The following is a 72,089-nucleotide window of genomic DNA, read 5'->3' on the forward strand; positions in this document are numbered from 1 at the left end:
TTTTCTGGTTTTATAGTAAATCGTCAGTTGTATCCTCTGATTTTTGTCTGTAGGGATAACGTTTCTATTAATATCTTTCAGGACTCTTTCCTCCGTTTTATGAGCTGTGGAAAAGAAGTTCCTGTAAAATAGTCTAATAGGGGGTATAGGTGTTGTGTTAGTTGTCTCTTCAGAGGTTGCATGGCGTTTCACTTTCCTTCTTATGATGTCTTCGACGAAACCATTGGAGAAGCCGTTGTTGAATAGGACCTGCCTTACCCTACAGAGTTCTTCGTCGACTTGCTTCCATGCCGGCTACTGAATATATGGCCCTGTATGACTAACCATCCTGCGAGATGGGGACTTTTCGTATCACTGCTACCTTATTCACTCTTGTGTTCATGATATCCTCATAACGAACCCAGAGTCTGTTAGTGCAGACTACTTATCATATGCCTCTGTATGACTAACCATCCTGTGTGATGGGGAATTTTTAGCATCACGTAACTAGCTTTTTGACACTGTACTCCCCTTCATGTAGTCTAGGGTAGCTGCACAAATGCAGATGTACCTAATGTATTAATAAAAAAAGGAATACCTCCATACACCTATTCTTGTAATGGTAGTGCTTACATATTTGCACTTTAACATACACATCAAAAGTATGTTAAAGTAACACGCACACACACAGACCAGAACAACCCCACACATGCACATAACCACCCACATACATTAAGCATTTTTACTTAATTTAAAATAGAAACGTTTAAAAACATTAGTTATACGTTTGCACCAAAGGTCCATGAATTGAGTGACTGAAATTAACGTATTTTATATGTTAAAAACGACTTTATATAAATACCTTATATAAATGTCACCTTTCTGCGACCAACGTCAAAAACACATTTAAGATGGTTTTCACATTTTTCATCCAGATGAAGACCCTAATCGCAGCTACTCTCCAAGCACCAGGCGCTAAGATATTTAAATATTTTATTTGTACTTGAATAAAGGTACATATTATTCTTTGGGATGGTAAATAATGAGTTGTAAATAATAGCATTCATTTATTACAACAGTGTTTATTAATACATAGTTCTTATAAGACAAAAACGTGAATACAGGTCTTCAAATACATACAAGAGTCCAAAGAAGGCTTCGTGTATAATGATAACACAGGAAGCTTGAGGTTCATATGAGGCGGCAGTCAAGTGTGAGGTCAACTCATGAGAGGGCAGTGAGATATTTGTGATGTTGCAAGTCAAACGGAGCACTGTCAGCTCCTACCACATCCTCAAAAAGGTATCTCATTTACTACGTCCACTGCGATATTGTTTTCCTTTGCGTTCACAACGATTCCAATCCCTTCCTCTCTCTCTATTTGATTCTCTTTCTCCACGATTTTTTCGGTGATGGGGAAGATGGACTGGAGATCCTCGTCGCTGACGTTGTTCTGATCTGCTGCGATGTCTCTTTCTCGACCTTTCCTTCCCTCTTTCATGATCTGTCTCCTGTGAGTGACTTCTGCGAAGCTTTTCTCTTTCTTTGTCACATGGAAGGCCTCGGTGTGGGGAGCGAGAGTGGCCTCTGCCATCCTGGTCGTCACAGAGTGTTGTTCGGGATGGCTCTACTGGATCATTTCTTGGTCTTGGTGGAGGAAAGATGTCCTCCTCATCACTTTCCCTCTCGTGGTTGTCCAAATCATCATTTAATACGGATACTCGTCCTTTAAGCTCGTTGTTGACTTCATGAATCGGTCTCTTTTGGATCCTCGGTAAAATTATATCACATGAACATTCATCTCTTAATAAACAATCAATATATTCATCCATGTGAGTAAACTGGAACTGGCCGGAACGGTCAATAACGCGTAGTTTTCTAAAGTCATTAAGGAGAGGTTCCAGGTACTTGTAACAATTCAGTGATCCACATACAAGCCTCAAGTAAAATGCCCCCAAAGCACGAGCATACTTAAAATCCTCTTGTGTGATGAATTCTATAATTATGTCAGTCTCAGGTTGGATCTGGAGCATCTTTAGCACGAGACATAGGAATGGCGTGGGTTTGCTGTTGGCTCCGTGAACACCACCAATACACCTGAGGGCTATTGCTTTGTCGACTAGTAATTCCGCCGAGAGGGCAAAGCATTCTTCTTTCCAGTACCTAGAGTCGTATATCCTAGTTCTTATAATTTTCTCAACTAAATACTGGGGGTTTGTGCCGTGAGTGGCCCGGGCTTCCCTGATCGTGCGGTTGGCCATGTCGCCTACTGATTACAGAGCCCATGTTTGATTGATTGATGAAGATTAAGCCACCCAAAAGGTGGCACGGGCATGAATAGCCCGTAAGTGGTGGCCCTTTTAAGCCATTACCAGTATCAAGAGCTGATACTGGAGATCTGTGGAGGTGCGAATGCACCCTGCATGATGGGAGATGTTTCCCTTGTGAATATGTTAAGATGAAGATGAAGCCGTAAGTGGTGGCCCTTTTGAGCCATCACCAGTATCAATAGATGATACTGGAGACCTGTGGAGGTGCGACTGCACCCAGCGTGACGGGAGATGTCTCCCGGTGGTGATGAGGAAGAGAGAGAGAGAGAGAGAAGATTAAGCCACCCAAAAGGTGGCTTGGGCATGAATAGCCCATAAGTGGTGGCCCTTTTGAGCCATTTCCAGTATCAATAGATGATACTGGAGATCTGTGGAGGTGCGACTGCACCCTGCGTGACGGGAGATGTCTGTACATATTCTGATTGATTGATTGATGAAGATTAAGCCACCCAAGAGGTGGCACGGGCATGAATAGCCCGTAAGTGGTGGCCCTTTCGAGCCATTACCAGTATCAAAAGATGATACTGGAGATCTGTGGAGGCGCAACTGCACCCAGCGTGACGGGAGATGTCTCCCGGACCAAGTGGTGAGCCCATGTTTAAGATGGAGGCGTATTTATTAGTGTCCTAGAGAAGAGGGTAGGAGTCAGGTGTCAGTGAGGGATAGAAGAGGGGTGGGGAGGAGGAGCAAGATTATGAGAGCATATGAACATAAAAACAGAGATAACTGCAGAAGGCCTATTGGCCCGTACGAGGCAGCTCCTATTTATAAGAATTTATAAGAACATAAGAACAAAGGCAACTGCAAAAGGCCTATTGGCCCTTACGAGGCAGCTCCTATCTATAACCACCCAATCCCACTCATAAACATGTCCATCCCGCGCTTGAAACAATCGAGGAACCCCACCTCCACCACGTTATGCGGTAATTGGTTCCACAAATCAACAACCCTGTTACCGAACCAGTATTTACCCAAGTCTTTCCTAAATCTAAATTTATCCAATTTATACCCATTGTTTCGTGTTCTGTCTTGTGTTGATACTTTTAATACCCTATTATTATTCCGTTTGTTGTGTCCATCAATCCACTTGTAAACATAAGAACATAGAACAAAGGCAACTGCAGAAGGCCTATTCGCCCATACGAGACAGCTCCTATTTATAACCACCCAATCCCACTCATACACGTCCAACCCATGCTTGAAACAATCGAGAGACCCCACCTCCACAATGTTACGTGGCAATTGGTTCCACAAATCAACACCCCTGTTACTGAACCAGTATTTACCCAAGTCTTTCCTAAATCTAAACTTATCCAATTTATACCCATTGTTTCGTGTTCTGTCTAGTGTTGATACTTTTAATACCCTATTAATATCCCCTTTGTTATGTCCATTCACCCACTTGTAAACCTCTATCATGTCACCCCAAACTCTTCACCTTTCCAGTGAATGCAATTTAAGCTTTGTTAATCTTTCTTCATATGAAAGATTTCTAATTTGGGGAATTAACTTAGTCATCTTACGCTGAACACGTTCAAGTGGATTTATATCCATTCTATAGTATTGCGACCAAAACTGAACTGCATAATCTAAATGGGGCCTAACCAGAGCAAGATATAAGAACAAAGGCAACTGCAGAAGGCCTATTGGCCCATTACGAGGCAGCTCCTATTTATAACCACCCAATCCCACTCATATACTTGTCCAACCCGCTCTTGAAACAATCGAGGGACCCCACCTCCAGCACGTTATGTGGTAATTGGTTCCACAAATCAACAACCCTGTTACTGAACTAGTATTTACCCAAGTCTTTCCTAAATCTAAACTTATCCAATTTATACCCATTGTTTCGAGTTCTGTCTTGTGTTGATACTTTTAATACCCTATTAATATCCCCTTTGTTATGTCCATTCACCCACTTGTAAACCTCTATCATGTCACCCCTAACACTTCGCCTTTCCAGTGAATGCAACTTAAGCTTTGTTAATCTTTCTTCATATGGAAGATTTCTAATTTGGGGAATTAACTTAGTCATCCTACGCTGGACACGTTCAAGTGAATTTATATCCATTTTACAATATGGCGACCAAAACTGAACTGCATAATCTAAATGGGGCCTAACTAGAGCAAGATATAGCTTGAGAACCACACCAGGTGTCTTGTTACTAACGCTGCGATTAATAAATCCAAGTGTCCGATTTGCCTTATTACGAACATTTATGCATTGATCCTTTTGTTTTAAATTCTTACTAATCATAACTCCCAGATCCCTTTCGCAATCTCAACACCATCTAGCTCGTATCTTGTAACTCTATCATCATTACCTAACCTCAGAACTTTACATTTATCAGCATTAAACTGCATCTGCCAATCCTTTGACCATTTCAAAACCCTATCTAGATGAACTTGAAGTGATAGTGAGTCCTCCTCCGAATTAATTTCCCTACCGATTTTCGTATCATCGGCAAATTTGCAAATGTTGCTACTCAAACCTGAATCTAAATCATTTATATATATATTAAACAACAGAGGTCCCAGGACCAACCCGTCCTCGACTCAAGTCCATTACATTCAGCGGTCAACCCCACAGACGCATTCATAAATTTTAACATGCTGTTCATTCAAAATGGGCTAACCATCCAGTGTGATGGGGAATTTTTAGCATCACGTAACTAGCTTTTTGACACTGTACTCCCCCTTCATGTAGTCTAGGGTAGCTGCACAAATGCAGATGTACCTAATGTATTAATAAAAAAAAGGAATACCTCCATACACCTATTCTTGTAATGGTAGTGCTTACATATTTGCACTTTAACATACACATCAAAAGTACACGCACACACACAGACCAGCACAACCCCACACATGCACAAAACCACCCACATACATTAAGCATTTTTACTTAATTTAAAATAGAAACGTTTAAAAACATTTGCTGGCGATGATTTTAAAAACATTAGTTATACGTTTGCACCAAAGGTCCATGAATTGAGTGACTGAAATTAACGTAATTTATGTTAAAAACGACTTTATATAAATGTCACCTTTCTGCGACCAACGTCAAAAACATCAAAAAACACATTTAAGATGGTTTTCACATTTTTCATCCAGATGAAGACCCTAATCACAGCTACTCTCCAAGCACCAGGCGCTAAGATATTTAAATATTTTATTTGTACTTGAATAAAGGTACATATTATTCTTTGGGATGGTAAATAATAGCATTCATTTATTACAAAAGTGTTTATTGAAGTACTTGTTTATTAATACATAGTTCTTATAAGACAGAAACGTGAATACAGGTCTTCAAATACATACAAGAGTCCAAAGAAGGCTTCGTGTATAATGATAACACAGGAAGCTTGAGGTTCATATGAGGCGGCAGTCAAGTGTGAGGTCAACTCATGAGAGGGCAGTGAGATATTTGTGATGTTGCAAGTCAAACGGAGCACTGTCAGCTCCTACCACATCCTCAAAAAGGTATCTCATTTACTACGTCCACTGCGATATTGTTTTCCTTTGCGTTCACAACGATTCCAATCCCTTCCTCTCTCTCTATTTGATTCTCTTTCTCCACGATTTTTTCGGTGATGGGGAAGATGGGCTGGAGATCCTCGTCGCTGACGTTGTTCTGATCTGCTGCGATGTCTCTTTCTCGACCTTTCCTTCCCTCTTTCATGATCTGTCTCCTGTGAGTGACTTCTGCGAAGCTTTTCTCTTTCTTTGTCACATGGAAGGCCTCGGTGTGGGGAGCGAGAGTGGCCTCTGCCATCCTGGTCGTCACAGAGTGTTGTTCGGGATGGCTCTACTGGATCATTTCTTGGTCTTGGTGGAGGAAAGATGTCCTCCTCATCACTTTCCCTCTCGTGGTTGTCCAAATCATCATTTAATACGGATACTCGTCCTTTAAGCTCGTTGTTGACTTCATGAATCGGTCTCTTTTGGATCCTCGGTAAAATTATATCACATGAACATTCATCTCTTAATAAACAATCAATATATTCATCCATGTGAGTAAACTGGAACTGGCCGGAACGGTCAATAACGCGTAGTTTTCTAAAGTCATTAAGGAGAGGTTCCAGGTACTTGTAACAATTCAGTGATCCACATACAAGCCTCAAGTAAAATGCCCCCAAAGCACGAGCATACTTAAAATCCTCTTGTGTGATGAATTCTATAATTATGTCAGTCTCAGGTTGGATCTGGAGCATCTTTAGCACGAGACATAGGAATGGCGTGGGTTTGCTGTTGGCTCCGTGAACACCACCAATACACCTGAGGGCTATTGCTTTGTCGACTAGTAATTCCGCCGAGAGGGCAAAGCATTCTTCTTTCCAGTACCTAGAGTCGTATATCCTAGTTCTTATAATTTTCTCAACTAAATACTGGGGGTTTGTGCCGTGAGTGGCCCGGGCTTCCCTGATCGTGCGGTTGGCCATGTCGCCTACTGATTACAGAGCCCATGTTTGATTGATTGATGAAGATTAAGCCACCCAAAAGGTGGCACGGGCATGAATAGCCCGTAAGTGGTGGCCCTTTTAAGCCATTACCAGTATCAAGAGCTGATACTGGAGATCTGTGGAGGTGCGAATGCACCCTGCATGATGGGAGATGTTTCCCTTGTGAATATGTTAAGATGAAGATGAAGCCGTAAGTGGTGGCCCTTTTGAGCCATCACCAGTATCAATAGATGATACTGGAGACCTGTGGAGGTGCGACTGCACCCAGCGTGACGGGAGATGTCTCCCGGTGGTGATGAGGAAGAGAGAGAGAGAGAGAGAAGATTAAGCCACCCAAAAGGTGGCTTGGGCATGAATAGCCCATAAGTGGTGGCCCTTTTGAGCCATTTCCAGTATCAATAGATGATACTGGAGATCTGTGGAGGTGCGACTGCACCCTGCGTGACGGGAGATGTCTGTACATATTCTGATTGATTGATTGATGAAGATTAAGCCACCCAAGAGGTGGCACGGGCATGAATAGCCCGTAAGTGGTGGCCCTTTCGAGCCATTACCAGTATCAAAAGATGATACTGGAGATCTGTGGAGGCGCAACTGCACCCAGCGTGACGGGAGATGTCTCCCGGACCAAGTGGTGACCAAATGGTGAGCCCATGTTTAAGATGGAGGCGTATTTATTAGTGTCCTAGAGAAGAGGGTAGGAGTCAGGTGTCAGTGAGGGATAGAAGAGGGGTGGGGAGGAGGAGCAAGATTATGAGAGCATATGAACATAAAAACAGAGATAACTGCAGAAGGCCTATTGGCCCGTACGAGGCAGCTCCTATTTATAAGAATTTATAAGAACATAAGAACAAAGGCAACTGCAAAAGGCCTATTGGCCCTTACGAGGCAGCTCCTATCTATAACCACCCAATCCCACTCATAAACATGTCCATCCCGCGCTTGAAACAATCGAGGAACCCCACCTCCACCACGTTATGCGGTAATTGGTTCCACAAATCAACAACCCTGTTACCGAACCAGTATTTACCCAAGTCTTTCCTAAATCTAAATTTATCCAATTTATACCCATTGTTTCGTGTTCTGTCTTGTGTTGATACTTTTAATACCCTATTATTATTCCGTTTGTTGTGTCCATCAATCCACTTGTAAACATAAGAACATAGAACAAAGGCAACTGCAGAAGGCCTATTGGCCCATACGAGACAGCTCCTATTTATAACCACCCAATCCCACTCATACACGTCCAACCCATGCTTGAAACAATCGAGAGACCCCTACCTCCACAATGTTACGTGGCAATTGGTTCCACAAATCAACAACCCTGTTACTGAACCAGTATTTACCCAAGTCTTTCCTAAATCTAAACTTATCCAATTTATACCCATTGTTTCGTGTTCTGTCTAGTGTTGATACTTTTAATACCCTATTAATATCCCCTTTGTTATGTCCATTCATCCACTTGTAAACCTCTATCATGTCACCCCAAACTCTTCACCTTTCCAGTGAATGCAATTTAAGCTTTGTTAATCTTTCTTCATATGAAAGATTTCTAATTTGGGGAATTAACTTAGTCATCTTACGCTGAACACGTTCAAGTGGATTTATATCCATTCTATAGTATTGCGACCAAAACTGAACTGCATAATCTAAATGGGGCCTAACCAGAGCAAGATATAAGAACAAAGGCAACTGCAGAAGGCCTATTGGCCCATTACGAGGCAGCTCCTATTTATAACCACCCAATCCCACTCATATACTTGTCCAACCCGCTCTTGAAACAATCGAGGGACCCCACCTCCAGCACGTTATGTGGTAATTGGTTCCACAAATCAACAACCCTGTTACTGAACTAGTATTTACCCAAGTCTTTCCTAAATCTAAACTTATCCAATTTATACCCATTGTTTCGAGTTCTGTCTTGTGTTGATACTTTTAATACCCTATTAATATCCCCTTTGTTATGTCCATTCACCCACTTGTAAACCTCTATCATGTCACCCCTAACACTTCGCCTTTCCAGTGAATGCAACTTAAGCTTTGTTAATCTTTCTTCATATGGAAGATTTCTAATTTGGGGAATTAACTTAGTCATCCTACGCTGGACACGTTCAAGTGAATTTATATCCATTTTACAATATGGCGACCAAAACTGAACTGCATAATCTAAATGGGGCCTAACTAGAGCAAGATATAGCTTGAGAACCACACCAGGTGTCTTGTTACTAACGCTGCGATTAATAAATCCAAGTGTCCGATTTGCCTTATTACGAACATTTATGCATTGATCCTTTTGTTTTAAATTCTTACTAATCATAACTCCCAGATCCCTTTCGCAATCTCAACACCATCTAGCTCGTATCTTGTAACTCTATCATCATTACCTAACCTCAGAACTTTACATTTATCAGCATTAAACTGCATCTGCCAATCCTTTGACCATTTCAAAACCCTATCTAGATGAACTTGAAGTGATAGTGAGTCCTCCTCCGAATTAATTTCCCTACCGATTTTCGTATCATCGGCAAATTTGCAAATGTTGCTACTCAAACCTGAATCTAAATCATTTATATATATATTAAACAACAGAGGTCCCAGGACCAACCCGTCCTCGACTCAAGTCCATTACATTCAGCGGTCAACCCCACAGACGCATTCATAAATTTTAACATGCTGTTCATTCAAAATGGGCTAACCATCCAGTGTGATGGGGAATTTTTAGCATCACGTAACTAGCTTTTTGACACTGTACTCCCCCTTCATGTAGTCTAGGGTAGCTGCACAAATGCAGATGTACCTAATGTATTAATAAAAAAAAGGAATACCTCCATACACCTATTCTTGTAATGGTAGTGCTTACATATTTGCACTTTAACATACACATCAAAAGTACACGCACACACACAGACCAGCACAACCCCACACATGCACAAAACCACCCACATACATTAAGCATTTTTACTTAATTTAAAATAGAAACGTTTAAAAACATTTGCTGGCGATGATTTTAAAAACATTAGTTATACGTTTGCACCAAAGGTCCATGAATTGAGTGACTGAAATTAACGTAATTTATGTTAAAAACGACTTTATATAAATGTCACCTTTCTGCGACCAACGTCAAAAACATCAAAAAACACATTTAAGATGGTTTTCACATTTTTCATCCAGATGAAGACCCTAATCACAGCTACTCTCCAAGCACCAGGCGCTAAGATATTTAAATATTTTATTTGTACTTGAATAAAGGTACATATTATTCTTTGGGATGGTAAATAATAGCATTCATTTATTACAACAGTGTTTATTGAAGTACTTGTTTATTAATACATAGTTCTTATAAGACAGAAACGTGAATACAGGTCTTCAAATACATACAAGAGTCCAAAGAAGGCTTCGTGTATAATGATAACACAGGAAGCTTGAGGTTCATATGAGGCGGCAGTCAAGTGTGAGGTCAACTCATGAGAGGGCAGTGAGATATTTGTGATGTTGCAAGTCAAACGGAGCACTGTCAGCTCCTACCACATCCTCAAAAAGGTATCTCATTTACTACGTCCACTGCGATATTGTTTTCCTTTGCGTTCACAACGATTCCAATCCCTTCCTCTCTCTCTATTTGATTCTCTTTCTCCACGATTTTTTCGGTGATGGGGAAGATGGGCTGGAGATCCTCGTCGCTGACGTTGTTCTGATCTGCTGCGATGTCTCTTTCTCGACCTTTCCTTCCCTCTTTCATGATCTGTCTCCTGTGAGTGACTTCTGCGAAGCTTTTCTCTTTCTTTGTCACATGGAAGGCCTCGGTGTGGGGAGCGAGAGTGGCCTCTGCCATCCTGGTCGTCACAGAGTGTTGTTCGGGATGGCTCTACTGGATCATTTCTTGGTCTTGGTGGAGGAAAGATGTCCTCCTCATCACTTTCCCTCTCGTGGTTGTCCAAATCATCATTTAATACGGATACTCGTCCTTTAAGCTCGTTGTTGACTTCATGAATCGGTCTCTTTTGGATCCTCGGTAAAATTATATCACATGAACATTCATCTCTTAATAAACAATCAATATATTCATCCATGTGAGTAAACTGGAACTGGCCGGAACGGTCAATAACGCGTAGTTTTCTAAAGTCATTAAGGAGAGGTTCCAGGTACTTGTAACAATTCAGTGATCCACATACAAGCCTCAAGTAAAATGCCCCCAAAGCACGAGCATACTTAAAATCCTCTTGTGTGATGAATTCTATAATTATGTCAGTCTCAGGTTGGATCTGGAGCATCTTTAGCACGAGACATAGGAATGGCGTGGGTTTGCTGTTGGCTCCGTGAACACCACCAATACACCTGAGGGCTATTGCTTTGTCGACTAGTAATTCCGCCGAGAGGGCAAAGCATTCTTCTTTCCAGTACCTAGAGTCGTATATCCTAGTTCTTATAATTTTCTCAACTAAATACTGGGGGTTTGTGCCGTGAGTGGCCCGGGCTTCCCTGATCGTGCGGTTGGCCATGTCGCCTACTGATTACAGAGCCCATGTTTGATTGATTGATGAAGATTAAGCCACCCAAAAGGTGGCACGGGCATGAATAGCCCGTAAGTGGTGGCCCTTTTAAGCCATTACCAGTATCAAGAGCTGATACTGGAGATCTGTGGAGGTGCGAATGCACCCTGCATGATGGGAGATGTTTCCCTTGTGAATATGTTAAGATGAAGATGAAGCCGTAAGTGGTGGCCCTTTTGAGCCATCACCAGTATCAATAGATGATACTGGAGACCTGTGGAGGTGCGACTGCACCCAGCGTGACGGGAGATGTCTCCCGGTGGTGATGAGGAAGAGAGAGAGAGAGAGAGAAGATTAAGCCACCCAAAAGGTGGCTTGGGCATGAATAGCCCATAAGTGGTGGCCCTTTTGAGCCATTTCCAGTATCAATAGATGATACTGGAGATCTGTGGAGGTGCGACTGCACCCTGCGTGACGGGAGATGTCTGTACATATTCTGATTGATTGATTGATGAAGATTAAGCCACCCAAGAGGTGGCACGGGCATGAATAGCCCGTAAGTGGTGGCCCTTTCGAGCCATTACCAGTATCAAAAGATGATACTGGAGATCTGTGGAGGCGCAACTGCACCCAGCGTGACGGGAGATGTCTCCCGGACCAAGTGGTGACCAAATGGTGAGCCCATGTTTAAGATGGAGGCGTATTTATTAGTGTCCTAGAGAAGAGGGTAGGAGTCAGGTGTCAGTGAGGGATAGAAGAGGGGTGGGGAGGAGGAGCAAGATTATGAGAGCATATGAACATAAAAACAGAGATAACTGCAGAAGGCCTATTGGCCCGTACGAGGCAGCTCCTATTTATAAGAATTTATAAGAACATAAGAACAAAGGCAACTGCAAAAGGCCTATTGGCCCTTACGAGGCAGCTCCTATCTATAACCACCCAATCCCACTCATAAACATGTCCATCCCGCGCTTGAAACAATCGAGGAACCCCACCTCCACCACGTTATGCGGTAATTGGTTCCACAAATCAACAACCCTGTTACCGAACCAGTATTTACCCAAGTCTTTCCTAAATCTAAATTTATCCAATTTATACCCATTGTTTCGTGTTCTGTCTTGTGTTGATACTTTTAATACCCTATTATTATTCCGTTTGTTGTGTCCATCAATCCACTTGTAAACATAAGAACATAGAACAAAGGCAACTGCAGAAGGCCTATTGGCCCATACGAGACAGCTCCTATTTATAACCACCCAATCCCACTCATACACGTCCAACCCATGCTTGAAACAATCGAGAGACCCCTACCTCCACAATGTTACGTGGCAATTGGTTCCACAAATCAACAACCCTGTTACTGAACCAGTATTTACCCAAGTCTTTCCTAAATCTAAACTTATCCAATTTATACCCATTGTTTCGTGTTCTGTCTAGTGTTGATACTTTTAATACCCTATTAATATCCCCTTTGTTATGTCCATTCATCCCACTTGTAAACCTCTATCATGTCACCCCAAACTCTTCACCTTTCCAGTGAATGCAATTTAAGCTTTGTTAATCTTTCTTCATATGAAAGATTTCTAATTTGGGGAATTAACTTAGTCATCTTACGCTGAACACGTTCAAGTGGATTTATATCCATTCTATAGTATTGCGACCAAAACTGAACTGCATAATCTAAATGGGGCCTAACCAGAGCAAGATATAAGAACAAAGGCAACTGCAGAAGGCCTATTGGCCCATTACGAGGCAGCTCCTATTTATAACCACCCAATCCCACTCATATACTTGTCCAACCCGCTCTTGAAACAATCGAGGGACCCCACCTCCAGCACGTTATGTGGTAATTGGTTCCACAAATCAACAACCCTGTTACTGAACTAGTATTTACCCAAGTCTTTCCTAAATCTAAACTTATCCAATTTATACCCATTGTTTCGAGTTCTGTCTTGTGTTGATACTTTTAATACCCTATTAATATCCCCTTTGTTATGTCCATTCACCCACTTGTAAACCTCTATCATGTCACCCCTAACACTTCGCCTTTCCAGTGAATGCAACTTAAGCTTTGTTAATCTTTCTTCATATGGAAGATTTCTAATTTGGGGAATTAACTTAGTCATCCTACGCTGGACACGTTCAAGTGAATTTATATCCATTTTACAATATGGCGACCAAAACTGAACTGCATAATCTAAATGGGGCCTAACTAGAGCAAGATATAGCTTGAGAACCACACCAGGTGTCTTGTTACTAACGCTGCGATTAATAAATCCAAGTGTCCGATTTGCCTTATTACGAACATTTATGCATTGATCCTTTTGTTTTAAATTCTTACTAATCATAACTCCCAGATCCCTTTCGCAATCTCAACACCATCTAGCTCGTATCTTGTAACTCTATCATCATTACCTAACCTCAGAACTTTACATTTATCAGCATTAAACTGCATCTGCCAATCCTTTGACCATTTCAAAACCCTATCTAGATGAACTTGAAGTGATAGTGAGTCCTCCTCCGAATTAATTTCCCTACCGATTTTCGTATCATCGGCAAATTTGCAAATGTTGCTACTCAAACCTGAATCTAAATCATTTATATATATATTAAACAACAGAGGTCCCAGGACCAACCCGTCCTCGACTCAAGTCCATTACATTCAGCGGTCAACCCCACAGACGCATTCATAAATTTTAACATGCTGTTCATTCAAAATGGGCTAACCATCCAGTGTGATGGGGAATTTTTAGCATCACGTAACTAGCTTTTTGACACTGTACTCCCCCTTCATGTAGTCTAGGGTAGCTGCACAAATGCAGATGTACCTAATGTATTAATAAAAAAAAGGAATACCTCCATACACCTATTCTTGTAATGGTAGTGCTTACATATTTGCACTTTAACATACACATCAAAAGTACACGCACACACACAGACCAGCACAACCCCACACATGCACAAAACCACCCACATACATTAAGCATTTTTACTTAATTTAAAATAGAAACGTTTAAAAACATTTGCTGGCGATGATTTTAAAAACATTAGTTATACGTTTGCACCAAAGGTCCATGAATTGAGTGACTGAAATTAACGTAATTTATGTTAAAAACGACTTTATATAAATGTCACCTTTCTGCGACCAACGTCAAAAACATCAAAAAACACATTTAAGATGGTTTTCACATTTTTCATCCAGATGAAGACCCTAATCACAGCTACTCTCCAAGCACCAGGCGCTAAGATATTTAAATATTTTATTTGTACTTGAATAAAGGTACATATTATTCTTTGGGATGGTAAATAATAGCATTCATTTATTACAACAGTGTTTATTGAAGTACTTGTTTATTAATACATAGTTCTTATAAGACAGAAACGTGAATACAGGTCTTCAAATACATACAAGAGTCCAAAGAAGGCTTCGTGTATAATGATAACACAGGAAGCTTGAGGTTCATATGAGGCGGCAGTCAAGTGTGAGGTCAACTCATGAGAGGGCAGTGAGATATTTGTGATGTTGCAAGTCAAACGGAGCACTGTCAGCTCCTACCACATCCTCAAAAAGGTATCTCATTTACTACGTCCACTGCGATATTGTTTTCCTTTGCGTTCACAACGATTCCAATCCCTTCCTCTCTCTCTATTTGATTCTCTTTCTCCACGATTTTTTCGGTGATGGGGAAGATGGGCTGGAGATCCTCGTCGCTGACGTTGTTCTGATCTGCTGCGATGTCTCTTTCTCGACCTTTCCTTCCCTCTTTCATGATCTGTCTCCTGTGAGTGACTTCTGCGAAGCTTTTCTCTTTCTTTGTCACATGGAAGGCCTCGGTGTGGGGAGCGAGAGTGGCCTCTGCCATCCTGGTCGTCACAGAGTGTTGTTCGGGATGGCTCTACTGGATCATTTCTTGGTCTTGGTGGAGGAAAGATGTCCTCCTCATCACTTTCCCTCTCGTGGTTGTCCAAATCATCATTTAATACGGATACTCGTCCTTTAAGCTCGTTGTTGACTTCATGAATCGGTCTCTTTTGGATCCTCGGTAAAATTATATCACATGAACATTCATCTCTTAATAAACAATCAATATATTCATCCATGTGAGTAAACTGGAACTGGCCGGAACGGTCAATAACGCGTAGTTTTCTAAAGTCATTAAGGAGAGGTTCCAGGTACTTGTAACAATTCAGTGATCCACATACAAGCCTCAAGTAAAATGCCCCCAAAGCACGAGCATACTTAAAATCCTCTTGTGTGATGAATTCTATAATTATGTCAGTCTCAGGTTGGATCTGGAGCATCTTTAGCACGAGACATAGGAATGGCGTGGGTTTGCTGTTGGCTCCGTGAACACCACCAATACACCTGAGGGCTATTGCTTTGTCGACTAGTAATTCCGCCGAGAGGGCAAAGCATTCTTCTTTCCAGTACCTAGAGTCGTATATCCTAGTTCTTATAATTTTCTCAACTAAATACTGGGGGTTTGTGCCGTGAGTGGCCCGGGCTTCCCTGATCGTGCGGTTGGCCATGTCGCCTACTGATTACAGAGCCCATGTTTGATTGATTGATGAAGATTAAGCCACCCAAAAGGTGGCACGGGCATGAATAGCCCGTAAGTGGTGGCCCTTTTAAGCCATTACCAGTATCAAGAGCTGATACTGGAGATCTGTGGAGGTGCGAATGCACCCTGCATGATGGGAGATGTTTCCCTTGTGAATATGTTAAGATGAAGATGAAGCCGTAAGTGGTGGCCCTTTTGAGCCATCACCAGTATCAATAGATGATACTGGAGACCTGTGGAGGTGCGACTGCACCCAGCGTGACGGGAGATGTCTCCCGGTGGTGATGAGGAAGAGAGAGAGAGAGAGAGAAGATTAAGCCACCCAAAAGGTGGCTTGGGCATGAATAGCCCATAAGTGGTGGCCCTTTTGAGCCATTTCCAGTATCAATAGATGATACTGGAGATCTGTGGAGGTGCGACTGCACCCTGCGTGACGGGAGATGTCTGTACATATTCTGATTGATTGATTGATGAAGATTAAGCCACCCAAGAGGTGGCACGGGCATGAATAGCCCGTAAGTGGTGGCCCTTTCGAGCCATTACCAGTATCAAAAGATGATACTGGAGATCTGTGGAGGCGCAACTGCACCCAGCGTGACGGGAGATGTCTCCCGGACCAAGTGGTGACCAAATGGTGAGCCCATGTTTAAGATGGAGGCGTATTTATTAGTGTCCTAGAGAAGAGGGTAGGAGTCAGGTGTCAGTGAGGGATAGAAGAGGGGTGGGGAGGAGGAGCAAGATTATGAGAGCATATGAACATAAAAACAGAGATAACTGCAGAAGGCCTATTGGCCCGTACGAGGCAGCTCCTATTTATAAGAATTTATAAGAACATAAGAACAAAGGCAACTGCAAAAGGCCTATTGGCCCTTACGAGGCAGCTCCTATCTATAACCACCCAATCCCACTCATAAACATGTCCATCCCGCGCTTGAAACAATCGAGGAACCCCACCTCCACCACGTTATGCGGTAATTGGTTCCACAAATCAACAACCCTGTTACCGAACCAGTATTTACCCAAGTCTTTCCTAAATCTAAATTTATCCAATTTATACCCATTGTTTCGTGTTCTGTCTTGTGTTGATACTTTTAATACCCTATTATTATTCCGTTTGTTGTGTCCATCAATCCACTTGTAAACATAAGAACATAGAACAAAGGCAACTGCAGAAGGCCTATTGGCCCATACGAGACAGCTCCTATTTATAACCACCCAATCCCACTCATACACGTCCAACCCATGCTTGAAACAATCGAGAGACCCCACCTCCACAATGTTACGTGGCAATTGGTTCCACAAATCAACAACCCTGTTACTGAACCAGTATTTACCCAAGTCTTTCCTAAATCTAAACTTATCCAATTTATACCCATTGTTTCGTGTTCTGTCTAGTGTTGATACTTTTAATACCCTATTAATATCCCCTTTGTTATGTCCATTCACCCACTTGTAAACCTCTATCATGTCACCCCAAACTCTTCACCTTTCCAGTGAATGCAATTTAAGCTTTGTTAATCTTTCTTCATATGGAAGATTTCTAATTTGGGGAATTAACTTAGTCATCCTACGCTGGACACGTTCAAGTGAATTTATATCCATTTTACAATATGGCGACCAAAACTGAACTGCATAATCTAAATGGGGCCTAACTAGAGCAAGATATAGCTTGAGAACCACACCAGGTGTCTTGTTACTAACGCTGCGATTAATAAATCCAAGTGTCCGATTTGCCTTATTACGAACATTTATGCATTGATCCTTTTGTTTTAAATTCTTACTAATCATAACTCCCAGATCCCTTTCGCAATCTCAACACCATCTAGCTCGTATCTTGTAACTCTATCATCATTACCTAACCTCAGAACTTTACATTTATCAGCATTAAACTGCATCTGCCAATCCTTTGACCATTTCAAAACCCTATCTAGATGAACTTGAAGTGATAGTGAGTCCTCCTCCGAATTAATTTCCCTACCGATTTTCGTATCATCGGCAAATTTGCAAATGTTGCTACTCAAACCTGAATCTAAATCATTTATATATATATTAAACAACAGAGGTCCCAGGACCAACCCGTCCTCGACTCAAGTCCATTACATTCAGCGGTCAACCCCACAGACGCATTCATAAATTTTAACATGCTGTTCATTCAAAATGGGCTAACCATCCAGTGTGATGGGGAATTTTTAGCATCACGTAACTAGCTTTTTGACACTGTACTCCCCCTTCATGTAGTCTAGGGTAGCTGCACAAATGCAGATGTACCTAATGTATTAATAAAAAAAAGGAATACCTCCATACACCTATTCTTGTAATGGTAGTGCTTACATATTTGCACTTTAACATACACATCAAAAGTACACGCACACACACAGACCAGCACAACCCCACACATGCACAAAACCACCCACATACATTAAGCATTTTTACTTAATTTAAAATAGAAACGTTTAAAAACATTTGCTGGCGATGATTTTAAAAACATTAGTTATACGTTTGCACCAAAGGTCCATGAATTGAGTGACTGAAATTAACGTAATTTATGTTAAAAACGACTTTATATAAATGTCACCTTTCTGCGACCAACGTCAAAAACATCAAAAAACACATTTAAGATGGTTTTCACATTTTTCATCCAGATGAAGACCCTAATCACAGCTACTCTCCAAGCACCAGGCGCTAAGATATTTAAATATTTTATTTGTACTTGAATAAAGGTACATATTATTCTTTGGGATGGTAAATAATAGCATTCATTTATTACAACAGTGTTTATTGAAGTACTTGTTTATTAATACATAGTTCTTATAAGACAGAAACGTGAATACAGGTCTTCAAATACATACAAGAGTCCAAAGAAGGCTTCGTGTATAATGATAACACAGGAAGCTTGAGGTTCATATGAGGCGGCAGTCAAGTGTGAGGTTCATATGAGGCGGCAGTCAAGTGTGAGGTCAACTCATGAGAGGGCAGTGAGATATTTGTGATGTTGCAAGTCAAACGGAGCACTGTCAGCTCCTACCACATCCTCAAAAAGGTATCTCATTTACTACGTCCACTGCGATATTGTTTTCCTTTGCGTTCACAACGATTCCAATCCCTTCCTCTCTCTCTATTTGATTCTCTTTCTCCACGATTTTTTCGGTGATGGGGAAGATGGGCTGGAGATCCTCGTCGCTGACGTTGTTCTGATCTGCTGCGATGTCTCTTTCTCGACCTTTCCTTCCCTCTTTCATGATCTGTCTCCTGTGAGTGACTTCTGCGAAGCTTTTCTCTTTCTTTGTCACATGGAAGGCCTCGGTGTGGGGAGCGAGAGTGGCCTCTGCCATCCTGGTCGTCACAGAGTGTTGTTCGGGATGGCTCTACTGGATCATTTCTTGGTCTTGGTGGAGGAAAGATGTCCTCCTCATCACTTTCCCTCTCGTGGTTGTCCAAATCATCATTTAATACGGATACTCGTCCTTTAAGCTCGTTGTTGACTTCATGAATCGGTCTCTTTTGGATCCTCGGTAAAATTATATCACATGAACATTCATCTCTTAATAAACAATCAATATATTCATCCATGTGAGTAAACTGGAACTGGCCGGAACGGTCAATAACGCGTAGTTTTCTAAAGTCATTAAGGAGAGGTTCCAGGTACTTGTAACAATTCAGTGATCCACATACAAGCCTCAAGTAAAATGCCCCCAAAGCACGAGCATACTTAAAATCCTCTTGTGTGATGAATTCTATAATTATGTCAGTCTCAGGTTGGATCTGGAGCATCTTTAGCACGAGACATAGGAATGGCGTGGGTTTGCTGTTGGCTCCGTGAACACCACCAATACACCTGAGGGCTATTGCTTTGTCGACTAGTAATTCCGCCGAGAGGGCAAAGCATTCTTCTTTCCAGTACCTAGAGTCGTATATCCTAGTTCTTATAATTTTCTCAACTAAATACTGGGGGTTTGTGCCGTGAGTGGCCCGGGCTTCCCTGATCGTGCGGTTGGCCATGTCGCCTACTGATTACAGAGCCCATGTTTGATTGATTGATGAAGATTAAGCCACCCAAAAGGTGGCACGGGCATGAATAGCCCGTAAGTGGTGGCCCTTTTAAGCCATTACCAGTATCAAGAGCTGATACTGGAGATCTGTGGAGGTGCGAATGCACCCTGCATGATGGGAGATGTTTCCCTTGTGAATATGTTAAGATGAAGATGAAGCCGTAAGTGGTGGCCCTTTTGAGCCATCACCAGTATCAATAGATGATACTGGAGACCTGTGGAGGTGCGACTGCACCCAGCGTGACGGGAGATGTCTCCCGGTGGTGATGAGGAAGAGAGAGAGAGAGAGAGAAGATTAAGCCACCCAAAAGGTGGCTTGGGCATGAATAGCCCATAAGTGGTGGCCCTTTTGAGCCATTTCCAGTATCAATAGATGATACTGGAGATCTGTGGAGGTGCGACTGCACCCTGCGTGACGGGAGATGTCTGTACATATTCTGATTGATTGATTGATGAAGATTAAGCCACCCAAGAGGTGGCACGGGCATGAATAGCCCGTAAGTGGTGGCCCTTTCGAGCCATTACCAGTATCAAAAGATGATACTGGAGATCTGTGGAGGCGCAACTGCACCCAGCGTGACGGGAGATGTCTCCCGGACCAAGTGGTGACCAAATGGTGAGCCCATGTTTAAGATGGAGGCGTATTTATTAGTGTCCTAGAGAAGAGGGTAGGAGTCAGGTGTCAGTGAGGGATAGAAGAGGGGTGGGGAGGAGGAGCAAGATTATGAGAGCATATGAACATAAAAACAGAGATAACTGCAGAAGGCCTATTGGCCCGTACGAGGCAGCTCCTATTTATAAGAATTTATAAGAACATAAGAACAAAGGCAACTGCAAAAGGCCTATTGGCCCTTACGAGGCAGCTCCTATCTATAACCACCCAATCCCACTCATAAACATGTCCATCCCGCGCTTGAAACAATCGAGGAACCCCACCTCCACCACGTTATGCGGTAATTGGTTCCACAAATCAACAACCCTGTTACCGAACCAGTATTTACCCAAGTCTTTCCTAAATCTAAATTTATCCAATTTATACCCATTGTTTCGTGTTCTGTCTTGTGTTGATACTTTTAATACCCTATTATTATTCCGTTTGTTGTGTCCATCAATCCACTTGTAAACATAAGAACATAGAACAAAGGCAACTGCAGAAGGCCTATTGGCCCATACGAGACAGCTCCTATTTATAACCACCCAATCCCACTCATACACGTCCAACCCATGCTTGAAACAATCGAGAGACCCCACCTCCACAATGTTACGTGGCAATTGGTTCCACAAATCAACAACCCTGTTACTGAACCAGTATTTACCCAAGTCTTTCCTAAATCTAAACTTATCCAATTTATACCCATTGTTTCGTGTTCTGTCTAGTGTTGATACTTTTAATACCCTATTAATATCCCCTTTGTTATGTCCATTCATCCACTTGTAAACCTCTATCATGTCACCCCAAACTCTTCACCTTTCCAGTGAATGCAATTTAAGCTTTGTTAATCTTTCTTCATATGAAAGATTTCTAATTTGGGGAATTAACTTAGTCATCTTACGCTGAACACGTTCAAGTGGATTTATATCCATTCTATAGTATTGCGACCAAAACTGAACTGCATAATCTAAATGGGGCCTAACCAGAGCAAGATATAAGAACAAAGGCAACTGCAGAAGGCCTATTGGCCCATTACGAGGCAGCTCCTATTTATAACCACCCAATCCCACTCATATACTTGTCCAACCCGCTCTTGAAACAATCGAGGGACCCCACCTCCAGCACGTTATGTGGTAATTGGTTCCACAAATCAACAACCCTGTTACTGAACTAGTATTTACCCAAGTCTTTCCTAAATCTAAACTTATCCAATTTATACCCATTGTTTCGAGTTCTGTCTTGTGTTGATACTTTTAATACCCTATTAATATCCCCTTTGTTATGTCCATTCACCCACTTGTAAACCTCTATCATGTCACCCCTAACACTTCGCCTTTCCAGTGAATGCAACTTAAGCTTTGTTAATCTTTCTTCATATGGAAGATTTCTAATTTGGGGAATTAACTTAGTCATCCTACGCTGGACACGTTCAAGTGAATTTATATCCATTTTACAATATGGCGACCAAAACTGAACTGCATAATCTAAATGGGGCCTAACTAGAGCAAGATATAGCTTGAGAACCACACCAGGTGTCTTGTTACTAACGCTGCGATTAATAAATCCAAGTGTCCGATTTGCCTTATTACGAACATTTATGCATTGATCCTTTTGTTTTAAATTCTTACTAATCATAACTCCCAGATCCCTTTCGCAATCTCAACACCATCTAGCTCGTATCTTGTAACTCTATCATCATTACCTAACCTCAGAACTTTACATTTATCAGCATTAAACTGCATCTGCCAATCCTTTGACCATTTCAAAACCCTATCTAGATGAACTTGAAGTGATAGTGAGTCCTCCTCCGAATTAATTTCCCTACCGATTTTCGTATCATCGGCAAATTTGCAAATGTTGCTACTCAAACCTGAATCTAAATCATTTATATATATATTAAACAACAGAGGTCCCAGGACCAACCCGTCCTCGACTCAAGTCCATTACATTCAGCGGTCAACCCCACAGACGCATTCATAAATTTTAACATGCTGTTCATTCAAAATGGGCTAACCATCCAGTGTGATGGGGAATTTTTAGCATCACGTAACTAGCTTTTTGACACTGTACTCCCCCTTCATGTAGTCTAGGGTAGCTGCACAAATGCAGATGTACCTAATGTATTAATAAAAAAAAGGAATACCTCCATACACCTATTCTTGTAATGGTAGTGCTTACATATTTGCACTTTAACATACACATCAAAAGTACACGCACACACACAGACCAGCACAACCCCACACATGCACAAAACCACCCACATACATTAAGCATTTTTACTTAATTTAAAATAGAAACGTTTAAAAACATTTGCTGGCGATGATTTTAAAAACATTAGTTATACGTTTGCACCAAAGGTCCATGAATTGAGTGACTGAAATTAACGTAATTTATGTTAAAAACGACTTTATATAAATGTCACCTTTCTGCGACCAACGTCAAAAACATCAAAAAACACATTTAAGATGGTTTTCACATTTTTCATCCAGATGAAGACCCTAATCACAGCTACTCTCCAAGCACCAGGCGCTAAGATATTTAAATATTTTATTTGTACTTGAATAAAGGTACATATTATTCTTTGGGATGGTAAATAATAGCATTCATTTATTACAACAGTGTTTATTGAAGTACTTGTTTATTAATACATAGTTCTTATAAGACAGAAACGTGAATACAGGTCTTCAAATACATACAAGAGTCCAAAGAAGGCTTCGTGTATAATGATAACACAGGAAGCTTGAGGTTCATATGAGGCGGCAGTCAAGTGTGAGGTCAACTCATGAGAGGGCAGTGAGATATTTGTGATGTTGCAAGTCAAACGGAGCACTGTCAGCTCCTACCACATCCTCAAAAAGGTATCTCATTTACTACGTCCACTGCGATATTGTTTTCCTTTGCGTTCACAACGATTCCAATCCCTTCCTCTCTCTCTATTTGATTCTCTTTCTCCACGATTTTTTCGGTGATGGGGAAGATGGGCTGGAGATCCTCGTCGCTGACGTTGTTCTGATCTGCTGCGATGTCTCTTTCTCGACCTTTCCTTCCCTCTTTCATGATCTGTCTCCTGTGAGTGACTTCTGCGAAGCTTTTCTCTTTCTTTGTCACATGGAAGGCCTCGGTGTGGGGAGCGAGAGTGGCCTCTGCCATCCTGGTCGTCACAGAGTGTTGTTCGGGATGGCTCTACTGGATCATTTCTTGGTCTTGGTGGAGGAAAGATGTCCTCCTCATCACTTTCCCTCTCGTGGTTGTCCAAATCATCATTTAATACGGATACTCGTCCTTTAAGCTCGTTGTTGACTTCATGAATCGGTCTCTTTTGGATCCTCGGTAAAATTATATCACATGAACATTCATCTCTTAATAAACAATCAATATATTCATCCATGTGAGTAAACTGGAACTGGCCGGAACGGTCAATAACGCGTAGTTTTCTAAAGTCATTAAGGAGAGGTTCCAGGTACTTGTAACAATTCAGTGATCCACATACAAGCCTCAAGTAAAATGCCCCCAAAGCACGAGCATACTTAAAATCCTCTTGTGTGATGAATTCTATAATTATGTCAGTCTCAGGTTGGATCTGGAGCATCTTTAGCACGAGACATAGGAATGGCGTGGGTTTGCTGTTGGCTCCGTGAACACCACCAATACACCTGAGGGCTATTGCTTTGTCGACTAGTAATTCCGCCGAGAGGGCAAAGCATTCTTCTTTCCAGTACCTAGAGTCGTATATCCTAGTTCTTATAATTTTCTCAACTAAATACTGGGGGTTTGTGCCGTGAGTGGCCCGGGCTTCCCTGATCGTGCGGTTGGCCATGTCGCCTACTGATTACAGAGCCCATGTTTGATTGATTGATGAAGATTAAGCCACCCAAAAGGTGGCACGGGCATGAATAGCCCGTAAGTGGTGGCCCTTTTAAGCCATTACCAGTATCAAGAGCTGATACTGGAGATCTGTGGAGGTGCGAATGCACCCTGCATGATGGGAGATGTTTCCCTTGTGAATATGTTAAGATGAAGATGAAGCCGTAAGTGGTGGCCCTTTTGAGCCATCACCAGTATCAATAGATGATACTGGAGACCTGTGGAGGTGCGACTGCACCCAGCGTGACGGGAGATGTCTCCCGGTGGTGATGAGGAAGAGAGAGAGAGAGAGAGAAGATTAAGCCACCCAAAAGGTGGCTTGGGCATGAATAGCCCATAAGTGGTGGCCCTTTTGAGCCATTTCCAGTATCAATAGATGATACTGGAGATCTGTGGAGGTGCGACTGCACCCTGCGTGACGGGAGATGTCTGTACATATTCTGATTGATTGATTGATGAAGATTAAGCCACCCAAGAGGTGGCACGGGCATGAATAGCCCGTAAGTGGTGGCCCTTTCGAGCCATTACCAGTCGATACCATCAAAAGATGATACTGGAGATCTGTGGAGGCGCAACTGCACCCAGCGTGACGGGAGATGTCTCCCGGACCAAGTGGTGACCAAATGGTGAGCCCATGTTTAAGATGGAGGCGTATTTATTAGTGTCCTAGAGAAGAGGGTAGGAGTCAGGTGTCAGTGAGGGATAGAAGAGGGGTGGGGAGGAGGAGCAAGATTATGAGAGCATATGAACATAAAAACAGAGATAACTGCAGAAGGCCTATTGGCCCGTACGAGGCAGCTCCTATTAATTATAAGAACATAAGAACAAAGGCAACTGCAAAAGGCCTATTGGCCCTTACGAGGCAGCTCCTATCTATAACCACCCAATCCCACTCATAAACATGTCCATCCCGCGCTTGAAACAATCGAGGAACCCCACCTCCACCACGTTATGCGGTAATTGGTTCCACAAATCAACAACCCTGTTACCGAACCAGTATTTACCCAAGTCTTTCCTAAATCTAAATTTATCCAATTTATACCCATTGTTTCGTGTTCTGTCTTGTGTTGATACTTTTAATACCCTATTATTATTCCGTTTGTTGTGTCCATCAATCCACTTGTAAACATAAGAACATAGAACAAAGGCAACTGCAGAAGGCCTATTGGCCCATACGAGACAGCTCCTATTTATAACCACCCAATCCCACTCATACACGTCCAACCCATGCTTGAAACAATCGAGAGACCCCACCTCCACAATGTTACATGGCAATTGGTTCCACAAATCAACAACCCTGTTACTGAACCAGTATTTACCCAAGTCTTTCCTAAATCTAAACTTATCCAATTTATACCCATTGTTTCGTGTTCTGTCTAGTGTTGATACTTTTAATACCCTATTAATATCCCCTTTGTTATGTCCATTCACCCACTTGTAAACCTCTATCATGTCACCCCAAACTCTTCACCTTTCCAGTGAATGCAATTTAAGCTTTGTTAATCTTTCTTCATATGAAAGATTTCTAATTTGGGGAATTAACTTAGTCATCTTACGCTGAACACGTTCAAGTGGATTTATATCCATTCTATAGTATTGCGACCAAAACTGAACTGCATAATCTAAATGGGGCCTAACCAGAGCAAGATATAAGAACAAAGGCAACTGCAGAAGGCCTATTGGCCCATTACGAGGCAGCTCCTATTTATAACCACCCAATCCCACTCATATACTTGTCCAACCCGCTCTTGAAACAATCGAGGGACCCCACCTCCAGCACGTTATGTGGTAATTGGTTCCACAAATCAACAACCCTGTTACTGAACTAGTATTTACCCAAGTCTTTCCTAAATCTAAACTTATCCAATTTATACCCATTGTTTCGAGTTCTGTCTTGTGTTGATACTTTTAATACCCTATTAATATCCCCTTTGTTATGTCCATTCACCCACTTGTAAACCTCTATCATGTCACCCCTAACACTTCGCCTTTCCAGTGAATGCAACTTAAGCTTTGTTAATCTTTCTTCATATGGAAGATTTCTAATTTGGGGAATTAACTTAGTCATCCTACGCTGGACACGTTCAAGTGAATTTATATCCATTTTACAATATGGCGACCAAAACTGAACTGCATAATCTAAATGGGGCCTAACTAGAGCAAGATATAGCTTGAGAACCACACCAGGTGTCTTGTTACTAACGCTGCGATTAATAAATCCAAGTGTCCGATTTGCCTTATTACGAACATTTATGCATTGATCCTTTTGTTTTAAATTCTTACTAATCATAACTCCCAGATCCCTTTCGCAATCTCAACACCATCTAGCTCGTATCTTGTAACTCTATCATCATTACCTAACCTCAGAACTTTACATTTATCAGCATTAAACTGCATCTGCCAATCCTTTGACCATTTCAAAACCCTATCTAGATGAACTTGAAGTGATAGTGAGTCCTCCTCCGAATTAATTTCCCTACCGATTTTCGTATCATCGGCAAATTTGCAAATGTTGCTACTCAAACCTGAATCTAAATCATTTATATATATATTAAACAGAGGTCCCAGGACCAACCCGTCCTCGACTCAAGTCCATTACATTCAGCGGTCAACCCCACAGACGCATTCATAAATTTTAACATGCTGTTCATTCAAAATGGGCTAACCATCCTGTGTGATGGGGAATTTTTAGCATCACGTAACTAGCTTTTTGACACTGTACTCCCCCTTCATGTAGTCTAGGGTAGCTGCACAAATGCAGATGTACCTAATGTATTAATAAAAAAAAAGGAATACCTCCATACACCTATTCTTGTAATGGTAGTGCTTACATATTTGCACTTTAACATACACATCAAAAGTACACGCACACACACAGACCAGCACAACCCCACACATGCACAAAACCACCCACATACATTAAGCATTTTTACTTAATTTAAAATAGAAACGTTTAAAAACATTTGCTGGCGATGAATTTAAAAACATTAGTTATACGTTTGCACCAAAGGTCCATGAATTGAGTGACTGAAATTAACGTAATTTATGTTAAAAACGACTTTATATAAATGTCACCTTTCTGCGACCAACGTCAAAAACATCAAAAAACACATTTAAGATGGTTTTCACATTTTTCATCCAGATGAAGACCCTAATCACAGCTACTCTCCAAGCACCAGGCGCTAAGATATTTAAATATTTTATTTGTACTTGAATAAAGGTACATATTATTCTTTGGGATGGTAAATAATAGCATTCATTTATTACAACAGTGTTTATTGAAGTACTTGTTTATTAATACATAGTTCTTATAAGACAGAAACGTGAATACAGGTCTTCAAATACATACAAGAGTCCAAAGAAGGCTTCGTGTATAATGATAACACAGGAAGCTTGAGGTTCATATGAGGCGGCAGTCAAGTGTGAGGTTCATATGAGGCGGCAGTCAAGTGTGAGGTTGTTACGAACCCGGATCCAGCGTCCTAGCCTGGAGCAGTGACAAACACGCCATCTGTGGGTCAGCTCCCGAAACCCCCGCCAAACGAACGACGACACCTAGTGAGGACAGCGTATACTGGCCTCGAGGACCAGTTTCCAGTCTGGTTCAGCGCTCAACACCGCCGCCCCTGACCTCTGGTGAGGTGGTGCTCCGACGACAGCGCCATCTATGGAGTGGATATGTCGGGCGTTTGTATCTGAGCCTGTGAGTGTGGTGTATTAGTGTCCCGGTTATTAATGACGTGTCTGCTTACAGAGCCGACCTGGGACCACTGTGTTGAAGGTGGAGTCAGTCTACCCGAGGCAGCCAGTCTCCATACAGTGAAGTTTGCTGCAGCTGTCGTGACGTCGTCCCCCCGGAAGAACACTGTGGTGTGTTAGCCTGCCATTGGAGTGGCAGTTAAAGGATTTACCCGGGACCGACGGTTGGAGACGATAATCCACTGGGGTATTGAGGACAGGAGGGTGATTGGTGATATCACACGAGACTCCTGTCTAGGGCGTACCCCCTTTTATCGTTCGTGGAGTGGCCGTACCAGCCTTGGTGGCTCAGTACCTGCCAGCAGACCTGCTGGATGTGTGGTTGACGGCCTCCACGACGGTGCCCCCAGTGGACCTGTGTTGTGGCTGACCTGTGGCCAGGGTAGACTCGGCGTTCTCAGAGGACACGTCTTGAGGCCACGAAGAAAGCACCGCGGACTCAGCACCTAGCTTCGAGGATCCATAGTCTCCAGCAGAAGACTACAGTGTTGATCCCCTTTGTAAAGTGTTAATACCCCTCCCCCTTGTGTACGTTTTACTTTTATATATTTAAATGGTGAAGGTTATATTATATTATATTAAGTTCTTACCTTTCTTTCCCTACTCCCTTTAAGTTACTTGCGTCACGGATCGCATCCCTTGATAGCCTCTACTGGCTTGGGGCCGGATATATATCTTCCTCTAACTACATCAGAGTAAGAACCCCGTTGCGTCCCGAGAGGGCCGTAACATAATTGGCATCCCCAGCGGGATCCGTCCCCTTGTTAAGTATGTTTGACAGGGTTGGTGAAGTGGCGTAATCCCTGTATATAATTCCCCCTGTGTGATGATTGTGACGTTATACGTCCTGTGCGGTGCTCAGTGACTAAGTGCGATATTGTGTAGTGCGGTGCTCGCTGTGATTAAGCGATTAAGTGCAATATTGACTAGTGCGGTGCTCAGTGATTCAGTGCAATATTGTAGAGCGAAGTGTTCGCTTGGACTCAGTGCAATATTGGGTAGTGCGGTGCCCGGAGTGATTACGTGCAATATTGGCAATTGCAGAGTTTGGTGCGATAAAGTGCTATATTGACATAGAACAGTGCTCGGTGCGTTAAGTGCTAACGTGTAAACGGTGTGTTAAGTGCTCGTTAAGTGTTCCATCTGTGACAATGGCAGACAAAGCTACCATCGATGATCTGGACGATGTTCAGGCTTTTCTGAACAGAGTGGACTGTATTGCCAGATTAAAGTATCTGAGCAAACCAGAGCTTGTACTAGTGAGCGCCTACCTGGAGATCAAGATCCGTGCCAGTGATTCCCGTGTGGAGATCTTGTCCAAGGTTCACCGGCACCTGAAGGCAGAAGAGAAACAGGAAGGCGAGACTCCTAGTACAAGGGAAGGTGAGGAGATAGCTTCCACGGAAAAAGAAGATAAGGGCAGCGACGTTGACAGTGATGCAGGTGAGCTTAATATCAGCTTCCTAACAGTCAAAATGCGTGCCCTAGAGATCAATCGCGAGATAGAGTGGAAGAAGTTAGAAGTAGAACGAGAAAGAGAGAGAGAAGAACGAGAAAGAGAGAGAGAAGAACGAGAAAGAGAAGAAAAAGAAAGACAGAGACAACATGAACTAGAAGTATTACGACTAGGCGCTGGACAGGGACAAACTGGAGTAAGCGGTTTCGATCCGGTAAGGAATATCAAAATGGTCCCCAAATTCAACGAGAGAGAAGTTTCGAAGTTCTTCGCAGCCTTCGAGAAAGTCGCTGCCTCTTTGGAGTGGCCAAGGGAGAATTGGGCCATCATGATACAGTCAGTTTTGACTGGGAAGGCCCAAATTGCCTACTCTACGTTATCCCTTGACGACTCCGGCGATTACGATATGGTGAAGAAAGTGGTGCTCATGGCGTACCAATTGGTACCTGAGGCATATAGGCAAAAGTTCAGAAACCTGAAGAAGACCTCAGAGCACACTTTCACCGAATTCGCCACCATCAAGGAGCGACTTTTTCAAGAATGGTGTGCATCTCGGAAGGTGGAGACCAGGGAAGACCTCGAACAGCTGATTCTGCTCGAGGACTTCAAGGATTGTTTGTCTGTAGACCTGAAGACGTACTTAGAGGAACAGCAGGTAGAGACCTTGAGTGCAGCAGCCACCATGGCTGAAGAGTACATCCTGACTCATAGGCCGTCTGCTAAGTACGTCCCAAGGAATTACCAGCGCCGGTTCGACAGACCTCATGATGAAGAAGAAAGACCCGTCCCACAAAGTGCTAAGAAGACTCCCCCAAGTAGCCCTCGAAGAACAAGTCCTAGCAGTCCGAAACACCGGAGCCCGAGGAGGAATATGGTGTGCTGGACTTGTGGGCAGAAGGGACACATAGCTGCTAGGTGCCGAGGCAGAAGAGGTGGCAGCGCACGAAGGGAGGTGATGATGATGAGCTGTGTTACACCACCAGTAGGAAACCAGTCTACGACGACGCAGGAAGGACCAAGTTTGTTGGCCCCTCACACTTCAACCGGGTATGTAACGAGTGATCATACTGGTAGATCAATTGTAGTGCTCAGAGATAGTGGAGCAGCCCAGTCCCTGATCGTGAAGAGCTCGTTACCCGAGGGAGTGAGTGTGGATGGGAGACCAGAGGTTATCCTGGTTGGGTTTCCGAGAACGCAGTATATCGCCCCCTTAGTGCCAGTACATCTCGACTCGCCTTATTTCAGCGGCACATGTGCGTTGGCAGTAGTCGATACCCTCCCTGTGGCTGGGATTGACGTGGTACTAGCCAACGACTTGGTGACCGATTGGAGCACCAATCATCCCAAGATTGCGGACGAGTCTACCGGAACAGCACGGTCTGAGGTAACAGGCAATGGTAATGTCCAGGTAAAGACAGACCCGGATTTGAACATGTCTAATTTGTCCTCTCCCCCGCAGATCGACAGTTATCTAGCAGTGTCTCCTGATTCTTCTCTCGACAAGGAACATGAGGTTACGATGGCAGAAGTACCTGAGCTAGAAGAGAGGCCTTGTGTGCAGACACCCACGGATACCAATGAGTCTGGAGCGAAGGCTGAGGTGTGCTTGCGGTATGGCAAGTTACAGCGTGTAGTGGACCAGCCAGAGATTCCCCAGACGTCAGAGGTATGTGAGGTGTGTTCAAAAGGTCTAGTGCCCTCTTTGGTCCAAACCAGGCTAGTGGATATAGCCGGTTATGGACATGACAGGCTCAGGAAGCTTATTCCTCAGGTAACCAAATGTTTCTTAGCGGTATTTTTGATTCTCGTATGTGTTCTCAGTAAGGATCAGTGGACGACCCGAAGGATGATGGCTCCCGTGAACATCGAGAAGAGGTCCCAGGGATTGGAGAGTTGTACTGCAAGTGTTGCAGTTGAAGAAGGGACCTGGGAGGTAATAGATGATACAGGAGGTACGACATGTGATAATGTGAGTGACTGTTTCCGACAGGTTGACACCCCCCGCGTGACTGCTGAGCCTCAATGCAGCGTTATGTGGAACGTTGGTCGACCTGACGGTGGCAGAGCGAATGCCACCTGCGACGTACGAACAGCCCCGTTGGAACTAGGTGTGGGCCTAGTAGAGGAGTGTATAGTAAGTACTGACTTGCCCATTGTCGCTATCACTCTGAATTGTCAGACCCCTGTATTCCAGGTTCCTGTCTCCCTGACGGACCATCGGACTGGCACCAGAAATGCCGTCTGTGGTCAGCCATCATCGGTGCCACGACATAGGAAAGTGTCGAGTCACCCCAGATCGCGTCGAAACCAATCCGTACTCGAGAGATGTGGGATGACGCCCCTGCTTGACATCGTAGTGGAGACGTGGAAGATTACGTCAGGCAGATCATTGCCTTCTATCTGCAAGTTCCCGTTGTGCCGGAAATGGCTAGTAGAAAAGTTCTGTGGACAAGACAGCCTCATCACTCCAGTTCATAGTATAAGTAAGTCCATTTGGAGTTGTGTCGCCCTGCTAATTTGGTTTGTGTTTTTTATAGAACCCCAAACCAAATTCTTTTTGGTGGGGAGGTGTTACGAACCCGGATCCAGCGTCCTAGCCTGGAGCAGTGACAAACACGCCATCTGTGGGTCAGCTCCCGAAACCCCCGCCAAACGAACGACGACACCTAGTGAGGACAGCGTGTACTGGCCTCGAGGACCAGTTTCCAGTCTGGTTCAGCGCTCAACACCGCCGCCCCTGACCTCTGGTGAGGTGGTGCTCCGACGACAGCGCCATCTATGGAGTGGATATGTCGGGCGTTTGTATCTGAGCCTGTGAGTGTGGTGTATTAGTGTCCCGGTTATTAATGACGTGTCTGCTTACAGAGCCGACCTGGGACCACTGTGTTGAAGGTGGAGTCAGTCTACCCGAGGCAGCCAGTCTCCATACAGTGAAGTTTGCTGCAGCTGTCGTGACGTCGTCCCCCCGGAAGAACACTGTGGTGTGTTAGCCTGCCATTGGAGTGGCAGTTAAAGGATTTACCCGGGACCGACGGTTGGAGACGATAATCCACTGGGGTATTGAGGACAGGAGGGTGATTGGTGATATCACACGAGACTCCTGTCTAGGGCGTACCCCCTTTTATCGTTCGTGGAGTGGCCGTACCAGCCTTGGTGGCTCAGTACCTGCCAGCAGACCTGCTGGATGTGTGGTTGACGGCCTCCACGACGGTGCCCCCAGTGGACCTGTGTTGTGGCTGACCTGTGGCCAGGGTAGACTCGGCGTTCTCAGAGGACACGTCTTGAGGCCACGAAGAAAGCACCGCGGACTCAGCACCTAGCTTCGAGGATCCATAGTCTCCAGCAGAAGACTACAGTGTTGATCCCCTTTGTAAAGTGTTAATACCCCTCCCCCTTGTGTACGTTTTACTTTTATATATTTAAATGGTGAAGGTTATATTATATTATATTAAGTTCTTACCTTTCTTTCCCTACTCCCTTTAAGTTACTTGCGTCACGGATCGCATCCCTTGATAGCCTCTACTGGCTTGGGGCCGGATATATATCTTCCTCTAACTACATCAGAGTAAGAACCCCGTTGCGTCCCGAGAGGGCCGTAACAGAGGTCAACTCATGAGAGGGCAGTGAGATATTTGTGATGTTGCAAGTCAAACGGAGCACTGTCAGCTCCTACCACATCCTCAAAAAGGTATCTCATTTACTACGTCCACTGCGATATTGTTTTCCTTTGCGTTCACAACGATTCCAATCCCTTCCTCTCTCTCTATTTGATTCTCTTTCTCCACGATTTTTTCGGTGATGGGGAAGATGGGCTGGAGATCCTCGTCGCTGACGTTGTTCTGATCTGCTGCGATGTCTCTTTCTCGACCTTTCCTTCCCTCTTTCATGATCTGTCTCCTGTGAGTGACTTCTGCGAAGCTTTTCTCTTTCTTTGTCACATGGAAGGCCTCGGTGTGGGGAGCGAGAGTGGCCTCTGCCATCCTGGTCGTCACAGAGTGTTGTTCGGGATGGCTCTACTGGATCATTTCTTGGTCTTGGTGGAGGAAAGATGTCCTCCTCATCACTTTCCCTCTCGTGGTTGTCCAAATCATCATTTAATACGGATACTCGTCCTTTAAGCTCGTTGTTGACTTCATGAATCGGTCTCTTTTGGATCCTCGGTAAAATTATATCACATGAACATTCATCTCTTAATAAACAATCAATATATTCATCCATGTGAGTAAACTGGAACTGGCCGGAACGGTCAATAACGCGTAGTTTCCTAAAGTCATTAAGGAGAGGTTCCAGGTACTTGTAACAATTCAGTGATCCACATACAAGCCTCAAGTAAAATGCCCCCAAAGCACGAGCATACTTAAAATCCTCTTGTGTGATGAATTCTATAATTATGTCAGTCTCAGGTTGGATCTGGAGCATCTTTAGCACGAGACATAGGAATGGCGTGGGTTTGCTGTTGGCTCCGTGAACACCACCAATACACCTGAGGGCTATTGCTTTGTCGACTAGTAATTCCGCCGAGAGGGCAAAGCATTCTTCTTTCCAGTACCTAGAGTCGTATATCCGAGTTCTTATAATTTTCTCAACTAAATACTGGGGGTTTGTGCCGTGAGTGGCCCGGGCTTCCCTGATCGTGCGGTTGGCCATGTCGCCTACTGATTACAGAGCCCATGTTTGATTGATTGATGAAGATTAAGCCACCCAAAAGGTGGCACGGGCATGAATAGCCCGTAAGTGGTGGCCCTTTTAAGCCATTACCAGTATCAAGAGCTGATACTGGAGATCTGTGGAGGTGCGAATGCACCCTACATGATGGGAGATGTTTCCCTTGTGAATATGTTAAGATGAAGATGAAGCCGTAAGTGGTGGCCCTTTTGAGCCATCACCAGTATCAATAGATGATACTGGAGACCTGTGGAGGTGCGACTGCACCCAGCGTGACGGGAGATGTCTCCCGGTGGTGATGAGGAAGAGAGAGAGAGAGAGAGAAGATCTTGGGCTATTCATGCCCAAGCCACCCAAAAGGTGGCTTGGGCATGAATAGCCCATAAGTGGTGGCCCTTTTGAGCCATTTCCAGTATCAATAGATGATACTGGAGATCTGTGGAGGTGCGACTGCACCCTGCGTGACGGGAGATGTCTGTACATATTCTGATTGATTGATTGATGAAGATTAAGCCACCCAAGAGGTGGCACGGGCATGAATAGCCCGTAAGTGGTGGCCCTTTCGAGCCATTACCAGTATCAAAAGATGATACTGGAGATCTGTGGAGGCGCAACTGCACCCAGCGTGACGGGAGATGTCTCCCGGACCAAGTGGTGACCAAATGGTGAGCCCATGTTTAAGATGGAGGCGTATTTATTAGTGTCCTAGAGAAGAGGGTAGGAGTCAGGTGTCAGTGAGGGATAGAAGAGGGGAGGAGGAGCAAGATTATGAGAGCATATGAACATAAAAACAGAGATAACTGCAGAAGGCCTATTGGCCCGTACGAGGCAGCTCCTATTTATAAGAATTTATAAGAACATAAGAACAAAGGCAACTGCAAAAGGCCTATTGGCCCTTACGAGGCAGCTCCTATCTATAACCACCCAATCCCACTCATAAACATGTCCATCCCGCGCTTGAAACAATCGAGGAACCCCACCTCCACCACGTTATGCGGTAATTGGTTCCACAAATCAACAACCCTGTTACCGAACCAGTATTTACCCAAGACTTTCCTAAATCTAAATTTATCCAATTTATACCCATTGTTTCGTGTTCTGTCTTGTGTTGATACTTTTAATACCCTATTATTATTCCGTTTGTTGTGTCCATCAATCCACTTGTAAACATAAGAACATAGAACAAAGGCAACTGCAGAAGGCCTATTGGCCCATACGAGACAGCTCCTATTTATAACCACCCAATCCCACTCATACACGTCCAACCCATGCTTGAAACAATCGAGAGACCCCACCTCCACAATGTTACGTGGCAATTGGTTCCACAAATCAACAACCCTGTTACTGAACCAGTATTTACCCAAGTCTTTCCTAAATCTAAACTTATCCAATTTATACCCATTGTTTCGTGTTCTGTCTAGTGTTGATACTTTTAATACCCTATTAATATCCCCTTTGTTATGTCCATTCACCCACTTGTAAACCTCTATCATGTCACCCCAAACTCTTCACCTTTCCAGTGAATGCAATTTAAGCTTTGTTAATCTTTCTTCATATGAAAGATTTCTAATTTGGGGAATTAACTTAGTCATCTTACGCTGAACACGTTCAAGTGGATTTATATCCATTCTATAGTATTGCGACCAAAACTGAACTGCATAATCTAAATGGGGCCTAACCAGAGCAAGATATAAGAACAAAGGCAACTGCAGAAGGCCTATTGGCCCATTACGAGGCAGCTCCTATTTATAACCACCCAATCCCACTCATATACTTGTCCAACCCGCTCTTGAAACAATCGAGGGACCCCACCTCCAGCACGTTATGTGGTAATTGGTTCCACAAATCAACAACCCTGTTACTGAACTAGTATTTACCCAAGTCTTTCCTAAATCTAAACTTATCCAATTTATACCCATTGTTTCGAGTTCTGTCTTGTGTTGATACTTTTAATACCCTATTAATATCCCCTTTGTTATGTCCATTCACCCACTTGTAAACCTCTATCATGTCACCCCTAACACTTCGCCTTTCCAGTGAATGCAACTTAAGCTTTGTTAATCTTTCTTCATATGGAAGATTTCTAATTTGGGGAATTAACTTAGTCATCCTACGCTGGACACGTTCAAGTGAATTTATATCCATTTTACAATATGGCGACCAAAACTGAACTGCATAATCTAAATGGGGCCTAACTAGAGCAAGATATAGCTTGAGAACCACACCAGGTGTCTTGTTACTAACGCTGCGATTAATAAATCCAAGTGTCCGATTTGCCTTATTACGAACATTTATGCATTGATCCTTTTGTTTTAAATTCTTACTAATCATAACTCCCAGATCTCAACACCATCTAGCTCGTATCTTGTAACTCTATCATCATTACCTAACCTCAGAACTTTACATTTATCAGCATTAAACTGCATCTGCCAATCCTTTGACCATTTCAAAACCCTATCTAGATGAACTTGAAGTGATAGTGAGTCCTCCTCCGAATTAATTTCCCTACCGATTTTCGTATCATCGGCAAATTTGCAAATGTTGCTACTCAAACCTGAATCTAAATCATTTATATATATATTAAACAACAGAGGTCCCAGGACTAACCCGTCCTCGACTCAAGTCCATTACATTCAGCGGTCAACCCCACAGACGCATTCATAAATTTTAACATGCTGTTCATTCAAAATGGGCTAACCATCCAGTGTGATGGGGAATTTTTAGCATCACGTAACTAGCTTTTTGACACTGTACTCCCCCTTCATGTAGTCTAGGGTAGCTGCACAAATGCAGATGTACCTAATGTATTAATAAAAAAAAGGAATACCTCCATACACCTATTCTTGTAATGGTAGTGCTTACATATTTGCACTTTAACATACACATCAAAAGTACACGCACACACACAGACCAGCACAACCCCACACATGCACAAAACCACCCACATACATTAAGCATTTTTACTTAATTTAAAATAGAAACGTTTAAAAACATTTGCTGGCGATGATTTTAAAAACATTAGTTATACGTTTGCACCAAAGGTCCATGAATTGAGTGACTGAAATTAACGTATTTTATATGTTAAAAACGACTTTATATAAATGTCACCTTTCTGCGACCAACGTCAAAAACATCAAAAAACACATTTAAGATGGTTTTCACATTTTTCATCCAGATGAAGACCCTAATCACAGCTACTCTCCAAGCACCAGGCGCTAAGATATTTAAATATTTTATTTGTACTTGAATAAAGGTACATATTATTCTTTGGGATGGTAAATAATAGCATTCATTTATTACAACAGTGTTTATTGAAGTACTTGTTTATTAATACATAGTTCTTATAAGACAGAAACGTGAATACAGGTCTTCAAATACATACAAGAGTCCAAAGAAGGCTTCGTGTATAATGATAACACAGGAAGCTTGAGGTTCATATGAGGCGGCAGTCAAGTGTGAGGTCAACTCATGAGAGGGCAGTGAGATATTTGTGATGTTGCAAGTCAAACGGAGCACTGTCAGCTCCTACCACATCCTCAAAAAGGTATCTCATTTACTACGTCCACTGCGATATTGTTTTCCTTTGCGTTCACAACGATTCCAATCCCTTCCTCTCTCTCTATTTGATTCTCTTTCTCAACGATTTTTTCGGTGATGGGGAAGATGGGCTGGAGATCCTCGTCGCTGACGTTGTTCTGATCTGCTGCGATGTCTCTTTCTCGACCTTTCCTTCCCTCTTTCATGATCTGTCTCCTGTGAGTGACTTCTGCGAAGCTTTTCTCTTTCTTTGTCACATGGAAGGCCTCGGTGTGGGGAGCGAGAGTGGCCTCTGCCATCCTGGTCGTCACAGAGTGTTGTTCGGGATGGCTCTACTGGATCATTTCTTGGTCTTGGTAAAGGAAAGATGTCCTCCTCATCACTTTCCCTCTCGTGGTTGTCCAAATCATCATTTAATACGGATACTCGTCCTTTAAGCTCGTTGTTGACTTCATGAATCGGTCTCTTTTGGATCCTCGGTAAAATTATATCACATGAACATTCATCTCTTAATAAACAATCAATATATTCATCCATGTGAGTAAACTGGAACTGGCCGGAACGGTCAATAACGCGTAGTTTTCTAAAGTCATTAAGGAGAGGTTCCAGGTACTTGTAACAATTCAGTGATCCACATACAAGCCTCAAGTAAAATGCCCCCAAAGCACGAGCATACTTAAAATCCTCTTGTGTGATGAATTCTATAATTATGTCAGTCTCAGGTTGGATCTGGAGCATCTTTAGCACGAGACATAGGAATGGCGTGGGTTTGCTGTTGGCTCCGTGAACACCACCAATACACCTGAGGGCTATTGCTTTGTCGACTAGTAATTCCGCCGAGAGGGCAAAGCATTCTTCTTTCCAGTACCTAGAGTCGTATATCCTAGTTCTTATAATTTTCTCAACTAAATACTGGGGGTTTGTGCCGTGAGTGGCCCGGGCTTCCCTGATCGTGCGGTTGGCCATGTCGCCTACTGATTACAGAGCCCATGTTTGATTGATTGATGAAGATTAAGCCACCCAAAAGGTGGCACGGGCATGAATAGCCCGTAAGTGGTGGCCCTTTTAGCCATTACCAGTATCAAGAGCTGATACTGGAGATCTGTGGAGGTGCGAATGCACCCTGCATGATGGGAGATGTTTCCCTTGTGAATATGTTAAGATGAAGATGAAGCCGTAAGTGGTGGCCCTTTTGAGCCATCACCAGTATCAATAGATGATACTGGAGACCTGTGGAGGTGCGACTGCACCCAGCGTGACGGGAGATGTCTCCCGGTGGTGATGAGGAAGAGAGAGAGAGAGAGAGAGAAGATTAAGCCACCCAAAAGGTGGCTTGGGCATGAATAGCCCATAAGTGGTGGCCCTTTTGAGCCATTTCCAGTATCAATAGATGATACTGGAGATCTGTGGAGGTGCGACTGCACCCTGCGTGACGGGAGATGTCTGTACATATTCTGATTGATTGATTGATGAAGATTAAGCCACCCAAGAGGTGGCACGGGCATGAATAGCCCGTAAGTGGTGGCCCTTTCGAGCCATTACCAGTATCAAAAGATGATACTGGAGATCTGTGGAGGCGCAACTGCACCCAGCGTGACGGGAGATGTCTCCCGGACCAAGTGGTGACCAAATGGTGAGCCCATGTTTAAGATGGAGGCGTATTTATTAGTGTCCTAGAGAAGAGGGTAGGAGTCAGGTGTCAGTGAGGGATAGAAGAGGGGTGGGGAGGAGGAGCAAGATTATGAGAGCATATGAACATAAAAACAGAGATAACTGCAGAAGGCCTATTGGCCCGTACGAGGCAGCTCCTATTTATAAGAATTTATAAGAACATAAGAACAAAGGCAACTGCAAAAGGCCTATTGGCCCTTACGAGGCAGCTCCTATCTATAACCACCCAATCCCACTCATAAACATGTCCATCCCGCGCTTGAAACAATCGAGGAACCCCACCTCCACCACGTTATGCGGTAATTGGTTCCACAAATCAACAACCCTGTTACCGAACCAGTATTTACCCAAGTCTTTCCTAAATCTAAATTTATCCAATTTATACCTATTGTTTCGTGTTCTGTCTTGTGTTGATACTTTTAATACCCTATTATTATTCCGTTTGTTGTGTCCATCAATCCACTTGTAAACATAAGAACATAGAACAAAGGCAACTGCAGAAGGCCTATTGGCCCATACGAGACAGCTCCTATTTATAACCACCCAATCCCACTCATACACGTCCAACCCGTGCTTGAAACAATCGAGAGACCCCACCTCCACAATGTTACGTGGCAATTGGTTCCACAAATCAACAACCCTGTTACTGAACCAGTATTTACCCAAGTCTTTCCTAAATCTAAACTTATCCAATTTATACCCATTGTTTCGTGTTCTGTCTAGTGTTGATACTTTTAATACCCTATTAATATCCCCTTTGTTATGTCCATTCACCCACTTGTAAACCTCTATCATGTCACCCCTAACACTTCGCCTTTCCAGTGAATGCAACTTAAGCTTTGTTAATCTTTCTTCATATGGAAGATTTCTAATTTGGGGAATTAACTTAGTCATCCTACGCTGGACACGTTCAAGTGAATTTATATCCATTTTACAATATGGCGACCAAAACTGAACTGCATAATCTAAATGGGGCCTAAATAGAGCAAGATATAGCTTGAGAACCACACCAGGTGTCTTGTTACTAATGCTGCGATTAATAAATCCAAGTGTCCGATTTGCCTTATTTCGAACATTTATGCATTGATCCTTTTGTTTTAAATTCTTACTAATTATAACTCCCAGATCCCTTTCGCAATCTCAACACCATCTAGCTCGTATCTTGTAACTCTATCATCATTACCTAACCTCAGAACTTTACATTTATCAGCATTAAACTGCATCTGCCAATCCTTTGACCATTTCAAAACCCTATCTAGATGAACTTGAAGTGATAGTGAGTCCTCCTCCGAATTAATTTCCCTACCGATTTTCGTATCATCGGCAAATTTACAAAAGTTGCTACTCAAACCTGAATCTAAATCATTTATATATATTATAAACAACAGAGGTCCCAGCACAGAGCCTTGAGGCACTCCACTTACAACATTTTCCCACTCTGACTTGATTCCATTTATACTAACTCTCTGTTTCCTTTGGTATAGCCATGCCCTAATCCAGCTTAATATAGCACCCCCAATACCATGAGACTCTATCTTTTTAATCAGTCTTTCATGTGGCACTGTATCAAAAGCTTTGCTAAAGTCAAGGTACACAATCATCACAATCCTTACCACTATCAACTGCCTCAACTATGCTAGAATAAAAAGATAACAAATTTGTTAAACATGAACGGCCATTTATAAAACAATGTTGCGACTCAATTATTAATTTATGTTTTTCAAGATGAAGACGAATTTTATTTGCTATTATAGATTCGAGTAACTTTCCCACAATAGACGTTAGGCTAATTGGTCGATAGTTAGACGCAAGTGATCTATCTCCTTTCTTAAAAACTGGTATCACACTAGCAACTTTCCAAAACTCTGGCACTCTGCCTGACTCTATTGATTTATTAAATATGGTTGACAGTGGGTCACAAAGCTCCTCTTTGCATTTTTTAAGCACCCTGGCAAACATTTCATCTGGCCCTGGGGATTTGTTTGGTTTGAGTTTTACTATTTGTTTAAGAACATCCTCCCTGGTAACTGCTAAACTCGTCCACCTGCCCTTGTCCCCACCCACATAGACTTGTTCGGCTGAAGGCATATTGTTAAGTACCTCTTTAGTAAATACAGATACAAAATATTTAATAAAAATACTACTCATCTCTTCATCACTATCTGTTATTTGACCTGTCTCAGTTTTTAATGGACCTATCCTTTCCCTAGTCTTAGTACGATATAACTGAAAAAAACCCTTTAGGATTTGTGTTTGCTTGCCCTGCTATGCGAACTTCATAGTTTCTTTTTGCATTCCTTATTTCTTTTTTAACATTTCTAACCAGTTGTACGAATTCCTGTTCTAAAGTGACCTCCCCATTTTTAATCCTTTTGTACCAAGCTCTCTTTTTACCTATAAGGTTCTTCAAATTCTTTGTTATCCACTTTGGGTCATTAGGATTCGATCTATTCAATTTGTATGGTATACTACGTTCCTGTGCTTTGTTTAGAATATTCTTAAATTAGTTATATATTGAATCCACATCGAAATCCCCATTTAAGTCACCTATCGCTGGGTTTATGTCTCGCTCCAAGACCGGCCCACACCCCATACCCAAGACTTTCTAATCAATTTGACCCCAAAAAATTTTCTTAGGCTATTAAAATCAGCTTTTCGAAAATCTGGCACTTTAACAGAATTTTCTCCTACTGGTCTATTCCATTCTATGCTAAATCTGATTTCTTTGTGATCACTGTTCCCTAGCTCACTCCCTATTTCGATGTCATTAATTTGTGTTTCCCTGTTAGTTAACACTTAAATATAAAATATTATTTTAAAATATGATTTTTTTATTATATAGCTGAAGAACCACACCAGGTGTCTTGTTACTAACGCTTCGATTAATAAATCCCAGTGTCCTATTTGCCTTATTACGAACATTCATGCATTGATCCTTTTGTTTTAAATTCTTTGTTTTGTTGTCCCATCATAAGATTAATTTCAAATAATCTATCTCGAATGCTAAGTATATTTAATTCTTTCTGCATGTTGAGAACTTTGGTAGTTATAGGACAGCCAAGTATAATTCTGAGTGCTTCATTTTGCATTTTTTCCAGTCTATTAATACTTTTGCCATTCTGCAGGACCAAAGCTGGTGCATGATAGTCTATCAGAGACTATCTCTGTAAATATGATGTATTTACATACGCTAAATGCTATTCTAATATTAATACCATATTTCGGGCTGTACCCCACTACAGTTCTGAGAGCCTTGAGTCTGTCTCTACATTGTTGATGTAACTTATTGACTGCAGTTGAGGTACAAGGGACAGAGACTCCAAGGTATTTGAAAGAAGAGACATAGTCTATTGGTATGTTGTCTATCTTAAGTTTTCGTGGTCCACTTTTGCGGATGCCAATTTGTCTGTTAAATACCTTAGTTTTAGCAGCGTTGATTACAAGACCAAGGCTCTCACTAGCTGTATGTATACAATTTAAGACTGTTTGCATTTCGCGGTGGGTTTTAGTATGCACAAGGATGTCATCTGCATAGCTGATAGTGATGTTTGGGATTCGGACTAGTTGGGATTGATTTTAGTAAAGCATTAATTAGAACATTAAACAAGGTAGGACTAAGTACTCCTCCTTGTGGGGTGCCTAGTTGTGCCTTTTATCTCCATGAACAGTAAGAAAGGTTGTGATACAGTTGTGTACACTTTTACTATGTGTGAAACCATTGATATCAGGTGACATGTGCTCTTTAACTCTATACAATAATCTATTAAGCATCATTCTCTCAAAGGTTTTGCACATGCAACTGGTCAGTGAGATGGGACGGAAAGCATCAGGTTGGTCAGGCTTTAGTACAGGTACCGTAAGACTGGTGGTCTATGATACAGGCAACTGCCCAGTGACATAGCTGGCATTAAACAATTCTAATAATGGGTTACCGGGTACACGATGTAGGAGTCTTAGAATATCATAGGTGATACCGTCCTCACCAGGAGCAGTGCTCCTGCCCCTGGAGAGGGCTGCATCCAATTCATAATCTGTATATGGAACATCACATTCATCATGTTGCTTGCTCAACATGAAATTTATGAGCGAATTTCTGTTTGTGGACCTCTCCTGCAATTTCTCCCTAGTGCTAGCTGGTAACATTCCAAGGCTGGAAACCTGAGCCCTGGCTTTCTGTAGCGGGTTTGGGTGTGAAACTTGTCTACTATTTTCACCAATAATTTTGTTTATGCCTTTCCAGGCTTTGCTCAGGGGAGTATGCAGGTTAAGTCCACTAACAAAACCCTCCCATTCATTTTGTCTCAGTTCAGTCATTCTCTCCCTCGCCGCTGCAAGCGCGGCCTGAAACAGTTTTAACATTTGAGGAGTTCTAAGGCTCTTATATGCTTTACCTGTCTGTCTAGCAATTGATTTAAGCTCTTTCAGTTTAGCATCATCATTGTACTGGTTGTGTCTGACCTGTTTACCAGTACTTCTTTTTGTTTGGCGTGACTCACTATTTTTGATGGCCTCATAGGTATTATTTATGAGGTAATCATAAAACTGTTGTACATTCTCAGGCCCATAATTGTTATACCAATGTTCTATGCTGTCTATAAAGAATTTTTCTTCCTCTTTCCTACTGTTAGCCTGCGTCTACTCAGCTTAAATTCTTACTAATCATAACTCCCAGATCCCTTTCACAATCTCAACTCCATCTAGCTCGTATCTTGTAACTCTATCATCATTACCTAACCTCAGAACTTTACATTTATCAGCATTAAACTGCATCTGCCAATCCTTTGACCATTTCAAAACCCTATCTAGATCAACTTGAAGTGATAGTAAGTCTTCTTCCGAATTAATTTCCCTACTGATTTTCGTATCATCGGCAAATTTGCAAATGTTGCTACTCAAACCTGAATCTAAATCATTTATATATATATTAAACAACAGAGGTCCCAGGACCAACCCGTCCTCGACTCAAGTCCATTACATTCAGCGGTCAACCCCACAGACGCATTCATAAATTTTAACATGCTGTTCATTCAAAATGGGCTAACCATCCAGTGTGATGGGGAATTTTTAGCATCACGTAACTAGCTTTTTGACACTGTACTCCCCCTTCATGTAGTCTAGGGTAGCTGCACAAATGCAGATGTACCTAATGTATTAATAAAAAAAAGGAATACCTCCATACACCTATTCTTGTAATGGTAGTGCTTACATATTTGCACTTTAACATACACATCAAAAGTACACGCACACACACAGACCAGCACAACCCCACACATGCACAAAACCACCCACATACATTAAGCATTTTTACTTAATTTAAAATAGAAACGTTTAAAAACATTTGCTGGCGATGAATTTAAAAACATTAGTTATACGTTTGCACCAAAGGTCCATGAATTGAGTGACTGAAATTAACGTATTTTATATGTTAAAAACGACTTTATATAAATGTCACCTTTCTGCGACCAACGTCAAAAACATCAAAAAACACATTTAAGATGGTTTTCACATTTTTCATCCAGATGAAGACCCTAATCACAGCTACTCTCCAAGCACCAGGCGCTAAGATATTTAAATATTTTATTTGTACTTGAATAAAGGTACATATTATTCTTTGGGATGGTAAATAATGAGATGTAAATAATAGCATTCATTTATTACAACAGTGTTTATTGAAGTACTTGTTTATTAATACATAGTTCTTATAAGACAGAAACGTGAATACAGGTCTTCAAATACATACAAGAGTCCAAAGAAGGCTTCGTGTATAATGATAACACAGGAAGCTTGAGGTTCATATGAGGCGGCAGTCAAGTGTGAGGTCAACTCATGAGAGGGCAGTGAGATATTTGTGATGTTGCAAGTCAAACGGAGCACTGTCAGCTCCTACCACATCCTCAAAAAGGTATCTCATTTACTACGTCCACTGCGATATTGTTTTCCTTTGCGTTCACAACGATTCCAATCCCTTCCTCTCTCTCTATTTGATTCTCTTTCTCAACGATTTTTTCGGTGATGGGGAAGATGGGCTGGAGATCCTCGTCGCTGACGTTGTTCTGATCTGCTGCGATGTCTCTTTCTCGACCTTTCCTTCCCTCTTTCATGATCTGTCTCCTGTGAGTGACTTCTGCGAAGCTTTTCTCTTTCTTTGTCACATGGAAGGCCTCGGTGTGGGGAGCGAGAGTGGCCTCTGCCATCCTGGTCGTCACAGAGTGTTGTTCGGGATGGCTCTACTGGATCATTTCTTGGTCTTGGTAAAGGAAAGATGTCCTCCTCATCACTTTCCCTCTCGTGGTTGTCCAAATCATCATTTAATACGGATACTCGTCCTTTAAGCTCGTTGTTGACTTCATGAATCGGTCTCTTTGGATCCTCGGTAAAATTATATCACATGAACATTCATCTCTTAATAAACAATCAATATATTCATCCATGTGAGTAAACTGGAACTGGCCGGAACGGTCAATAACGCGTAGTTTTCTAAAGTCATTAAGGAGAGGTTCCAGGTACTTGTAACAATTCAGTGATCCACATACAAGCCTCAAGTAAAATGCCCCCAAAGCACGAGCATACTTAAAATCCTCTTGTGTGATGAATTCTATAATTATGTCAGTCTCAGGTTGGATCTGGAGCATCTTTAGCACGAGACATAGGAATGGCGTGGGTTTGCTGTTGGCTCCGTGAACACCACCAATACACCTGAGGGCTATTGCTTTGTCGACTAGTAATTCCGCCGAGAGGGCAAAGCATTCTTCTTTCCAGTACCTAGAGTCGTATATCCTAGTTCTTATAATTTTCTCAACTAAATACTGGGGGTTTGTGCCGTGAGTGGCCCGGGCTTCCCTGATCGTGCGGTTGGCCATGTCGCCTACTGATTACAGAGCCCATGTTTGATTGATTGATGAAGATTAAGCCACCCAAAAGGTGGCACGGGCATGAATAGCCCGTAAGTGGTGGCCCTTTTAAGCCATTACCAGTATCAAGAGCTGATACTGGAGATCTGTGGAGGTGCGAATGCACCCTGCATGATGGGAGTTTCCCTTGTTTCCCATGAATGTTTCCCTTGTGAATATGTTAAGATGAAGATGAAGCCCGTAAGTGGTGGCCCTTTTGAGCCATCACCAGTATCAATAGATGATACTGGAGACCTGTGGAGGTGCGACTGCACCCAGCGTGACGGGAGATGTCTCCCGGTGGTGATGAGGAAGAGAGAGAGAGAGAGAGAGAGAAGATTAAGCCACCCAAAAGGTGGCTTGGGCATGAATAGCCCATAAGTGGTGGCCCTTTTGAGCCATTTCCAGTATCAATAGATGATACTGGAGATCTGTGGAGGTGCGACTGCACCCTGCGTGACGGGAGATGTCTGTACATATTCTGATTGATTGATTGATGAAGATTAAGCCACCCAAGAGATGGCACGGGCATGAATAGCCCGTAACTGGTGGCCCTTTCGAGCCAGAAAGCTTTATCATCAAAAGATGATACTGGAGATCTGTGGAGGCGCAACTGCACCCAGCGTGACGGTAGATGTCTCCCGGACCAAGTGGTGAGCCCATGTTTAAGATGGAGGCGTATTTATTAGTGTCCTAGAGAAGAGGGTAGGAGTCAGGTGTCAGTGAGGGATAGAAGAGGGGTGGGGAGGAGGAGCAAGATTATGAGAGCATATGAACATAAAAACAGAGATAACTGCAGAAGGCCTATTGGCCCGTACGAGGCAGCTCCTATTTATAAGAATTTATAAGAACATAAGAACAAAGGCAACTGCAAAAGGCCTATTGGCCCTTACGAGGCAGCTCCTATCTATAACCACCCAATCCCACTCATAAACATGTCCATCCCGCGCTTGAAACAATCGAGGAACCCCACCTCCACCACGTTATGCGGTAATTGGTTCCACAAATCAACAACCCTGTTACCGAACCAGTATTTACCCAAGTCTTTCCTAAATCTAAATTTATCCAATTTATACCCATTGTTTCGTGTTCTGTCTTGTGTTGATACTTTTAATACCCTATTATTATCCCGTTTGTTGTGTCCATCAATCCACTTGTAAACATAAGAACATAGAACAAAGGCAACTGCAGAAGGCCTATTGGCCCATACGAGACAGCTCCTATTTATAACCACCCAATCCCACTCATACATGTCCAACCCATGCTTGAAACAATCGAGAGACCCCACCTCCACAATGTTACGTGGCAATTGGTTCCACAAATCAACAACCCTGTTACTGAACCAGTATTTACCCAAGTCTTTCCTAAATCTAAACTTATCCAATTTATACCCATTGTTTCGTGTTCTATCTTGTGTTGATACTTTTAATATCCCCTTTGTTATGTCCCTTCACCCACTTGTAAACCTCTATCATGTCACCCCTAACTCTTCACCTTTCCAGTGAATGCAATTTAAGCTTTGTTAATCTTTCTTCATATGAAAGATTTCTAATTTGGGGAATTAACTTAGTCATCTTACGCTGAACACGTTCAAGTGGATTTATATCCATTCTATAGTATTGCGACCAAAACTGAACTGCATAATCTAAATGGGGCCTAACCAGAGCAAGATATAAGAACAAAGGCAACTGCAGAAGGCCTATTGGCCCATTACGAGGCAGCTCCTATTTATAACCACCCAATCCCACTCATATACTTGTCCAACCCGCTCTTGAAACAATCGAGGGACCCCACCTCCAGCACGTTATGTGGTAATTGGTTCCACAAATCAACAACCCTGTTACTGAACTAGTATTTACCCAAGTCTTTCCTAAATCTAAACTTATCCAATTTATACCCATTGTTTCGAGTTGTCTTGTGTTGATACTTTTAATACCCTATTAATATCCCCTTTGTTATGTCCATTCACCCACTTGTAAACCTCAACCTTGTAAATCATGTCACCCCTAACACTTCGCCTTTCCAGTGAATGCAACTTAAGCTTTGTTAATCTTTCTTCATATGGAAGATTTCTAATTTGGGGAATTAACTTAGTCATCCTACGCTGGACACGTTCAAGTGAATTTATATCCATTTTACAATATGGCGACCAAAACTGAACTGCATAATCTAAATGGGGCCTAACTAGAGCAAGATATAGCTTGAGAACCACACCAGGTGTCTTGTTACTAACGCTGCGATTAATAAATCCAAGTGTCCGATTTGCCTTATTACGAACATTTATGCATTGATCCTTTTGTTTTAAATTCTTACTAATCATAACTCCCAGATCCCTTTCGCAATCTCAACACCATCTAGCTCGTATCTTGTAACTCTATCATCATTACCTAACCTCAGAACTTTACATTTATCAGCATTAAACTGCATCTGCCAATCCTTTGACCATTTCAAAACCCTATCTAGATGAACTTGAAGTGATAGTGAGTCCTCCTCCGAATTAATTTGCCGATGATTTTCGTATCATCGGCAAATTTACAAAAGTTGCTACTCAAACCTGAATCTAAATCATTTATATATATTATAAAAACAGAGGTCCCAGCACAGAGCCTTTAGGCACTCCACTTACAACATTTTCCCACTCTGACTTGATTCCATTTATACTAACTCTCTGTTTCCTTTGGTATAGCCATGCCCTAATCCAGCTTAATATAGCACCCCCAATACCATGAGACTCTATCTTTTTAATCAGTCTTTCATGTGGCACTGTATCAAAAGCTTTGCTAAAGTCAAGGTACACAATCATCACAATCCTTACCACTATCAACTGCCTCAACTATGCTAGAATAAAAAGATAACAAATTTGTTAAACATGAACGGCCATTTATAAAACAATGTTGCGACTCAATTATTAATTTATGTTTTTCAAGATGAAGACGAATTTTATTTGCTATTATAGATTCGAGTAACTTTCCCACAATAGACGTTAGGCTAATTGGTCGATAGTTAGACGCAAGTGATCTATCTCCTTTCTTAAAAACTGGTATCACACTAGCAACTTTCCAAAACTCTGGCACTCTGCCTGACTCTATTGATTTATTAAATATGGTTGACAGTGGGTCACAAAGCTCCTCTTTGCATTTTTTAAGCACCCTGGCAAACATTTCATCTGGCCCTGGGGATTTGTTTGGTTTGAGTTTTACTATTTGTTTAAGAACATCCTCCCTGGTAACTGCTAAACTCGTCCACCTGCCCTTGTCCCCACCCACATAGACTTGTTCGGCTGAAGGCATATTGTTAAGTACCTCTTTAGTAAATACAGATACAAAATATTTAATAAAAATACTACTCATCTCTTCATCACTATCTGTTATTTGACCTGTCTCAGTTTTTAATGGACCTATCCTTTCCCTAGTCTTAGTACGATATAACTGAAAAAAAACCCTTTAGGATTTGTGTTTGCTTGCCCTGCTATGCGAACTTCATAGTTTCTTTTTGCATTCCTTATTTCTTTTTTAACATTTCTAACCAGTTGTACGAATTCCTGTTCTAAAGTGACCTCCCCATTTTTAATCCTTTTGTACCAAGCTCTCTTTTTACCTATAAGGTTCTTCAAATTCTTTGTTATCCACTTTGGGTCATTAGGATTCGATCTATTCAATTTGTATGGTATACTACGTTCCTGTGCTTTGTTTAGAATATTCTTAAATAAGTTATATATTGAATCCACATCGAAATCCCCATTTAAGTCACCTATCGCTGGGTTTATGTCTCGCTCCAAGACCGGCCCACACCCCATACCCAAGACTTTCTAATCAATTTGACCCCAAAAAATTTTCTTAGGCTATTAAAATCAGCTTTTCGAAAATCTGGCACTTTAACAGAATTTTCTCCTACTGGTCTATTCCATTCTATGCTAAATCTGATTTCTTTGTGATCACTGTTCCCTAGCTCACTCCCTATTTCGATGTCATTAATTTGTGTTTCCCTGTTAGTTAACACTTAAATATAAAATATTATTTTAAAATATTATTTTTTTATTATATAGCTGAAGAACCACACCAGGTGTCTTGTTACTAACGCTTCGATTAATAAATCCCAGTGTCCTATTTGCCTTATTACGAACATTCATGCATTGATCCTTTTGTTTTAAATTCTTTGTTTTGTTGTCCCATCATAAGATTAATTTCAAATAATCTATCTCGAATGCTAAGTATATTTAATTCTTTCTGCATGTTGAGAACTTTGGTAGTTATAGGACAGCCAAGTATAATTCTGAGTGCTTCATTTTGCATTTTTTCCAGTCTATTAATACTTTTGCCATTCTGCAGGACCAAAGCTGGTGCATGATAGTCTATCAGAGACTATCTCTGTAAATATGATGTATTTACATACGCTAAATGCTATTCTAATATTAATACCATATTTCGGGCTGTACCCCACTACAGTTCTGAGAGCCTTGAGTCTGTCTCTACATTGTTGATGTAACTTATTGACTGCAGTTGAGGTACAAGGGACAGAGACTCCAAGGTATTTGAAAGAAGAGACATAGTCTATTGGTATGTTGTCTATCTTAAGTTTTCGTGGTCCACTTTTGCGGTTGCCAATTTGTCTGTTAAATACCTTAGTTTTAGCAGCGTTGATTACAAGACCAAGGCTCTCACTAGCTGTATGTATACAATTTAAGACTGTTTGCATTTCGCGGTGGGTTTTAGTATGCACAAGGATGTCATCTGCATAGCTGATAGTGATGTTTGGGATTCGGACTAGTTGGGATTGATTTTAGTAAAGCATTAATTAGAACATTAAACAAGGTAGGACTAAGTACTCCTCCTTGTGGGGTGCCTAGTTGTGCCTTTTATCTCCATGAACAGTAAGAAAGGTTGTGATACAGTTGTGTACACTTTTACTATGTGTGAAACCATTGATATCAGGTGACATGTGCTCTTTAACTCTATACAATAATCTATTAAGCATCATTCTCTCAAAGGTTTTGCACATGCAACTGGTCAGTGAGATGGGACGGAAAGCATCAGGTTGGTCAGGCTTTAGTACAGGTACCGTAAGACTGGTGGTCTATGATACAGGCAACTGCCCAGTGACATAGCTGGCATTAAACAATTCTAATAATGGGTTACCGGGTACACGATGTAGGAGTCTTAGAATATCATAGGTGATACCGTCCTCACCAGGAGCAGTGCTCCTGCCCCTGGAGAGGGCTGCATCCAATTCATAATCTGTATATGGAACATCACATTCATCATGTTGCTTGCTCAACATGAAATTTATGAGCGAATTTCTGTTTGTGGACCTCTCCTGCAATTTCTCCCTAGTGCTAGCTGGTAACATTCCAAGGCTGGAAACCTGAGCCCTGGCTTTCTGTAGCGGGTTTGGGTGTGAAACTTGTCTACTATTTTCACCAATAATTTTGTTTATGCCTTTCCAGGCTTTGCTCAGGGGAGTATGCAGGTTAAGTCCACTAACAAAACCCTCCCATTCATTTTGTCTCAGTTCAGTCATTCTCTCCCTCGCCGCTGCAAGCGCGGCCTGAAACAGTTTTAACATTTGAGGAGTTCTAAGGCTCTTATATGCTTTACCTGTCTGTCTAGCAATTGATTTAAGCTCTTTCAGTTTAGCATCATCATTGTACTGGTTGTGTCTGACCTGTTTACCAGTACTTCTTTTTGTTTGGCGTGACTCACTATTTTTGATGGCCTCATAGGTATTATTTATGAGGTCATCATAAAACTGTTGTACATTCTCAGGCCCATAATTGTTATACCAATGTTCTATGCTGTCTATAAAGAATTTTTCTTCCTCTTTCCTACTGTTAGCCTGCGTCTACTCAGCTTAAATTCTTACTAATCATAACTCCCAGATCCCTTTCACAATCTCAACTCCATCTAGCTCGTATCTTGTAACTCTATCATCATTACCTAACCTCAGAACTTTACATTTATCAGCATTAAACTGCATCTGCCAATCCTTTGACCATTTCAAAACCCTATCTAGATCAACTTGAAGTGATAGTAAGTCTTCTTCCGAATTAATTTCCCTACTGATTTTCGTATCATCGGCAAATTTGCAAATGTTGCTACTCAAACCTGAATCTAAATCATTTATATATATATTAAACAACAGAGGTCCCAGGACCAACCCGTCCTCGACTCAAGTCCATTACATTCAGCGGTCAACCCCACAGACGCATTCATAAATTTTAACATGCTGTTCATTCAAAATGGGCTAACCATCCAGTGTGATGGGGAATTTTTAGCATCACGTAACTAGCTTTTTGACACTGTACTCCCCCTTCATGTAGTCTAGGGTAGCTGCACAAATGCAGATGTACCTAATGTATTAATAAAAAAAAGGAATACCTCCATACACCTATTCTTGTAATGGTAGTGCTTACATATTTGCACTTTAACATACACATCAAAAGTACACGCACACACACAGACCAGCACAACCCCACACATGCACAAAACCACCCACATACATTAAGCATTTTTACTTAATTTAAAATAGAAACGTTTAAAAACATTTGCTGGCGATGAATTTAAAAACATTAGTTATACGTTTGCACCAAAGGTCCATGAATTGAGTGACTGAAATTAACGTATTTTATATGTTAAAAACGACTTTATATAAATGTCACCTTTCTGCGACCAACGTCAAAAACATCAAAAAACACATTTAAGATGGTTTTCACATTTTTCATCCAGATGAAGACCCTAATCACAGCTACTCTCCAAGCACCAGGCGCTAAGATATTTAAATATTTTATTTGTACTTGAATAAAGGTACATATTATTCTTTGGGATGGTAAATAATGAGATGTAAATAATAGCATTCATTTATTACAACAGTGTTTATTGAAGTACTTGTTTATTAATACATAGTTCTTATAAGACAGAAACGTGAATACAGGTCTTCAAATACATACAAGAGTCCAAAGAAGGCTTCGTGTATAATGATAACACAGGAAGCTTGAGGTTCATATGAGGCGGCAGTCAAGTGTGAGGTCAACTCATGAGAGGGCAGTGAGATATTTGTGATGTTGCAAGTCAAACGGAGCACTGTCAGCTCCTACCACATCCTCAAAAAGGTATCTCATTTACTACGTCCACTGCGATATTGTTTTCCTTTGCGTTCACAACGATTCCAATCCCTTCCTCTCTCTCTATTTGATTCTCTTTCTCAACGATTTTTTCGGTGATGGGGAAGATGGGCTGGAGATCCTCGTCGCTGACGTTGTTCTGATCTGCTGCGATGTCTCTTTCTCGACCTTTCCTTCCCTCTTTCATGATCTGTCTCCTGTGAGTGACTTCTGCGAAGCTTTTCTCTTTCTTTGTCACATGGAAGGCCTCGGTGTGGGGAGCGAGAGTGGCCTCTGCCATCCTGGTCGTCACAGAGTGTTGTTCGGGATGGCTCTACTGGATCATTTCTTGGTCTTGGTAAAGGAAAGATGTCCTCCTCATCACTTTCCCTCTCGTGGTTGTCCAAATCATCATTTAATACGGATACTCGTCCTTTAAGCTCGTTGTTGACTTCATGAATCGGTCTCTTTGGATCCTCGGTAAAATTATATCACATGAACATTCATCTCTTAATAAACAATCAATATATTCATCCATGTGAGTAAACTGGAACTGGCCGGAACGGTCAATAACGCGTAGTTTTCTAAAGTCATTAAGGAGAGGTTCCAGGTACTTGTAACAATTCAGTGATCCACATACAAGCCTCAAGTAAAATGCCCCCAAAGCACGAGCATACTTAAAATCCTCTTGTGTGATGAATTCTATAATTATGTCAGTCTCAGGTTGGATCTGGAGCATCTTTAGCACGAGACATAGGAATGGCGTGGGTTTGCTGTTGGCTCCGTGAACACCACCAATACACCTGAGGGCTATTGCTTTGTCGACTAGTAATTCCGCCGAGAGGGCAAAGCATTCTTCTTTCCAGTACCTAGAGTCGTATATCCTAGTTCTTATAATTTTCTCAACTAAATACTGGGGGTTTGTGCCGTGAGTGGCCCGGGCTTCCCTGATCGTGCGGTTGGCCATGTCGCCTACTGATTACAGAGCCCATGTTTGATTGATTGATGAAGATTAAGCCACCCAAAAGGTGGCACGGGCATGAATAGCCCGTAAGTGGTGGCCCTTTTAAGCCATTACCAGTATCAAGAGCTGATACTGGAGATCTGTGGAGGTGCGAATGCACCCTGCATGATGGGAGTTTCCCTTGTTTCCCATGAATGTTTCCCTTGTGAATATGTTAAGATGAAGATGAAGCCCGTAAGTGGTGGCCCTTTTGAGCCATCACCAGTATCAATAGATGATACTGGAGACCTGTGGAGGTGCGACTGCACCCAGCGTGACGGGAGATGTCTCCCGGTGGTGATGAGGAAGAGAGAGAGAGAGAGAGAGAGAAGATTAAGCCACCCAAAAGGTGGCTTGGGCATGAATAGCCCATAAGTGGTGGCCCTTTTGAGCCATTTCCAGTATCAATAGATGATACTGGAGATCTGTGGAGGTGCGACTGCACCCTGCGTGACGGGAGATGTCTGTACATATTCTGATTGATTGATTGATGAAGATTAAGCCACCCAAGAGATGGCACGGGCATGAATAGCCCGTAACTGGTGGCCCTTTCGAGCCAGAAAGCTTTATCATCAAAAGATGATACTGGAGATCTGTGGAGGCGCAACTGCACCCAGCGTGACGGTAGATGTCTCCCGGACCAAGTGGTGAGCCCATGTTTAAGATGGAGGCGTATTTATTAGTGTCCTAGAGAAGAGGGTAGGAGTCAGGTGTCAGTGAGGGATAGAAGAGGGGTGGGGAGGAGGAGCAAGATTATGAGAGCATATGAACATAAAAACAGAGATAACTGCAGAAGGCCTATTGGCCCGTACGAGGCAGCTCCTATTTATAAGAATTTATAAGAACATAAGAACAAAGGCAACTGCAAAAGGCCTATTGGCCCTTACGAGGCAGCTCCTATCTATAACCACCCAATCCCACTCATAAACATGTCCATCCCGCGCTTGAAACAATCGAGGAACCCCACCTCCACCACGTTATGCGGTAATTGGTTCCACAAATCAACAACCCTGTTACCGAACCAGTATTTACCCAAGTCTTTCCTAAATCTAAATTTATCCAATTTATACCCATTGTTTCGTGTTCTGTCTTGTGTTGATACTTTTAATACCCTATTATTATCCCGTTTGTTGTGTCCATCAATCCACTTGTAAACATAAGAACATAGAACAAAGGCAACTGCAGAAGGCCTATTGGCCCATACGAGACAGCTCCTATTTATAACCACCCAATCCCACTCATACATGTCCAACCCATGCTTGAAACAATCGAGAGACCCCACCTCCACAATGTTACGTGGCAATTGGTTCCACAAATCAACAACCCTGTTACTGAACCAGTATTTACCCAAGTCTTTCCTAAATCTAAACTTATCCAATTTATACCCATTGTTTCGTGTTCTATCTTGTGTTGATACTTTTAATATCCCCTTTGTTATGTCCCTTCACCCACTTGTAAACCTCTATCATGTCACCCCTAACTCTTCACCTTTCCAGTGAATGCAATTTAAGCTTTGTTAATCTTTCTTCATATGAAAGATTTCTAATTTGGGGAATTAACTTAGTCATCTTACGCTGAACACGTTCAAGTGGATTTATATCCATTCTATAGTATTGCGACCAAAACTGAACTGCATAATCTAAATGGGGCCTAACCAGAGCAAGATATAAGAACAAAGGCAACTGCAGAAGGCCTATTGGCCCATTACGAGGCAGCTCCTATTTATAACCACCCAATCCCACTCATATACTTGTCCAACCCGCTCTTGAAACAATCGAGGGACCCCACCTCCAGCACGTTATGTGGTAATTGGTTCCACAAATCAACAACCCTGTTACTGAACTAGTATTTACCCAAGTCTTTCCTAAATCTAAACTTATCCAATTTATACCCATTGTTTCGAGTTGTCTTGTGTTGATACTTTTAATACCCTATTAATATCCCCTTTGTTATGTCCATTCACCCACTTGTAAACCTCAACCTTGTAAATCATGTCACCCCTAACACTTCGCCTTTCCAGTGAATGCAACTTAAGCTTTGTTAATCTTTCTTCATATGGAAGATTTCTAATTTGGGGAATTAACTTAGTCATCCTACGCTGGACACGTTCAAGTGAATTTATATCCATTTTACAATATGGCGACCAAAACTGAACTGCATAATCTAAATGGGGCCTAACTAGAGCAAGATATAGCTTGAGAACCACACCAGGTGTCTTGTTACTAACGCTGCGATTAATAAATCCAAGTGTCCGATTTGCCTTATTACGAACATTTATGCATTGATCCTTTTGTTTTAAATTCTTACTAATCATAACTCCCAGATCCCTTTCGCAATCTCAACACCATCTAGCTCGTATCTTGTAACTCTATCATCATTACCTAACCTCAGAACTTTACATTTATCAGCATTAAACTGCATCTGCCAATCCTTTGACCATTTCAAAACCCTATCTAGATGAACTTGAAGTGATAGTGAGTCCTCCTCCGAATTAATTTGCCGATGATTTTCGTATCATCGGCAAATTTACAAAAGTTGCTACTCAAACCTGAATCTAAATCATTTATATATATTATAAAAACAGAGGTCCCAGCACAGAGCCTTTAGGCACTCCACTTACAACATTTTCCCACTCTGACTTGATTCCATTTATACTAACTCTCTGTTTCCTTTGGTATAGCCATGCCCTAATCCAGCTTAATATAGCACCCCCAATACCATGAGACTCTATCTTTTTAATCAGTCTTTCATGTGGCACTGTATCAAAAGCTTTGCTAAAGTCAAGGTACACAATCATCACAATCCTTACCACTATCAACTGCCTCAACTATGCTAGAATAAAAAGATAACAAATTTGTTAAACATGAACGGCCATTTATAAAACAATGTTGCGACTCAATTATTAATTTATGTTTTTCAAGATGAAGACGAATTTTATTTGCTATTATAGATTCGAGTAACTTTCCCACAATAGACGTTAGGCTAATTGGTCGATAGTTAGACGCAAGTGATCTATCTCCTTTCTTAAAAACTGGTATCACACTAGCAACTTTCCAAAACTCTGGCACTCTGCCTGACTCTATTGATTTATTAAATATGGTTGACAGTGGGTCACAAAGCTCCTCTTTGCATTTTTTAAGCACCCTGGCAAACATTTCATCTGGCCCTGGGGATTTGTTTGGTTTGAGTTTTACTATTTGTTTAAGAACATCCTCCCTGGTAACTGCTAAACTCGTCCACCTGCCCTTGTCCCCACCCACATAGACTTGTTCGGCTGAAGGCATATTGTTAAGTACCTCTTTAGTAAATACAGATACAAAATATTTAATAAAAATACTACTCATCTCTTCATCACTATCTGTTATTTGACCTGTCTCAGTTTTTAATGGACCTATCCTTTCCCTAGTCTTAGTACGATATAACTGAAAAAAACCCTTTAGGATTTGTGTTTGCTTGCCCTGCTATGCGAACTTCATAGTTTCTTTTTGCATTCCTTATTTCTTTTTTAACATTTCTAACCAGTTGTACGAATTCCTGTTCTAAAGTGACCTCCCCATTTTTAATCCTTTTGTACCAAGCTCTCTTTTTACCTATAAGGTTCTTCAAATTCTTTGTTATCCACTTTGGGTCATTAGGATTCGATCTATTCAATTTGTATGGTATACTACGTTCCTGTGCTTTGTTTAGAATATTCTTAAATAAGTTATATATTGAATCCACATCGAAATCCCCATTTAAGTCACCTATCGCTGGGTTTATGTCTCGCTCCAAGACCGGCCCACACCCCATACCCAAGACTTTCTAATCAATTTGACCCCAAAAAATTTTCTTAGGCTATTAAAATCAGCTTTTCGAAAATCTGGCACTTTAACAGAATTTTCTCCTACTGGTCTATTCCATTCTATGCTAAATCTGATTTCTTTGTGATCACTGTTCCCTAGCTCACTCCCTATTTCGATGTCATTAATTTGTGTTTCCCTGTTAGTTAACACTTAAATATAAAATATTATTTTAAAATATTATTTTTTTATTATATAGCTGAAGAACCACACCAGGTGTCTTGTTACTAACGCTTCGATTAATAAATCCCAGTGTCCTATTTGCCTTATTACGAACATTCATGCATTGATCCTTTTGTTTTAAATTCTTTGTTTTGTTGTCCCATCATAAGATTAATTTCAAATAATCTATCTCGAATGCTAAGTATATTTAATTCTTTCTGCATGTTGAGAACTTTGGTAGTTATAGGACAGCCAAGTATAATTCTGAGTGCTTCATTTTGCATTTTTTCCAGTCTATTAATACTTTTGCCATTCTGCAGGACCAAAGCTGGTGCATGATAGTCTATCAGAGACTATCTCTGTAAATATGATGTATTTACATACGCTAAATGCTATTCTAATATTAATACCATATTTCGGGCTGTACCCCACTACAGTTCTGAGAGCCTTGAGTCTGTCTCTACATTGTTGATGTAACTTATTGACTGCAGTTGAGGTACAAGGGACAGAGACTCCAAGGTATTTGAAAGAAGAGACATAGTCTATTGGTATGTTGTCTATCTTAAGTTTTCGTGGTCCACTTTTGCGGTTGCCAATTTGTCTGTTAAATACCTTAGTTTTAGCAGCGTTGATTACAAGACCAAGGCTCTCACTAGCTGTATGTATACAATTTAAGACTGTTTGCATTTCGCGGTGGGTTTTAGTATGCACAAGGATGTCATCTGCATAGCTGATAGTGATGTTTGGGATTCGGACTAGTTGGGATTGATTTTAGTAAAGCATTAATTAGAACATTAAACAAGGTAGGACTAAGTACTCCTCCTTGTGGGGTGCCTAGTTGTGCCTTTTATCTCCATGAACAGTAAGAAAGGTTGTGATACAGTTGTGTACACTTTTACTATGTGTGAAACCATTGATATCAGGTGACATGTGCTCTTTAACTCTATACAATAATCTATTAAGCATCATTCTCTCAAAGGTTTTGCACATGCAACTGGTCAGTGAGATGGGACGGAAAGCATCAGGTTGGTCAGGCTTTAGTACAGGTACCGTAAGACTGGTGGTCTATGATACAGGCAACTGCCCAGTGACATAGCTGGCATTAAACAATTCTAATAATGGGTTACCGGGTACACGATGTAGGAGTCTTAGAATATCATAGGTGATACCGTCCTCACCAGGAGCAGTGCTCCTGCCCCTGGAGAGGGCTGCATCCAATTCATAATCTGTATATGGAACATCACATTCATCATGTTGCTTGCTCAACATGAAATTTATGAGCGAATTTCTGTTTGTGGACCTCTCCTGCAATTTCTCCCTAGTGCTAGCTGGTAACATTCCAAGGCTGGAAACCTGAGCCCTGGCTTTCTGTAGCGGGTTTGGGTGTGAAACTTGTCTACTATTTTCACCAATAATTTTGTTTATGCCTTTCCAGGCTTTGCTCAGGGGAGTATGCAGGTTAAGTCCACTAACAAAACCCTCCCATTCATTTTGTCTCAGTTCAGTCATTCTCTCCCTCGCCGCTGCAAGCGCGGCCTGAAACAGTTTTAACATTTGAGGAGTTCTAAGGCTCTTATATGCTTTACCTGTCTGTCTAGCAATTGATTTAAGCTCTTTCAGTTTAGCATCATCATTGTACTGGTTGTGTCTGACCTGTTTACCAGTACTTCTTTTTGTTTGGCGTGACTCACTATTTTTGATGGCCTCATAGGTATTATTTATGAGGTCATCATAAAACTGTTGTACATTCTCAGGCCCATAATTGTTATACCAATGTTCTATGCTGTCTATAAAGAATTTTTCTTCCTCTTTCCTACTGTTAGCCTGCGTCTACTCAGCTTAAATTCTTACTAATCATAACTCCCAGATCCCTTTCACAATCTCAACTCCATCTAGCTCGTATCTTGTAACTCTATCATCATTACCTAACCTCAGAACTTTACATTTATCAGCATTAAACTGCATCTGCCAATCCTTTGACCATTTCAAAACCCTATCTAGATCAACTTGAAGTGATAGTAAGTCTTCTTCCGAATTAATTTCCCTACTGATTTTCGTATCATCGGCAAATTTGCAAATGTTGCTACTCAAACCTGAATCTAAATCATTTATATATATATTAAACAACAGAGGTCCCAGGACCAACCCGTCCTCGACTCAAGTCCATTACATTCAGCGGTCAACCCCACAGACGCATTCATAAATTTTAACATGCTGTTCATTCAAAATGGGCTAACCATCCAGTGTGATGGGGAATTTTTAGCATCACGTAACTAGCTTTTTGACACTGTACTCCCCCTTCATGTAGTCTAGGGTAGCTGCACAAATGCAGATGTACCTAATGTATTAATAAAAAAAAGGAATACCTCCATACACCTATTCTTGTAATGGTAGTGCTTACATATTTGCACTTTAACATACACATCAAAAGTACACGCACACACACAGACCAGCACAACCCCACACATGCACAAAACCACCCACATACATTAAGCATTTTTACTTAATTTAAAATAGAAACGTTTAAAAACATTTGCTGGCGATGAATTTAAAAACATTAGTTATACGTTTGCACCAAAGGTCCATGAATTGAGTGACTGAAATTAACGTATTTTATATGTTAAAAACGACTTTATATAAATGTCACCTTTCTGCGACCAACGTCAAAAACATCAAAAAACACATTTAAGATGGTTTTCACATTTTTCATCCAGATGAAGACCCTAATCACAGCTACTCTCCAAGCACCAGGCGCTAAGATATTTAAATATTTTATTTGTACTTGAATAAAGGTACATATTATTCTTTGGGATGGTAAATAATGAGATGTAAATAATAGCATTCATTTATTACAACAGTGTTTATTGAAGTACTTGTTTATTAATACATAGTTCTTATAAGACAGAAACGTGAATACAGGTCTTCAAATACATACAAGAGTCCAAAGAAGGCTTCGTGTATAATGATAACACAGGAAGCTTGAGGTTCATATGAGGCGGCAGTCAAGTGTGAGGTCAACTCATGAGAGGGCAGTGAGATATTTGTGATGTTGCAAGTCAAACGGAGCACTGTCAGCTCCTACCACATCCTCAAAAAGGTATCTCATTTACTACGTCCACTGCGATATTGTTTTCCTTTGCGTTCACAACGATTCCAATCCCTTCCTCTCTCTCTATTTGATTCTCTTTCTCAACGATTTTTTCGGTGATGGGGAAGATGGGCTGGAGATCCTCGTCGCTGACGTTGTTCTGATCTGCTGCGATGTCTCTTTCTCGACCTTTCCTTCCCTCTTTCATGATCTGTCTCCTGTGAGTGACTTCTGCGAAGCTTTTCTCTTTCTTTGTCACATGGAAGGCCTCGGTGTGGGGAGCGAGAGTGGCCTCTGCCATCCTGGTCGTCACAGAGTGTTGTTCGGGATGGCTCTACTGGATCATTTCTTGGTCTTGGTAAAGGAAAGATGTCCTCCTCATCACTTTCCCTCTCGTGGTTGTCCAAATCATCATTTAATACGGATACTCGTCCTTTAAGCTCGTTGTTGACTTCATGAATCGGTCTCTTTTGGATCCTCGGTAAAATTATATCACATGAACATTCATCTCTTAATAAACAATCAATATATTCATCCATGTGAGTAAACTGGAACTGGCCGGAACGGTCAATAACGCGTAGTTTTCTAAAGTCATTAAGGAGAGGTTCCAGGTACTTGTAACAATTCAGTGATCCACATACAAGCCTCAAGTAAAATGCCCCCAAAGCACGAGCATACTTAAAATCCTCTTGTGTGATGAATTCTATAATTATGTCAGTCTCAGGTTGGATCTGGAGCATCTTTAGCACGAGACATAGGAATGGCGTGGGTTTGCTGTTGGCTCCGTGAACACCACCAATACACCTGAGGGCTATTGCTTTGTCGACTAGTAATTCCGCCGAGAGGGCAAAGCATTCTTCTTTCCAGTACCTAGAGTCGTATATCCTAGTTCTTATAATTTTCTCAACTAAATACTGGGGGTTTGTGCCGTGAGTGGCCCGGGCTTCCCTGATCGTGCGGTTGGCCATGTCGCCTACTGATTACAGAGCCCATGTTTGATTGATTGATGAAGATTAAGCCACCCAAAAGGTGGCACGGGCATGAATAGCCCGTAAGTGGTGGCCCTTTTAAGCCATTACCAGTATCAAGAGCTGATACTGGAGATCTGTGGAGGTGCGAATGCACCCTGCATGATGGGAGTTTCCCTTGTTTCCCATGAATGTTTCCCTTGTGAATATGTTAAGATGAAGATGAAGCCCGTAAGTGGTGGCCCTTTTGAGCCATCACCAGTATCAATAGATGATACTGGAGACCTGTGGAGGTGCGACTGCACCCAGCGTGACGGGAGATGTCTCCCGGTGGTGATGAGGAAGAGAGAGAGAGAGAGAGAGAAGATTAAGCCACCCAAAAGGTGGCTTGGGCATGAATAGCCCATAAGTGGTGGCCCTTTTGAGCCATTTCCAGTATCAATAGATGATACTGGAGATCTGTGGAGGTGCGACTGCACCCTGCGTGACGGGAGATGTCTGTACATATTCTGATTGATTGATTGATGAAGATTAAGCCACCCAAGAGATGGCACGGGCATGAATAGCCCGTAACTGGTGGCCCTTTCGAGCCAGAAAGCTTTATCATCAAAAGATGATACTGGAGATCTGTGGAGGCGCAACTGCACCCAGCGTGACGGTAGATGTCTCCCGGACCAAGTGGTGAGCCCATGTTTAAGATGGAGGCGTATTTATTAGTGTCCTAGAGAAGAGGGTAGGAGTCAGGTGTCAGTGAGGGATAGAAGAGGGGTGGGGAGGAGGAGCAAGATTATGAGAGCATATGAACATAAAAACAGAGATAACTGCAGAAGGCCTATTGGCCCGTACGAGGCAGCTCCTATTTATAAGAATTTATAAGAACATAAGAACAAAGGCAACTGCAAAAGGCCTATTGGCCCTTACGAGGCAGCTCCTATCTATAACCACCCAATCCCACTCATAAACATGTCCATCCCGCGCTTGAAACAATCGAGGAACCCCACCTCCACCACGTTATGCGGTAATTGGTTCCACAAATCAACAACCCTGTTACCGAACCAGTATTTACCCAAGTCTTTCCTAAATCTAAATTTATCCAATTTATACCCATTGTTTCGTGTTCTGTCTTGTGTTGATACTTTTAATACCCTATTATTATCCCGTTTGTTGTGTCCATCAATCCACTTGTAAACATAAGAACATAGAACAAAGGCAACTGCAGAAGGCCTATTGGCCCATACGAGACAGCTCCTATTTATAACCACCCAATCCCACTCATACATGTCCAACCCATGCTTGAAACAATCGAGAGACCCCACCTCCACAATGTTACGTGGCAATTGGTTCCACAAATCAACAACCCTGTTACTGAACCAGTATTTACCCAAGTCTTTCCTAAATCTAAACTTATCCAATTTATACCCATTGTTTCGTGTTCTATCTTGTGTTGATACTTTTAATATCCCCTTTGTTATGTCCCTTCACCCACTTGTAAACCTCTATCATGTCACCCCTAACTCTTCACCTTTCCAGTGAATGCAATTTAAGCTTTGTTAATCTTTCTTCATATGAAAGATTTCTAATTTGGGGAATTAACTTAGTCATCTTACGCTGAACACGTTCAAGTGGATTTATATCCATTCTATAGTATTGCGACCAAAACTGAACTGCATAATCTAAATGGGGCCTAACCAGAGCAAGATATAAGAACAAAGGCAACTGCAGAAGGCCTATTGGCCCATTACGAGGCAGCTCCTATTTATAACCACCCAATCCCACTCATATACTTGTCCAACCCGCTCTTGAAACAATCGAGGGACCCCACCTCCAGCACGTTATGTGGTAATTGGTTCCACAAATCAACAACCCTGTTACTGAACTAGTATTTACCCAAGTCTTTCCTAAATCTAAACTTATCCAATTTATACCCATTGTTTCGAGTTGTCTTGTGTTGATACTTTTAATACCCTATTAATATCCCCTTTGTTATGTCCATTCACCCACTTGTAAACCTCAACCTTGTAAATCATGTCACCCCTAACACTTCGCCTTTCCAGTGAATGCAACTTAAGCTTTGTTAATCTTTCTTCATATGGAAGATTTCTAATTTGGGGAATTAACTTAGTCATCCTACGCTGGACACGTTCAAGTGAATTTATATCCATTTTACAATATGGCGACCAAAACTGAACTGCATAATCTAAATGGGGCCTAACTAGAGCAAGATATAGCTTGAGAACCACACCAGGTGTCTTGTTACTAACGCTGCGATTAATAAATCCAAGTGTCCGATTTGCCTTATTACGAACATTTATGCATTGATCCTTTTGTTTTAAATTCTTACTAATCATAACTCCCAGATCCCTTTCGCAATCTCAACACCATCTAGCTCGTATCTTGTAACTCTATCATCATTACCTAACCTCAGAACTTTACATTTATCAGCATTAAACTGCATCTGCCAATCCTTTGACCATTTCAAAACCCTATCTAGATGAACTTGAAGTGATAGTGAGTCCTCCTCCGAATTAATTTGCCGATGATTTTCGTATCATCGGCAAATTTACAAAAGTTGCTACTCAAACCTGAATCTAAATCATTTATATATATTATAAAAACAGAGGTCCCAGCACAGAGCCTTTAGGCACTCCACTTACAACATTTTCCCACTCTGACTTGATTCCATTTATACTAACTCTCTGTTTCCTTTGGTATAGCCATGCCCTAATCCAGCTTAATATAGCACCCCCAATACCATGAGACTCTATCTTTTTAATCAGTCTTTCATGTGGCACTGTATCAAAAGCTTTGCTAAAGTCAAGGTACACAATCATCACAATCCTTACCACTATCAACTGCCTCAACTATGCTAGAATAAAAAGATAACAAATTTGTTAAACATGAACGGCCATTTATAAAACAATGTTGCGACTCAATTATTAATTTATGTTTTTCAAGATGAAGACGAATTTTATTTGCTATTATAGATTCGAGTAACTTTCCCACAATAGACGTTAGGCTAATTGGTCGATAGTTAGACGCAAGTGATCTATCTCCTTTCTTAAAAACTGGTATCACACTAGCAACTTTCCAAAACTCTGGCACTCTGCCTGACTCTATTGATTTATTAAATATGGTTGACAGTGGGTCACAAAGCTCCTCTTTGCATTTTTTAAGCACCCTGGCAAACATTTCATCTGGCCCTGGGGATTTGTTTGGTTTGAGTTTTACTATTTGTTTAAGAACATCCTCCCTGGTAACTGCTAAACTCGTCCACCTGCCCTTGTCCCCACCCACATAGACTTGTTCGGCTGAAGGCATATTGTTAAGTACCTCTTTAGTAAATACAGATACAAAATATTTAATAAAAATACTACTCATCTCTTCATCACTATCTGTTATTTGACCTGTCTCAGTTTTTAATGGACCTATCCTTTCCCTAGTCTTAGTACGATAAAACTGAAAAAAACCCTTTAGGATTTGTGTTTGCTTGCCCTGCTATGCGAACTTCATAGTTTCTTTTTGCATTCCTTATTTCTTTTTTAACATTTCTAACCAGTTGTACGAATTCCTGTTCTAAAGTGACCTCCCCATTTTTAATCCTTTTGTACCAAGCTCTCTTTTTACCTATAAGGTTCTTCAAATTCTTTGTTATCCACTTTGGGTCATTAGGATTCGATCTATTCAATTTGTATGGTATACTACGTTCCTGTGCTTTGTTTAGAATATTCTTAAATAAGTTATATATTGAATCCACATCGAAATCCCCATTTAAGTCACCTATCGCTGGGTTTATGTCTCGCTCCAAGACCGGCCCACACCCCATACCCAAGACTTTCTAATCAATTTGACCCCAAAAAATTTTCTTAGGCTATTAAAATCAGCTTTTCGAAAATCTGGCACTTTAACAGAATTTTCTCCTACTGGTCTATTCCATTCTATGCTAAATCTGATTTCTTTGTGATCACTGTTCCCTAGCTCACTCCCTATTTCGATGTCATTAATTTGTGTTTCCCTGTTAGTTAACACTTAAATATAAAATATTATTTTAAAATATTATTTTTTTATTATATAGCTGAAGAACCACACCAGGTGTCTTGTTACTAACGCTTCGATTAATAAATCCCAGTGTCCTATTTGCCTTATTACGAACATTCATGCATTGATCCTTTTGTTTTAAATTCTTTGTTTTGTTGTCCCATCATAAGATTAATTTCAAATAATCTATCTCGAATGCTAAGTATATTTAATTCTTTCTGCATGTTGAGAACTTTGGTAGTTATAGGACAGCCAAGTATAATTCTGAGTGCTTCATTTTGCATTTTTTCCAGTCTATTAATACTTTTGCCATTCTGCAGGACCAAAGCTGGTGCATGATAGTCTATCAGAGACTATCTCTGTAAATATGATGTATTTACATACGCTAAATGCTATTCTAATATTAATACCATATTTCGGGCTGTACCCCACTACAGTTCTGAGAGCCTTGAGTCTGTCTCTACATTGTTGATGTAACTTATTGACTGCAGTTGAGGTACAAGGGACAGAGACTCCAAGGTATTTGAAAGAAGAGACATAGTCTATTGGTATGTTGTCTATCTTAAGTTTTCGTGGTCCACTTTTGCGGTTGCCAATTTGTCTGTTAAATACCTTAGTTTTAGCAGCGTTGATTACAAGACCAAGGCTCTCACTAGCTGTATGTATACAATTTAAGACTGTTTGCATTTCGCGGTGGGTTTTAGTATGCACAAGGATGTCATCTGCATAGCTGATAGTGATGTTTGGGATTCGGACTAGTTGGGATTGATTTTAGTAAAGCATTAATTAGAACATTAAACAAGGTAGGACTAAGTACTCCTCCTTGTGGGGTGCCTAGTTGTGCCTTTTATCTCCATGAACAGTAAGAAAGGTTGTGATACAGTTGTGTACACTTTTACTATGTGTGAAACCATTGATATCAGGTGACATGTGCTCTTTAACTCTATACAATAATCTATTAAGCATCATTCTCTCAAAGGTTTTGCACATGCAACTGGTCAGTGAGATGGGACGGAAAGCATCAGGTTGGTCAGGCTTTAGTACAGGTACCGTAAGACTGGTGGTCTATGATACAGGCAACTGCCCAGTGACATAGCTGGCATTAAACAATTCTAATAATGGGTTACCGGGTACACGATGTAGGAGTCTTAGAATATCATAGGTGATACCGTCCTCACCAGGAGCAGTGCTCCTGCCCCTGGAGAGGGCTGCATCCAATTCATAATCTGTATATGGAACATCACATTCATCATGTTGCTTGCTCAACATGAAATTTATGAGCGAATTTCTGTTTGTGGACCTCTCCTGCAATTTCTCCCTAGTGCTAGCTGGTAACATTCCAAGGCTGGAAACCTGAGCCCTGGCTTTCTGTAGCGGGTTTGGGTGTGAAACTTGTCTACTATTTTCACCAATAATTTTGTTTATGCCTTTCCAGGCTTTGCTCAGGGGAGTATGCAGGTTAAGTCCACTAACAAAACCCTCCCATTCATTTTGTCTCAGTTCAGTCATTCTCTCCCTCGCCGCTGCAAGCGCGGCCTGAAACAGTTTTAACATTTGAGGAGTTCTAAGGCTCTTATATGCTTTACCTGTCTGTCTAGCAATTGATTTAAGCTCTTTCAGTTTAGCATCATCATTGTACTGGTTGTGTCTGACCTGTTTACCAGTACTTCTTTTTGTTTGGCGTGACTCACTATTTTTGATGGCCTCATAGGTATTATTTATGAGGTCATCATAAAACTGTTGTACATTCTCAGGCCCATAATTGTTATACCAATGTTCTATGCTGTCTATAAAGAATTTTTCTTCCTCTTTCCTACTGTTAGCCTGCGTCTACTCAGCTTAAATTCTTACTAATCATAACTCCCAGATCCCTTTCACAATCTCAACTCCATCTAGCTCGTATCTTGTAACTCTATCATCATTACCTAACCTCAGAACTTTACATTTATCAGCATTAAACTGCATCTGCCAATCCTTTGACCATTTCAAAACCCTATCTAGATCAACTTGAAGTGATAGTAAGTCTTCTTCCGAATTAATTTCCCTACTGATTTTCGTATCATCGGCAAATTTGCAAATGTTGCTACTCAAACCTGAATCTAAATCATTTATATATATATTAAACAACAGAGGTCCCAGGACCAACCCGTCCTCGACTCAAGTCCATTACATTCAGCGGTCAACCCCACAGACGCATTCATAAATTTTAACATGCTGTTCATTCAAAATGGGCTAACCATCCAGTGTGATGGGGAATTTTTAGCATCACGTAACTAGCTTTTTGACACTGTACTCCCCCTTCATGTAGTCTAGGGTAGCTGCACAAATGCAGATGTACCTAATGTATTAATAAAAAAAAGGAATACCTCCATACACCTATTCTTGTAATGGTAGTGCTTACATATTTGCACTTTAACATACACATCAAAAGTACACGCACACACACAGACCAGCACAACCCCACACATGCACAAAACCACCCACATACATTAAGCATTTTTACTTAATTTAAAATAGAAACGTTTAAAAACATTTGCTGGCGATGAATTTAAAAACATTAGTTATACGTTTGCACCAAAGGTCCATGAATTGAGTGACTGAAATTAACGTATTTTATATGTTAAAAACGACTTTATATAAATGTCACCTTTCTGCGACCAACGTCAAAAACATCAGAAAACACATTTAAGATGGTTTTCACATTTTTCATCCAGATGAAGACCCTAATCACAGCTACTCTCCAAGCACCAGGCGCTAAGATATTTAAATATTTTATTTGTACTTGAATAAAGGTACATATTATTCTTTGGGATGGTAAATAATGAGATGTAAATAATAGCATTCATTTATTACAACAGTGTTTATTGAAGTACTTGTTTATTAATACATAGTTCTTATAAGACAGAAACGTGAATACAGGTCTTCAAATACATACAAGAGTCCAAAGAAGGCTTCGTGTATAATGATAACACAGGAAGCTTGAGGTTCATGAGGCGGCAGTCAAGTGTGAGGTCAACTCATGAGAGGGCAGTGAGATATTTGTGATGTTGCAAGTCAAACGGAGCACTGTCAGCTCCTACCACATCCTCAAAAAGGTATCTCATTTACTACGTCCACTGCGATATTGTTTTCCTTTGCGTTCACAACGATTCCAATCCCTTCCTCTCTCTCTATTTGATTCTCTTTCTCCACGATTTTTTCGGTGATGGGGAAGATGGGCTGGAGATCCTCGTCGCTGACGTTGTTCTGATCTGCTGCGATGTCTCTTTCTCGACCTTTCCTTCCCTCTTTCATGATCTGTCTCCTGTGAGTGACTTCTGCGAAGCTTTTCTCTTTCTTTGTCACATGGAAGGCCTCGGTGTGGGGAGCGAGAGTGGCCTCTGCCATCCTGGTCGTCACAGAGTGTTGTTCGGGATGGCTCTACTGGATCATTTCTTGGTCTTGGTGGAGGAAAGATGTCCTCCTCATCACTTTCCCTCTCGTGGTTGTCCAAATCATCATTTAATACGGGTACTCGTCCTTTAAGCTCGTTGTTGACTTCATGAATCGGTCTCTTTTGGATCCTCGGTAAAATTATATCACATGAACATTCATCTCTTAATAAACAATCAATATATTCATCCATGTGAGTAAACTGGAACTGGCCGGAACGGTCAATAACGCGTAGTTTCCTAAAGTCATTAAGGAGAGGTTCCAGGTACTTGTAACAATTCAGTGATCCACATACAAGCCTCAAGTAAAATGCCCCCAAAGCACGAGCATACTTAAAATCCTCTTGTGTGATGAATTCTATAATTATGTCAGTCTCAGGTTGGATCTGGAGCATCTTTAGCACGAGACATAGGAATGGCGTGGGTTTGCTGTTGGCTCCGTGAACACCACCAATACACCTGAGGGCTATTGCTTTGTCGACTAGTAATTCCGCCGAGAGGGCAAAGCATTCTTCTTTCCAGTACCTAGAGTCGTATATCCTAGTTCTTATAATTTTCTCAACTAAATACTGGGGGTTTGTGCCGTGAGTGGCCCGGGCTTCCCTGATCGTGCGGTTGGCCATGTCGCCTACTGATTACAGAGCCCATGTTTGATTGATTGATGAAGATTAAGCCACCCAAAAGGTGGCACGGGCATGAATAGCCCGTAAGTGGTGGCCCTTTTAAGCCATTACCAGTATCAAGAGCTGATACTGGAGATCTGTGGAGGTGTGAATGCACCCTGCATGATGGGAGTTTCCCTTGTTTCCCATGAATGTTTCCCTTGTGAATATGTTAAGATGAAGATGAAGCCCGTAAGTGGTGGCCCTTTTGAGCCATCACCAGTATCAATAGATGATACTGGAGACCTGTGGAGGTGCGACTGCACCCAGCGTGACGGGAGATGTCTGTACATATTCTGATTGATTGATTGATGAAGATTAAGCCACCCAAGAGGTGGCACGGGCATGAATAGCCCGTAAGTGGTGGCCCTTTCGAGCCAGAAAGCTTTATCATCAAAAGATGATACTGGAGATCTGTGGAGGCGCAACTGCACCCAGCGTGACGGGAGATGTCTCCCGGACCAAGTGGTGAGCCCATGTTTAAGATGGAGGCGTATTTATTAGTGTCCTAGAGAAGAGGGTAGGAGTCAGGTGTCAGTGAGGGATAGAAGAGGGGTGGGGAGGAGGAGCAAGATTATGAGAGCATATGAACATAAAAACAGAGATAACTGCAGAAGGCCTATTGGCCCGTACGAGGCAGCTCCTATTTATAAGAATTTAAAGAACATAAGAACAAAGGCAACTGCAAAAGGCCTATTGGCCCTTACGAGGCAGCTCCTATCTATAACCACCCAATCCCACTCATAAACATGTCCATCCCGCGCTTGAAACAATCGAGGAACCCCACCTCCACCACGTTATGCGGTAATTGGTTCCACAAATCAACAACCCTGTTACCGAACCAGTATTTACCCAAGTCTTTCCTAAATCTAAATTTATCCAATTTATACCCATTGTTTCGTGTTCTGTCTTGTGTTGATACTTTTAATACCCTATTATTATCCCGTTTGTTGTGTCCATCAATCCACTTGTAAACATAAGAACATAAAACAAAGGCAACTGCAGAAGGCCTATTGGCCCATACGAGACAGCTCCTATTTATAACCACCCAATCCCACTCATACACGTCCAACCCATGCTTGAAACAATCGAGAGACCCCACCTCCACAATGTTACGTGGCAATTGGTTCCACAAATCAACAACCCTGTTACTGAACCAGTATTTACCCAAGTCTTTCCTAAATCTAAACTTATCCAATTTATACACATTGTTTCGTGTTCTGTCTTGTGTTGATACTTTTAATACCCTATTAATATCCCCTTTGTTATGTCCCTTCACCCACTTGTAAACCTCTATCATGTCACCCCTAACTCTTCACCTTTCCAGTGAATGCAATTTAAGCTTTGTTAATCTTTCTTCATATGAAAGATTTCTAATTTGGGGAATTAACTTAGTCATCTTACGCTGAACACGTTCAAGTGGATTTATATCCATTCTATA

General features: G+C 41.7%; 4 protein-coding genes and 8 pseudogenes across 4 annotated transcripts; all 12 read right to left on the minus strand.

The window, feature by feature from the left end:
- Positions 1-1,286: 1,286 nt before the first annotated feature.
- On the minus strand, positions 1,287-2,391 carry LOC123772932 (pre-mRNA-splicing factor 38A pseudogene; annotated as a pseudogene).
- Positions 2,392-5,794: 3,403 nt separating this feature from the next.
- Positions 5,795-6,899, minus strand: LOC123752134 (pre-mRNA-splicing factor 38A pseudogene; annotated as a pseudogene).
- A 3,415-nt stretch (positions 6,900-10,314) lies between these two features.
- Positions 10,315-11,419, minus strand: LOC123747919 (pre-mRNA-splicing factor 38A pseudogene; annotated as a pseudogene).
- Positions 11,420-14,835: 3,416 nt separating this feature from the next.
- Positions 14,836-15,940, minus strand: LOC123747917 (pre-mRNA-splicing factor 38A pseudogene; annotated as a pseudogene).
- Positions 15,941-18,866: 2,926 nt separating this feature from the next.
- LOC138364031 (pre-mRNA-splicing factor 38A pseudogene) lies at positions 18,867-19,971 on the minus strand (annotated as a pseudogene).
- Positions 19,972-23,385: 3,414 nt separating this feature from the next.
- Positions 23,386-24,490, minus strand: LOC138364032 (pre-mRNA-splicing factor 38A pseudogene; annotated as a pseudogene).
- Positions 24,491-33,294: 8,804 nt separating this feature from the next.
- On the minus strand, positions 33,295-34,248 carry LOC138364033 (pre-mRNA-splicing factor 38A pseudogene; annotated as a pseudogene).
- Positions 34,249-37,902: 3,654 nt separating this feature from the next.
- On the minus strand, positions 37,903-38,769 carry LOC123766271 (pre-mRNA-splicing factor 38-like). The gene is made up of 2 exons (XM_069323466.1): positions 38,140-38,769; positions 37,903-38,019 (listed from the first exon to the last, which is right to left on the minus strand). Exons 1-2 carry the CDS (start codon positions 38,767-38,769, stop codon positions 37,903-37,905), a joined length of 747 nt encoding a protein of 248 aa, XP_069179567.1.
- A 7,013-nt stretch (positions 38,770-45,782) lies between these two features.
- On the minus strand, positions 45,783-46,334 carry LOC138364034 (pre-mRNA-splicing factor 38A-like). The gene has a single exon (XM_069323467.1). The coding sequence runs from the start codon at positions 46,332-46,334 to the stop codon at positions 45,783-45,785; it is 552 nt and encodes a 183-aa protein (XP_069179568.1).
- Positions 46,335-53,875: 7,541 nt separating this feature from the next.
- LOC138364035 (pre-mRNA-splicing factor 38A-like) lies at positions 53,876-54,427 on the minus strand. Its single transcript, XM_069323468.1, has one exon. The coding sequence runs from the start codon at positions 54,425-54,427 to the stop codon at positions 53,876-53,878; it is 552 nt and encodes a 183-aa protein (XP_069179569.1).
- Positions 54,428-61,653: 7,226 nt separating this feature from the next.
- Positions 61,654-62,643, minus strand: LOC138364036 (pre-mRNA-splicing factor 38-like). Its single transcript, XM_069323469.1, has 2 exons — positions 61,891-62,643; positions 61,654-61,770 (listed from the first exon to the last, which is right to left on the minus strand). Exons 1-2 carry the CDS (start codon positions 62,518-62,520, stop codon positions 61,654-61,656), a joined length of 747 nt encoding a protein of 248 aa, XP_069179570.1. The 5' UTR covers positions 62,521-62,643.
- Positions 62,644-69,655: 7,012 nt separating this feature from the next.
- On the minus strand, positions 69,656-70,609 carry LOC138364037 (pre-mRNA-splicing factor 38A pseudogene; annotated as a pseudogene).
- Between the last annotated feature and the right edge of the window lie 1,480 nt (positions 70,610-72,089).

The sequence above is a fragment of the Procambarus clarkii genome, chromosome 12 (genome assembly GCF_040958095.1).
Source record: "Procambarus clarkii isolate CNS0578487 chromosome 12, FALCON_Pclarkii_2.0, whole genome shotgun sequence".
In the NCBI taxonomy this organism is placed as follows: domain Eukaryota; kingdom Metazoa; phylum Arthropoda; class Malacostraca; order Decapoda; family Cambaridae; genus Procambarus; species Procambarus clarkii.

Bases quoted from the DNA above. Each gene is read 5' to 3' on its own strand.
- LOC138364034 (XM_069323467.1), bottom strand. From the start codon at position 46,334: ATGGCCAACCGCACGATCAGGGAAGCCCGGGCCACTCACGGCACAAAC.
- LOC123766271 (XM_069323466.1), bottom strand. From the start codon at position 38,769: ATGGCCAACCGCACGATCAGGGAAGCCCGGGCCACTCACGGCACAAAC. The intron at 38,020-38,139 runs GTAGAGCCATCC...AGTCACTCACAG, and splicing joins CAAGACCAAGAAATGATCCA to GAGACAGATCATGAAAGAGG.
- LOC138364035 (XM_069323468.1), bottom strand. From the start codon at position 54,427: ATGGCCAACCGCACGATCAGGGAAGCCCGGGCCACTCACGGCACAAAC.
- LOC138364036 (XM_069323469.1), bottom strand. From the start codon at position 62,520: ATGGCCAACCGCACGATCAGGGAAGCCCGGGCCACTCACGGCACAAAC. The intron at 61,771-61,890 runs GTAGAGCCATCC...AGTCACTCACAG, and splicing joins CAAGACCAAGAAATGATCCA to GAGACAGATCATGAAAGAGG.